Raw genomic sequence first — 71,115 nt, 5'->3', positions numbered from 1 at the left:
AATGTGACCTGCAAAGAGTTCATAACAGGCTTTGGTCTGAGGAAGTATCTGTTCACGTCCACTCACTGTGGGGTTTGCAGATGAAATTTCTAGAAGTTGCATATCGTGACTTCTACAGTTCTAGGATCCCACTGGCTTTTAGGCTGGTGTTGGTACCATCATGCTGGACCTCTGGGTAGTCTATAATCTAGACCCATGCCCATGAGGTTCTTCCTTGTCTGGCTCACACCTGCTTGCATGTGTCCAGGAGCCACTCTGCCTCACCAGCTGCGATTTCTTCCAAGTTACTGTCTACTCTCTGTAGAATCCAGACTCCAGGGGAGAAAAATTCTTTCCCTTGGCTCAGAGTCTGCATTTCCTGTCTTGGAATCTGTCTTTATGTAAGATGATTGAGAATGAGAATGTTTGCCTTTAGAGGAACTTCCTCTCTTTTCTGCAGAAATATAACCTCTCCCTCCAACTCCACCAGAACAATTTCATCAGGTCATAATGGGCTGACATTGATGTATTTTCTGAAGTCTGGATTGTTCACAATTTAAACCACAGGTAGGACACTCTCAGTACATAGGCAAGGATGAACCTTGCCAGCCCAACATAGTCCAGTACATTTTTCCTTTTCCGGTTCCTCTAATAAGAGCTGAAAAACAGGTCTCAATAGCCTTTATGTAACCTTTTGGATCTCAGTTTGGACAGTGCAAGCAACAGCTTAAACAAGCCATCCCCACAAAAACATATCTACATTAGTAAAGAGGTAAGAAGTATTTCTATCCATACGTTCCTAAGCCTCTGTAATAATTTTATAGAGGCACGGCACGAATTCACCGAAAACAATTTATATGCCCAAGCAGTATTTTCAGCTTCTCAGTCTAAAATATCTGCATTTAGAAAAAAGCTTTCTTTATAGTTTTTCTCAAAATGAGCAAGTGGGTGTTGCTTTAAATTGGTGCAACTAGAAAGCCCCATTAGGTAGGCTTCTTAACACAAAAGAAACAGTCTAAAAGATTACTCAGATCTTTCACCTTTTTGGATACAATAACTGCTTATCACTCTAACGTTTTTTAAGCCTCAACTAAATCCAGGTTTTAAAAAAATTATAGAAATTTCTTAAAAAAAAAAAAGTTTATTTCTAAGGAATTTCTACACCCAGCATGGAGCTTGAACTTTAACCCTGAGATCAAGAGTCTTATGCTCTACTGACTGAGCCACCCAGGTGCCCCTAGGCATTTCTTCTAATAATGTTTTCTCAAGTCACAGTTCCAGAAAGTTTCTTATAAACTCGTAGTTTGCAAGTACACATAGGACTATTTGGGGCTCCAGTTACAATTCCATGTGACAATGTATTCTTCAAATACTCTAATTGCCCTTAAAACAATTTATTTATCTAGATGTTGATGCAGCAATTTATATTCAACTATTTGAATGCCAAAGCCATACTGCCACAGATTCAGTCTTCCCTGTGGAGTGCCGATCATTTTTGAGCCTTTCTCCTAAATCAAAGGAGATACTTGGGGATAGTATAAAGTAATAGAGGCTCTCACTAAGCATGATTTGCACAGCACCAAGTTATTAAATCAGTTTCCAAAGTTTACAGCACTATAAACAAACAGTAAATAAACATGCTTCAACCAACTTCTGTTTGGTAAGGCTGCAGTAATACAGAAATTTCAGTGGTTTAACAAAATAACCAAGGTCTCACTTGTTACATAATGGCAACCATGGGCAGGCAGTGGCATTACTCTCTGTGTCCTATTCTGGAATCCAGGACTCTGGTGTGGTGGAAAGATGGGCTTCTGTTGAAATCCCCTGTACTATTTACTAGCTGTGTGATTTTGCACAAGTCCCTTAACGTAAGCCTGTGTTTCTTCATCTATAAAATGGGGATAATAATAGTACTTCCAGCGTCAATGTAAAGATTAAATGTGATAGCATGTAGAAGTCAACTAGCAATAGAATGCCCTTCACACAGAAGTTCCCACTAATTTTACAGGGTTCTTATTCAGGCTCTGAAGACCTATGCCCTTGGATTATCATCATTTGTGGTTCAGTTGGTGGTCCACTGTACTATTCTTTGGGGGAAGGAATAAGTGAAACTCAACTCTGTTTTGCGACTAACTTGATATTGTGGGTATATAGCTTAGTGGAAAGTAGGTTGAAGTTCTTGTCTTAATTAAATTTCTCTGTTTGTTTTCAGGGGGGAGATATGGCCTATGCTGTGGGGAAAAAAAAAGTTCTGAAATTCCCTCCACATATCACATAGAGAAACAAAAGTGTCCCTGGCCTCTAGTCAGATGCAGGATGTAGCCTCTAGTGCTAACCAAATATATAACTGGAGGGAATGTGATGTAGCTCTTTTGCCTTTTTCTATGTTTCTGAAGAATGTCTCCCTTGTGGAAAAGCTGACAGGATGATAAAAACCTCCTGATTATCATAATGCTTTTCTCTGTTGCTCGGGGCTTGTGTGTGTGTGTGTGTGTGTGTGTGTGTGTGTGTGTGTATGCATGTGTGTTTTAAAACTAACTAGTTGGAAAAACATCTTAGATTTCTCCTTGCTTATCTGTTTCTGAGCAGTGACATGTTCTTATAACAGTATGGACTTTGGAGGTGAGCAGATTTGAATTTGAATCCTGACACCTTCACTTACTAGTTGTATTATCTGGGCTAATAAATAAATGTCCTTGTGTTCATTTATTCATCTGTTCGTGGATTCATTCTCATTCTGAACACTTATGGAACACTCTTACTCTGTCAGGCCCGAGGCTGGACTTCAGGGGTACATGACACTTATCCTGACAGTGTGCCTTTGGTCTACCATGGCTACAAAGTTTCCTGACCACTCACACCATCATTAAAACATTTTTGAGCACAAATCTCTCACGTATGTATGTTTTTATAATATGCATGACTTTTACACTATTGTGTACATAATAAGACATTTAATTAAAAAACATACAGTACTGGGCCGCCTGGGTGGCTCAGTTGGTCAAGTGTCCGATTTCGGCTCAGGTCATGATATCACAGTTTGTGAGTTCGAGCCCCGCGTGGGGCTCTGTGCTGACAGCTCGGAGCCTGGAGCCTGCTTCGGATTCCATGTCTCCCACTCTCCCTCTGACCTTCCCCCCACTCGTGCTCTCTCTCTCTCGAAAATGAATAAACATTAAAATTTTTTTTTAAATACAGTATTTTATCACATACTGTCTGGGTGCATACACCCAATTTTAAAGGCTACTGGTCTAGTGATAAACTTTTCTGAACCTCACTTTTTGTTGTTACATAAACGAACCCATTTACTGTAGGCTAGAAGTGCTTCAAGTGCTGCAGCTTCTACTGGCCTTTCAGTGCCTTCAGTCCTCTGATGGTGGACTTGACTGTGACGGCAGTAGTAGCGGGGTAGGTCCAGGCCCCACTGGCTACCATTTTAATACAGGAACCACAATGGCAGGTCCCTGCAGCTCAACTTTTCACCTTGGTTTTGGCGCAGAAGGAGCTACGCTATGCTATGCTATAGCTATTGCTATAGTAATAGCTATACTATTATATATGTAATAGCTATACTATAGCTATGCTATAGCTATACTATAGTATAGCTATACTATAGCAATAGCTATGCTATTTCATTCTTCTTCATCATTTTCCCTTGCGAGGGAGACACCGTAACAGGGCCCATGTTTACCAGTGATTCCGACCTTCTTGGTGCGTTTAGCCTTGTCCCCACAAACTAGGTTTGATCCCACAGAGGAAGAGACATAGTTGAACTTCACTTTCTTCATCATGAAAATCGTGGCGATGAAATCTTTCTCATGTTATTGTTGCTCATTTATTCTCTCAACAGATTTCATTGAACACTCTCCAATATTAAGTTCTGAGGGACCGGAGAGATAGTGCTAAATGTTGTTTTTAACGTCTGAGGGGAGATTTCTGTTGGAAGCGGTTACTATTCATACTCACTTACGTTTCAGTTGATATTCAACATATTAAAATTCTTAAGTTTTTTTAATTTTTAATATATATTTTTTTTACCATTTATTCATTTTTTGATAGAGACTGAGAGTGACTGGGGGAGGGGCAGAGAGAGAGGGAGACAGACTCTGAAGCAAGCTCCAGGCTCTGAACTGAGAGCACAGAGCCCGACGCAGGGCTCCAACTCACGGACCATGAGATCATGACCTGAGCTGAAGTCTGACGCTTGACCGACTGAGCCACCCAGGCGCCCCTTATTTTTTTATTTTTAAATGTTTTTAATGTTTATTTGAGGGAGAGAGAGACAGAGCGTGAGCAGGGGAGGGGTAGAGACAGAGGGAGATGGAATCCCAAGCAGGCTCCAGGCTCCGAGCTGTCAGCACACAGCCCAATGCGGGACTCAAACCCATGAACTGTAAGATCATGACCTGAGCCGAAGTTGGACGCTTACCCGACTGAGCCATGCAGGCGCCCCCCAAAATTCTTAAGTTTTAAGGTTTAGTTTTTCTTAAGTCTTTAAGATCAACCTTAGGTTGATAAGATCCATTATTTTTACTTATTCTATGACTAATGTTCAATTAATATTTATATTTAAAAGATAAAATCCTCAACATTTTGCATGCTAAATAAGTAGCTCATCAACTTTTAAAGTAATTATATATCGAGGTGCCTGGGTGGCTCAGTCAGTTGAGTGTCCAGCTTCGGCTCAGGTCATGATCTCATGGTTTGTGAATTCAAGCCCCACGTCGGGCTCTGTGCTGACAGCGTGGAGCCTGCTTGGGATTCTCTGTTCCCTCTCTCTTCCCCTCCCCTGCTCACACATTCTCTCTCAAGAATAAATAAAACATTAAAGAAATTAAAGTAATTACATATTTAACTGATTCTCTCAAACCCTTCAGATTCCTAATGTTACTCCTACATCAGTTAGGATTCAGTGCAGAAAACTGAAACACTCTGGGTGTTTTCAGCAGAAAGGGGTTAAATACAGGAAATTAGGTACTTGCAAAATTGTTGGGAGCAATGGAGGAGTGGGTTCAAGGCATACCTCTTGGTGAGATTCCCGGAGCATTGCAGAACCCATCAAGAATGTTGCTTCCCCCGCCCCAATCATCAGGAAAGCGGAGACGAGGAGGCCAGAACCTGAACTACTGAGACACAAAAAATCCAGCATGCTGCCTAGGATGCCATTCGGAAGTCATAGTAGCCACCACCACATTGCCTTGTCACTGAATTGTGCTATCTGACTGACACTGATGCAACTGCTTCTCAACACTCGAGAAGCTAGAGACTGGACACTGGCAACCTCAGATTTTACCAGCACTACACACTGCAAAGTGTCTATCAGGAAGATGGACCTTGCCACACTTCTATCTTCTGTCTTACTTGGTCGTTGTCACTCAGGGGTCGGTCGTGATTCTTCTAGTAAATTGAAACCCTCAAGAGGAAAGTTGTCATGCCTTCTTCTTTTCAGCCTGTAGCACAGGCACAAAGAGGTTGCCCAGTAAATACACACCGATGCTTGGGTATTCAGTATATTGACATTTGATACTGTCATTTTGATGTCTTGGCTTTGACTGATTATCCCAATCTTCCATCTCCTTCAGCTTAATTTCTGGTATGCCAACCATAAGCAACTGAGCGTGTGCAGTAAGTATTATTGAAGTGGGAGAGAAGAGCTGGATCATTTCCATTGGCAACTGGTCAGAGACCTTCAGTGTGGACATTACTATGTAGCTATTTTGCTGCTGACAATAGATGTTTAGATAATAGATGGTTGTCTGTAGCAGAAAGTCTTACGGTTTGTTGTATTAGGGCTTCAGTACATCTAATTGATATAACTCATTGAACCCAGAACCCTGGGTGCAGAAGTGTGCTGGGAATGGTACTCATATATGCCACTTATGGCCATCATGAAAATCTAATACAAAACGAAATTTCCTAATGTAACGCTCCTTACCAACCCAATAATTATAAAATTCCATGTAGAAAATTAACCAAATTCTCTTCAACTTTTCAGATTAAAATCATAAATATTAAACCTTTCTAAACAAGCAGGATTCCAGAAGACTTCAGATTTTCAGACGGTACAGTGTGGACATTTTGGTCCCATTCTCATCTCAAAAAACATGAGGATAAAGACCAAATACAAGATCAATCTTGGATAAAACGTACAAGACGTCTGAGGCCTTAAGCCATCCAGGCAAGTAGAAAGTGGGAAAAGTAGAAAATAGAAAATGGAAGGGGGCAGCAGATGACTCAGCAGACTGGTGGAGTCCCAGAAGGGCAAACCTAAGCACCTGAACCACAAGCCGAACTCCCTCACACAACCCATGGAAGAGGAACAGGGTACCATGTTCGTAGGTGGTAGAGGCTGACACCATGATAGAATCTCTGGAAAATTTCAATTTGACCAAAAGCAGAAGAATTGTAGCCAGTTCTTCCTACAGTCAAGTCCTACCCATATATATGCTGCTTTCAGTCAACTATGTGGTGCCTACTTATAAATGTGAATGGCCAGTCAAGAACGCCCAGATGCTTGTTTATTTGTTTATTTATTTATTTTTATTTATCTTTTCATATGAAATTTATTGTCAAATTGGTTTCCATACAACACCCAGTGCTCATCCCAACAGGTGCCTTCCTCAATGCCCATCACTCACTTTCCCCTCCTCTCCACACCCACCCCCCCCATCAACCCTCAGTTTATTCTCAGTATTTAAGAGTCTCTTATGGTTTGCCTCCTTCCCTCTCTGTAACTTTTTTCCCCCCTTCTCCTCCCCCCTGGTCTTCTGTTGAGTTTCTCAGGATCCACATAAGAGTGAAAACATATGGTATCTGTCTTTCTCTGCCTGACTTATTTCACTTAGCATAACGCTCTCCAGTTCCATCCATGTTGCTACAAATGGCCAGATTTCATTCTTTCTCATTGCCAAGTAGTATTACATTGTATATGTAAACCACATCTTCTTTATCCATTCGTCAGTTGATGGACATTTAGGCTCTTACCCTAATTTGGCTATTGTTGAAAGTGCTGCTATAAACATTGGGGTACAAGTGCCCCTATGCATCAGCATTCCTGTGTCCCTTGGGTAAATTCCTAGCAGTGCTATTGCTGGGTCATAGGGTAGATCTATTTTTGATTTTTTTGAGGAACCTCCACACTGTTTTCCAGAGCGGCTGCACCCGTTTGCATTCCCATCAGCAGTGCAAGAGGGTTCCCGTTTCTCCACATCCTCTCCAGCATCTAGAGTCTCCTGATTTGTTCATTTTAGCCACTCTGACTGGTGTGAGGTGGTATCTGAGTGTGGTTTTGATTTGTATTTCCCTGATGAGGAGCGACATTGAGCATGTTTTCATGTGCCTGTTGGCCATCTGGATGTCTTCTTTAGAAAAGTGTCTGTCCATGTCTTCTGCCCATTTCTTCACTGGATTATTTGTTTTTCGGGTGTGGAGCTGGTAAGTTCTTTATAGATTTTGGTTACTAGCCCTTTGTCCAATGTGTCATTTGCAAATATCTTTTCCCATTCCGTCGATTGCCTTTTAGTTTTGTTGATTGTTTCCTTTGCAGTGCAGAAGCTTTTTATCTTGCTGAGGTCCCAATAGTTCATTTTTGCTTTTAATTCCCTTGCCTTTGGGAATGTGTCAAGTAAGAAATTGCTGCGGCTGAGGTCAGAGAGGTTTTTTCCTGCTTTCTCCTCTAGGGTTTTGATGGTTTCCTGTCTCACATTCAGGTCCTTCATCCATTTTGAATTTATTTTTGTGAGTGGTGTAATAAAGTAGTCTAATTTCATTTTTCTGCATGTTGCTGTCCAGTTCTCCCGCACCATTTGTTAAAGAGACTGTCTTTTTTCCATTGGATATTCTTTCAAGAACTGCCAGATGTTTAAAGAAAATGTCCAACAAGAAAGAGGGAGACTAAAGAAAATAAATAGGAAAGAAGGAGACCATGCATGTGTATATGGTGTATATATGAAACAATCATGGAAAGGAACACTTTTTTTTTTTTTTTTAAGTAGGCCTCATGCCCAGCACAGAGCCCAACATGGGGCTTGAACTCATGACCCTGAGATCAAGACATGAGCTGAGATCAAGAGTGTGGCGGCTAACTGACTGAGATACCCAGGCGCCTAAGAAAGGAACACTCTTGAAACTTCAAAGTATGATAGTAAGAATTAAAGAAACAAAACATGGGGCACCTGGGTGGCTCAGTCGGTTAAGTATCTGACTTCGGCTCAGGTCATGATCTCATGGTTCACAAGTTCAAGCCCCGCGTCAGGCTCTGTGCTGACAGCTCAGAGCCTGGAGCCTGCTTCAGATTCTGTGTCTCCCTCTCTCTTCCCCTCCCCTACTTACACTCTGAATTTCTCCCTCCCTCTCTCAAACATTAAAAAAGAAGAAGAAAAAGAAACAAAACAGAAGAATTGAGAGAGAAAATCAAGGAGACCTCTCAGAAACTAGAAAAACAAATAGATGACAATAAGGAGAGAAAAGGTAAGAAAATCAGAGAGATTCAAGAGGTTAAAAAGTACTACTGAGGGGCGCCTGGGTGGCGCAGTCGGTTAAGCGTCCGACTTCAACCAGGTCACGATCTCGCGGTCCGTGAGTTCGAGCCCCGCATCAGGCTCTGGGCTGATGGCTCAGAGCCTGGAGCCTGTTTCCGATTCTGTGTCTCCCTCTCTCTCTGCCCCTCCCCCGTTCATGCTCTGTCTCTCTCTGTCCCAAAAATAAATAAACGTTGAAAAAAAAAAAAAAAAGTACTACTGAGTGTCCTCCCCCCACCCAAAAAGGCAAAATGGTAGGGAGAATGTTATCGAGATAGTACAAAAATAGTTTCCAGAACTAAAAGGTATGAGTCTTCAAATGGATAGAGACCACCAAATGCCTAGCACCATGAACAAAAAGGAAACTCTTACCAAGTTATATCGTTGTGAAATTTTAGAATCCTATAGATCATGGGGCGCCTGGGTGGTGCAGTCGGTTAAGCGTCTGACTTCAGCCAGGTCACGATCTCGCGGTCCGTGAGTTCGAGCCCCGCGTCGGGCTCTGGGCTGATGGCTCGGAGCCTGGAGCCTGTTTCCGATTCTGTGTCTCCCTCTCTCTCTGCCCCTCGCCCGTTCATGCTCTGTCTCTCTCTGTCCCAAAAATAAATAAACGTTGAAAAAAAATTAAAAAAAAAAAAAAAAGAATCCTATAGATCAAATATTCTAAAAGCTTTTAACAAAAAAACAGGTCACCTACCCCCACTCCCAGCCCTGAATCGGAACATTATTAGATTTTTCATTAACAACACTGGAAGCTAAAACAACAACAATGGAACAATTCCTTGACGTTTCTGAGTAAACATTTGTTTTCAACGTTCAATTCTTTACACATCCGGACTCTTGATCATGAGTGAAGCCAGAATTTTCAGTGATATACCTTCCATTTATTATTTCTCAGCAAGGTGCCGGAGGATATGTTTCACTAAAAGGAGTAAACCAAGAAAAAAGAAGACATTGGTTGCAGAAAACAAGAAGTTTATGTAGAAAGAGACAAAGGAATTTCCAGCATGATGTCAGAGGACAAACCCAGGAGGACAGTGCTGCAGCTCTTTTGAGGACAGCTAGTTTAGATTGGAGCAGGACTGGAAAACTGCAGGTGTGGTGTCTCTAACAGGAAAAAAGTAACAGACAGATCATCTAAAAAACTTGATCATGTTAAACTTCTACTGAAACATTTCAGGTGTGCCTTGGTGGCTCAGTCAGTTAAGCATCCGACTCCTGGTTTCAGCTCAGGTCATGATCTCTAGGGTTATGAGTTCGAGCCCCACATCGAGCTCCATGCTGACAGTGCAGAGCCTGCTTGGGATTCTCTCTCTCCCTCTCTCTGCCCCTCCCCCACTCACTCTCTCTGTCTCTCTCTCTCTCAAAAATAAATAAACTTAAAAAAAAGAAAAAGAAACATTTCAACACTGAGGAGTATTACAAGATTTAATGGTAAGTTCAAAGAAATTTAAGTGCATGAAAAATGAGATTTGTGTACCTATACAATGGGTGTACCTATACAGTGGGATAATTTAATTACAATGAAAAGAAATGAGCTATGAAAAGACATGGGTGAGTCTTAATGCATACTGAGAAGGGAAAGAAACCAGTCTGAAACACTAAATACTGTATGATTCCATTTATATGACATTCTGGAAAAGACAAAACTACAGAAATGATAAACAGATTGGTGGTTGTCAGGGGCTCAGGAGGAGGGGAATGAAACTATTAGGGTGATGAAACTATTCTGTATGATACTCTAATGGTGAATATAAGACATTAAAACCTGTAGAACTTTTTCAAAAGCCCATAGAACTTTATAGCATAAAGAGCATAAAGTTTAATGCATACAAATTTTAAATATCACTTAGGAGATTGAGGGAACCCAGTACAAAATGCAGAATCTAACAAACGATTCTAAATACATTGCAAATATATGAAACAACTTCTCTGAAGGTGGTGGGAGAATGAAGATCTGACCTAAGTAACTTTGGAAAGGAGTGCAGTCTGTAAAACTAAAGACAAAAGGAACTGTACATAAACGAATTGCTTCCCAGGTTAATAATTCTGAAAAAAAACTGTGTGTGTGTTGGAATTGAACCAGCAGGTAAGTGGATGGCTGATAGTGAGAGCTATGTTGTCCTTGTCAGAATAGGAGCTTACAGATAAGCAAGGGGAAGAACTAGAATGATCCCTGTGGTAACGGGATAGAGTTGTAGATGGTATGAACTCATGTTTATATAGCTACATATAAAAATATTTATAGATATGTATGTATACATGGTTTAGTACACCATGTGTATCTCCTATCTCTGTCAGCTGAGAGGGCCTAGAAGCAAGGCACCCCAGTGGCAGTGAGCACACCAAGCATCCAGATCTTGGCTTCTAATACTATTCTCCAGTAGAAGGAGCCGGGACTCGTTAGGGAAACGACTGATTCTAGAACTGGAGCAGGAAAAATACAATATGAGCCTGTAGCATTTTCCAGTGCCAGAAAGTAAGAGAATGCTTTAAAAAAAAAAAAATCCTGCTACAATGGAGATACGTCAAAGGAATACAGGTGGTACCTGACAGAACTCCCAATGGCCAAGCTGGGACAATTTAAACAATAATGAAAAAAAAAACCACTTGTAATGGATTATAACCCAAAGTATAAAAAATATATATCCACGGGGCCCTGGGTGGTTTAGTCAGTTACACATCTGACACTTGATATTGGCTTGGGTCATGATCCCACAGTTTGTGGCCCTGTGCTGACAACAGGGAGCCTGCTTGGAATTGCCCCACCTCTGTCTTTCAAAAACAAATAAATAAACTTAAAATATATATCCATGAGTCCATACTGTACAAATAAGTATTGAATAAATGGGGAGAATAGATACATCTCCCATATAGAAGAATTCCAAATAATTTATGTAAAGCTAACTCCTCATTCATTAAGTGTGGGCTGAACATAGTGACTTCCTTCCAAAGAGTACAGTATAGAAATGGGGCGGGGGGAAGAGTTAATGTTATAGCGGTAAAGCTGGTAAATACTCCCTTAAGCCAGGGGATCAAGGTTAATGCCAACATATCAATAACATGATATGCTTGATGATAACATACTCTTGGCATGATGTGATGAGAATGGTCTTCTTCCCCAAAATAAATTACCCCGGCCTAATCATAAAAACATAAGACAAATCTTAACTGATGGTTTTCTACAAAATACCTGGCTAGCGTTCCTCAAAACTGTCGAAGTCATAAAAAGAAGGAGGATCTGTGAAGCTCTTAGGACCAGGAGAAGTCCAAGGATACAGGATTCTGGAACAGAAAAAGAAAATCAGGGAAAAACTGAGGAAAACTGAATAGAATATTAAGTTTAATAATGCATCATTACTGATTCATTAATTGTGACAACTATACCCTAGTGTAAGTAATGTAAGTTGTTAATAATAAAGGAAACTAGGTGAGGGCTTTATGGGATCTCTCTGTTATATTTTTGCAATAGTTCTGTAAATCTAAAACTGTTCTAAAATAGAAATGTTTATTTTAAAACTGAGTTAATTATTAATTCCAGGAAAACTAAACAGACTTACAAGAGATGAAGTAAAATCATTGTATACTATTGGATCAGCCTTGAACAATATTTACATAGTCATGGTAACTAAAATGTGAAATGTGGATCCGAGCAAAAATTGTGATTTTACTGTATTTGGAAGTTGGATAGGGGATGTAAGAAAGTAAACACTCTCATACATCATAAGAAGTCACTGAATATCATCTGCAATTGATGAATCCAAGGAACAGTATATCACAGAAACGTGGAGGCAATTACAAGAGCTAAAAGAATGGAAAATGTTTACTACTGGATTGACCAGGAGCAATTGTTTTTTGTTGTCTCAAGTCGCTGTTTTACTTTTTAAACTATGTTTAAAAACATAGTTTACATTGGGGCGCCTGGATGGCTCAATTGGTTAAGCGGCCAGACTCTTGATTTTGACTCTGGTAATGATCACAGGGCTGTGGGATCGAGCCACACATCGAGCGCCATGTGTCTGTCTGTCTGTCTGTCTCTTTCTCTCTCTCAAATAAAAACAAACAGACAAACAAACAAATAACATTTTAAAAAGAACATAGTTTACACTGCAAAGCATGGAATACTTTTTTAAAAATTTATTTTCTTTTGAGAGAGAGGATGGGGGGGGCAGGCAGTGTGCTGGTGCATGCACCAGCAGAGGAGGGGCAGAGAAAGAGAGACAGGATCCCAAACAGGCTCCGTGCTGTCACCTCGGAGCCTGATGCCGGGCTCCAACCCCATGACCCGTGAGACTATGATCTGAACCAAAATCAAGAGTTGGAAGTCACCCAGGTGCCCTGGCATGGAGTACTTAAAAAGAAAAAAAAAAAAATTTTTTAATGTTTATTCATTTTTGAGAGACAGAGAGAGACAGGGCATGAGCGGGTAACGGGCAGAGAGAGGGAGACACAGAATCCGAAGCAGGGTCCAGGCTCCAGGCTGTCAGCACAGAGCCCAACGCGGGGCTCAAACTCACGAACTGAGAGATCATGACCTGAGCTGAAGTTGGATGCTTAACCGACTGAGCCACCCAGGCACCCCATAGGCATGGAGTACTTTAATAAAAAATTTAAAATATCTAATGACAGGTTTGTGAGATGGAGCCCCACGCTGACAGCAAGGTGCCTGCTTGGGATTGTCTCTCTCTCCCTCTGCTGCTTTCCCCCGTGCTTGCTCTCTCTCTCTCTCTCTCTCAAGATAAATAAATAAGCTTAAGAAATATAACTTAAAAAAATCCAATGACGGGGCGCCTGGGTGGCGCAGTCGGTTAAGCATCCGACTTCAGCCAGGTCACGATCTCGCGGTATGTGAGTTCGAGCCCCGCGTCGGGCTCTGGGCTGATGGCTCAGAGCCTGGAGCCTGTTTCCGATTCTGTGTCTCCCTCTCTCTCTGCCCCTCCCCCATTCATGCTCTGTCTCTCTCTGTCCCAAAAATAAATAAACGTTGAAAAAAAAAATCCAATGACATTAAACATTGCAAATTAAAATCACAAATTTGATAGGTTAAATTCTCTAATATGTTAGCTTTTCTAAAACATTTCAAACATCTACATCCTCTATACCTTTATGGGATGGTAAGATCTCTTACCTAAGAGAAGCCAACCGACCAGACTTATTTAAAGACTGAGGACCACAATATGGTTATAGATTGGAATTACAATGAGATATTCTGTACTGAGACATTGGTTCCTAGTTACTAATTCCACAATGATTCTACCTAAACTTCAGGTTTTCATGCCAATCTCTTCCTGTCCCAGGAATGCGGCCTTCAGACACAGGCAGGAGAGGCTCCCGCTCTAGTCTCAGCACATAGCACAAATACACATTTATTTTAAAAACACAGGCACCTTGGGGCACCTGGCTGGCTCAGTCATTAGAGCATGTGACTCTCGTTCTTGGGTTTGTGGGCTCGAGTCCCATGCTGGGTGTAGAGATTACTTTAAAAAAATCTTAGGGAGGTGCCTGGGTGGCTCAGTCAGTTGAGTGTCTGACTTTGGCTCAGGTCATGATCTCACAGCTTGTGAGTTTGAGCCCCGCGTCAGGCTCTATGCTGACAGCTCGGAGTCTGGAGCCTGCTTCTGATTCTGTGTCTCCCTCTCTCTCTGCCCCTAACCCACTTGCATTCTGTCTCTGTCTCTCTCAAAAATAAATAAACAAAAAAAAATTAAAAAAAAAATCTTAGGGGCATCTGGAGGGCTCAGTCAGTTAAGCCTTCAACTTCGGCTCAGGTCATGATCTCACGGCTTGGGGGTTTGAGCCCCAGGTCCAGCTCTGCGCTGACGATTCAGGGCCTGGAGCCTTCTTTGGATTTTGTGTCTCCCTCTCTCTCTGCCCCTTCCCCACACGTGCTCTGTCTCTCTGTCTCTCAGAAATAAATATTTTTTTAAAACTTTGAAAAAATCGTAAACAAACAAAACCACAGGTGCCTCGATTTTGTTATGTAGATTTTACCAAGTATTAAAAAATCCCCTTTCCCCTTAGGAAAGGGGATATGCCTATTTTAGGCATAAACAGGCCTCTGAATGTGGTAACTTTTTTTTTTTTCCACATAAGTGGTAGTACCTGCTACATACAGAAGAAGAAAAAAACAAAAGAAACCCACGAGTGCCTCTGTTACTCTCGATTCTATGCTCAGTGTGGAACCAGCGTGACTTCTAAATATCGACCCTCGTGTCAGATGCTCTTCAGGCCCCAGACTGGCACTTCTCCACAGCTTGTGCCCAGTGTCTGTGAAACAGAATGGGTTGTGCTGCTCTCTGTGTTGGGGACAGAATGCTGTGGATTTGAGTGGCACAGGGTTTAGGTAAGAGAAAAGACAAACTAACTTGTTAAGTCCTTTCTCTCAGACGGCATAAATGCAATAGATTTTTACATAATGTAGCATTTCCCAGTCGTGGTAAAGATCCATTTCTCTTGCTTCTCTTCATGTTCCGTTTGTGGTCCACACTGGTTAGTGTGGCATTTGCCAAAGTTACACAGAGGGACTGAGAAATATGTTGAAATATTAAACAACTCCTATTACTCTTAAATGCGCATGTATGTAGGTAATATGACGTGAAGCATGATAAAGATAACTTACATTATCACTAGATGGACATTGAATGCTAGAATTGAGAACAGTTTTATTTTTGTAATAATATTACAGTTTGACACTCCTGGCTGGCTCAGGCAGGTAAGCCTCCGACTCCTGATTTTGGCTCAGGTCATGATCTCAGGGTCGTGAGATGGAGCCCCGCATCAGGCTCCTCGCTGGGCATGGAGCCTGCTTGGGATTCTTTCTTTTTCTCTCTCTCTCTCTCTCCCCCTCTCCGTCTTCACCCCTTTCCCCACTCGTGCTCCCTCTCTAAAAAAAAAAAAGATTTAATTAAAATTTCCAAAAAAATTAAATTAAAACATCAGTTTGAGTATTTTAATTTATTTAAAAAACATTTTTTTAATGTTTTTGAGAGAGAGAGAGTGTGAGCAGGGGAGGGGCAGAGAGAGAGGAAGACTCAGAATCCGAAGCAGGCTCCAGGCTCTGAGCTGTCAGCACAGAGCCTGATGTAGGGCTTGAACCCATGAACCGTGAGATCATGATCTGAGCAGAAGTTGTATGCTCAATCAACTGAGCCACCCAGGCACCCCTAGAGTATTTTAATTTAAAGGTTGGTGTTTGGGGGCGCCTGGGTGGCGCAGTCGGTTAAGCGTTCGACTTCAGCCAGGTCACGATCTCGCGGTCCGTGAGTTCGAGCCCCGCGTCGGGCTCTGGGCTGATGGCTCAGAGCCTGGAGCCTGTTTCCGATTCTGTGTCTCCCTCTCTCTCTGCCCCTCCCCCATTCATGCTCTGTCTCTCTCTGTCCCAAAAATAAATAAACGTTGAAAAAAAAAATTAAAAAAAAAAAATAAAGGTTGGTGTTTGTTTATCATAATTTTAATTTAAAAAAATTTAATGTTTATTTTTGAGAGAGAGAGAGAGGCAGAGAAAGAAGGAGACACAGAATCAGAAGCGGGCTCCAGGCTCTTAGCTGTCAGCACAGAGCCCAACACGGGGCTCGAACGCACGAGCTGTGAGATCATGACCTGAGCTGAAGTCGGACACTCAACCGACTGAGCCACCCAGGTCCCCAATTATAATTTGGATTTGAATTTCCATAGATAATTTTTAATTTTTAGAGGAAACTCCGAAGCATGACTATAACGTTACATTTTAAATATTTGACACTTACTTTAACATTTTTGATGAAATGTATATATTTTGAATACAATTACATTTTGTTTCTTAATCTTTTAAATTGAAGGTTGGCAAGGCTTTTCTGTTTAAAGCCAGATAGTAAATATTTCAGGCCTAACGGGGCCTGTGATATCTGCCACAACTATTCAGCTGTGCTGTTGTGGGGAAAGCTGCCATAGACAATAAATAAATGGATGACTGAGATTGTGTGACAGTAAATATTAACTTACAAAAATATACGGTGGGCTGAATTTTCCCAGTGGGCCTAATTTGCTGACCCTTGCTTTAGATCATTACTGTCAATACAATATGAATTGTGTGAAAAATATGGATTATAATGATATAACTCATGATTTTGCTGACATAAAGGCAAGAAAAATTAGTTTTATAGAACAACGATATAATAATGCATTAATTAACTCTGTCTCTATTTTATAATTGACCCAAAATTGCCACACACCAACAGAATGCCCAGAGAAGCAAATAATTATCTTCGTGACTTTGGGTTGGTTGGGCAATGATTTCTTAGCTATGACATCAAAAGCACAAGTGATAAAAGGGAGAAAATAATGAAATTGGACTTCACCAAAAGCCAAAACATTTGCTTCCAAAGGACAACATCAGGAAGGTGAAAAACCCTACAGAATGGGAGAATATGTTTGCGAATCGTATCTCTGATAAAGGAGCCTGTATCTAGAATACATAAAGAACTCAGTAAGAAAATGACTTACAACTCAGTAAGAACTCAGTAAGAAAATGACTTACAACTCAGTAAGAAAATGACGAATAACCAAAATTTTAAATTGTCAGAGGCTCTGAATAAACATTTCTTCAAAGAAGATATATAAATCGCCAATAAGCACGTGAAAAGATGCTCAACTTTATTAGCATCGGGGAAAGCAATGAGATACCACTCCACACCTACTAGGATGCATATGATAAAAAGGTCAGATAACAAGTGTTGGCAAGGATGTGGAGAAATTAGGAGCCTCCTATACCGCTGGTAGGAATGGAAAACGGTGCAGCTGCTTTAGAAAACAGTCTGGCCCTGCACCACATGGTTAAACATCGGTTATCCATACAACCCAGCTCTTCCACTCCTGTGTATGTATTCTGGGACACAGGAAAACATATGTCCACGTAAAAACTGGTACATGAATGTTTATAGCAGCGTTACTCACGGTAACCAAAATGTGGGCTAACCCAAAGGTCCATCAACCAGTGAACAGATCAACAAAATGCATATCCAGACAATGGAATATTACCTGGCAATAAAAAGAAATGAGGTAGTGGGGAGCCTGGCTGGCTTAGTCAGTAGAGCACATGACTCTTGATCTCAGGGTTGTGAATTTCAGCCCCCTGTTGGGTGTGGAGCTTAAAAAAAAAAAAAACCAAAAACCCTTAAAACTTAAAAAAAAAACTATAAAAACAAAAGAGATGAAGGAATGAAACTTGGAAACATTATTGCTAAGTGAAAAAAGCCAGTCACAAAAGACCACGTATCTTATGATTTCACTGACATGAGCTGTCTAGACCAGACAAACAAGACAAAGTAGATTCGTGGTTGCCTAGGGTGGGGATTGGGCCAAAATGGTGTTGGGGGCATGACTGCCTATGGGTATGGGATTTCTTTTTTAGAGTGATGAAAATGTTCTGGAATTAGATAGTGGTGATGGTTGCCCAACTCTGAATAAACGAAAAACCATTGAATGGTATATTTTATTATTTTAATTTATTTTTTAAGTTTATTTATTTATTTTTTTAGTAATGTCTACACCAAACGTGGGGCTTGAACTCATGACCTGAGATCAAGAGTTGGAGGCTCTTCCAACTGAGCCAGCCAGGCGCCTCTGAATTGTCTATTTTATCTCTGTTTCTTTTTTTTAATAAACTTTTTAAAAAGTTTATTTATTTATTTTGAGAGAGAGAGAGAGAGAGAGAGTATGAGGAGGGGCAGAGAGAGAGGGAGAGAGATCCCAAGCAGGCTCCGTGCTGTCAGCGCAAGCCCTACTCAGGGCTCCATCTCACAAACTGAGAGGTTATGACCTGAGCAGAAATCAAGAGTCAGATGCTCAACAGAGCCAGCCAGACACCCCCTGAATTGTATATTTTAAGTGGGTGAATTATATGGCATGTGAATTATATCTTATTAAAACTGCTATTTTAAAAAATGCCGTCTATGGGGTGCCTGGCTAGCTCAGTAGATACAGCATGTGACTTTTTGTATCTCAAGGTTGTGAGTTCGAGCCCCACTTTAGGGATAGAGTTTACTTTAAAAAAAAAAACAACAACTGTGCCTGGCCTACGGTAGAGGCTGAAATAAAAGTTTGCTTTTTTTTTCTCTTTCCTCTTCCCCAAACTTCCCTACCCAGGTTATCCCTGAAAGAATTGTTAGGTTATTTCACCTCTGACAGGACGTTTACCCACCACCGTCTAGGTGATCAGGGTTTTCTCTCTCCAGACACATGTCATACCCTTTAGACTTTGCCCTTCCTTTTTCCGATACCCGCTGGCCACCAATCAGCAAAGGAATTTCCCAGGATAGGACAGGCTCTGCTAACACTCATTTGATTGCTAAGGAAGCAGCCACACAGACTAGCTTAAAACAGCTTTATCCCCCAGGCTCTACAGGGACTGCTTCTGTGGACCCTTCTCCCTGGGGTCACTTCACAGTTTGAGCTGGAGACTTCCATGACTCACGCCTGCCTCACCTTCACCTCTCTTTCCATTTCTCCCCCCAGCTCCCTTCCTGACTAAATGCTCTTCCTGTCTGGACATCAGGTAGGCCCACTGGTAAAAAGTTACTTAAAGTTGAATACAACAACAACCACCAGTAAATATTAATTTCTTCACAACTGCCCTAAAACTTGATCGGACAATGTTTCCCTGAGTCTGTAATTTACCAAGATCTCCCTGAATCAGTTCTGTTGTTGACTTGGTGTTAGACTTTGGGCTTTGCTCATCTGTAAAGAGAGGTGAGTGGGGGGTAAATGGAGTCCAGATTCTCTGAGGATCCTCCAGTTCTTACGTTTCATCTTCACCTACTTGCAAACTTTTCTAACAGCGACTCATAATAGCTGATCATACTGCTGCCTGTATGTTACTTCCGATTTTTATAGCATTGGTGCTGGATGGGAGAGCCTTGGAACTCACGTTGAAAGCAAGGAGATGAGGGCAGGAATAAGAACCTGGGCTCTGTTCTCTCGGTGCATCTGTTGTTACCCAACCCCACTCTGGAGCGAGCACAAAGCCAGGTGACCATGAGCCCTTGGTGTGGTTATTCATGTTATTGTGATATGAACCACCAGGGCCAAGCATAGTGCTAAGAACTTCACAAGCATTATTTTATTTAATCCTCAATATAATCCTAACATTACTTCTCATGTTATAGATAACAAACTGAGGCACAGATGGGTTAAGACCCTAGCCCAAGGGCAACCAGCTGGTAAAATAGCTGTCTAGGATTGGTACCCGGAGATGCTAAATCCTTAAGGCGAATGTTTGCATGTCTGAGGATTAATGTCCATTCTGATGATCCTATGTCCATCTGAAAAGGGCTTCTCAAATGGGTTTATGTTTGGGAAGGAGAATAGGTGTTATGACTCTTGATACTCAGAGTGGGACCCAAATAGTCACTCAGTAGCAGGCAAGCAGGCAATCCTAACATCTGTTGGCAAGATGCCTGGAATGTGGGGGTCTCCAGCCTTTCTATATATTTTTTAATGTTTATTAATTTATTTTGAGACCAAAAGCGAGTGAGCGGGGGAGGACCAGAGAGAGAGAGAGAGAGAGAGAGAGAGAGAGAGAGGAGCAGAGAGAGAGGAGAGAGAGAATCAATCCCAAGCAGTCTCCATGCTGTCAGCACAGAGCCGGACATGGGTCTCAAACCCACAAACCTTGAGATCACAACCTGAGCCGAAAAAAGAGTTGGACACTCAACTGACTCAGCCACTCAGGCGCCCCTCCAGCCTTTCTTGAATGATGAAATTTCAGTCTGGTTTGAGTTTGGAAAATATCATTGCAACTAAGTAACCAACATACTCTTCTTTAGAATCCTGTTCTGGTGGCCCCAAATGTACCCAGAGTCTTTTGTGTCCAGGTAAAGCTTGGAAAGCAGAACCTTTAAAATACTGGAACCATTTGAAGCAGGACCTCAAGTCAAGTTGTTGCCATAAAAGCATAAATATTGGGACCCAGAAGATACTAAGGGAAAAAAAAAAGATGAAATTTCATTTGCTGTAGAGATGCTCGTAAAAGCAAAGCCAGCCCATCTCTGGCCAGGGCCCAAGAAGATAAAAATGTACATAAAGGGTAACAGAGGAAAGGCGGTGACATGTCATTAGATTTAGGTCACTCGGGCCTGGGAATTACCTGAGAGGCATAGGTTTGCGTAAAAGCCTGGTAAATGGGAGAATCACTGAACTTTGAGCTAGGGGGAGAAAAAACAAAACAATGGTTCAAAATCATTCAATTTAGTAATTTTGTGACAGAAGAAAGGAGGCTCGCTCAGAGAGTGAGGTGATTTCCTGAAGGTCATGGATCTGACGAGAGGCAGTGGCAGAGCCAGAAGTGGTGGCCAGGCCTCCTTCGGGCTCTATTGCTAGCAGCTACCCACCAGGCTGACCAGGGGAAGCCTGGGAATAAGTAAGGAGGAAAGGACAAAGCATCCTCGGGGACCAGTAAACACAGAAGAGTAGCCACAGAAGGAGAAGGGTTGTGTGGAAGCAAAGTGCCATAGGAGGTTGAAAAGGTAGGTGATTTAAAGCCCTTCTAGGCCTTGGACTGGAGCCGGAAGTTATTGGGAGGAATCTGGGCGATTCATGCTTGACGAAGGAGTGAGGTCAAAAGGGGGAGGAAAAATCTTAGTCTGGTGAAACTGTGCAGGCTGCCTTTGAGGAGGGATATTTTAAGGCAGGGAGGCCAGTGAGGATACTGTGGAGGAAGGTGTGTACATGGGGCGCCTGGGTGGCTCAGTCAGTCAAGCCCTTGATTTAGGCTCAGATCATGATCTCACAGTTCATGAGTTTGAGCCCTGAGTCCGGCCCCTTGCTGACAGTGTGGAGCCTGCTTGGGATGCTCTCTCTCTCCCTCCGTCTCTCTGACCCTCCCCCACTTACTCCTATCTCTCTCTCAGAATAAATAAAAATAAACTAAAAGAAAAAAAAAGAAGGCGTGTGCTAGAAGTCCTTTTGCTTCTTAAATACACGAGAGAGACAGAGAGAGAGACGGAGAGGTCTCAGCCTCACACTCAGCTAGAATTCAGACTTGTTGGGACATGTCCGATGAGTGGTTTCGGCTGCCTTCCAGAAGCATGACTTCTAAACCCCTTGAGAAATTTCCAGATGGTCCGTTTCCATCCTCCCCTGCCCACCTGCCTGCCTCTGGTGGAATGAGTCCACTTTACCCCAGGCACTCAAATGTACAAAGAGGTCTATTGATGGCACATTGTGAATAAGGGAACAAGTGGCAACTGCCCAGTGCCCCCTCTCGCCCAGCCCAGGGTGAGATTCCTCCCACCTGGACACTTGGAGCAGATTCTGTGCTCTTGGGCCCTCCCGCACTGAGCCTCAGCTGCATGACCCTCCGTGTCTCCTGTCCCAGGAGAGCTGGTGGAGTCTTGGGACTCAGGGCGTCCTCAGAATGGGCTGGCAGTGTTCCATCAGCTGCAGACTGTGACCAGGGCCCGACCGGGGGTACCAGTTCCCCCAGCTCCACTCTGTAGATGCAGGCCTACCCCTGACTGGACGGTTCCCGACAACAGAGGCCTGTCTCTCATTGGCTAATCTCCCCACCAACCGCCGGCCACCAGTCTGAAGAGCAGGGTCTATTTATGAATGGCATAAGTGTTTCTAGCTTTCTTAGGGAAGCAATTTAACAAATCAGTACATTTTTTGAGCAATTGTTAGGTTAAATAAGCACAACTGATGAGATGTAATTATAAACTTGGGTTCTCTCTCTTGTTAACCGTTTAAATTCAGTGGGGCTGTAGGATTGCTGCACCTGGATAAAAATTGAGACAGTCCCCATAATTTTCTTGTTTTTTTTTTTCTTTATTTTTTAATGTTTACTTTTGAGCGAGAGAGAGACGGAGTGCAAGCAGGGGAGGGGCAGAAAGAGAGGGAGATACAGAATCTGAAGCAGGCTCCAGGCTCTGAGCTCTCAGCATAGAGCCTGAAGCGGGGCTCAAACCAAATTGTGAGATCATGACCTGAGCCGAAGTCAGACGCTTAACCGACTGAGTCACCCGGCACCCCTCTTTTTTTCTTTTTTCTTTCTTTTTTTTTTTTTTTAAGATTTTTAAAATTACGTTTAAGTAATCTCTACCCCTAATTTGGGGCTCGAACTTACAACTCTGAGATCAGGAGTTGCACACTCTACTGATGGAGACAGCCAGGTCCCCCTCCTGGGGCACAAAAAATTGTAGTCTGTGTTCACCCTAAGTCTGAATATAGATGTAATTCGGTGACGAAAATATTTATATAATCATTAAAATTCCAAATATGAATTTGGCTTTTTCCAAATATGAAAAATTCCAAATATGAAAAAGGCTTTTCCCCTGTCCTTTAGGTCAGGTTGGACATACGTGGTCAGCAACCCTTTTGTCCCTCCTCTCCCAGCTTTCTGGCTGTGGTTTCTGATGCTTACAGTGTTGGAATGGACAGAAGCAGGAAAGTTTCCACTTGATTGGTCCTGGCATGGGGATCTGGCGTTGGTGTTCTCTGCACTTGGCAGGTGTTTTAAGCAGATACCTCTGTGTGCTTTATATCCCTCTCTGTCTTAATCAGTTAGGGCCACTATAACAGAGTACCAATGGGTGAGTTATAAACAACAGAAATTTAGCACAGTTCTGGAGGCTAGAAGTCTGAGATCAGGGCGCCAGCAGGGGCGAGTTCTGGTGAGAGTACTCTTCTGGGTTTCAGACTGCTGACCAGTCTCACTGTATCCTCAAGTGGCAGAAAGACAGAGAGCTAGCTCCTTGGCCTCTTCTTTCAACGTTTTTTTGTTTTTTTTGTTTTTTTTTTTTTGGGGGGGGGACAGAGAGAGACAGAGCATGAACGGGGGAGGGGCAGAGAGAGAGGGAGACACAGAATCGGAAACAGGCTCCAGGCTCTGAGCCATCAGCCCAGAGCCTGACGCGGGGCTCGAACTCACGGACCGCGAGATCGTGACCTGGCTGAAGTCGGACGCTTAACCGACTACGCCACCCAGGCGCCCCTCCTTGGCCTCTTCTTATGAGGACACTAATCCCATTCATGCGGGCTCCACCCTCATGACCTAACTACATCTCAGAGGCTCCACCCCCAAAATACCATCACATCGTAGGTAGAATTTCAACATAAGAATTTGGGTGGGGGGGCTCCTGGGTGACTCAGTGGGTTAAGAGTCCGACTCTTGATCTGGGCTCAGGTCATGATCTCACGGTTCCTAGTTTGAGTCCCCCCTCTCCCCCACCCTGTCTTTCAGCCCCTCGTCAGGCTCTGCGCTGACATCGAGGAGCCTGCTTGGAATTCTCTCTCTCTCTCTGTGTCTCTCTCTATCCCTACCCCAATCATGCTTACTCTCTCTTTCTCTCTAAATAAATAGATGAACTTAAAATTAAAAAAAAAAAAAGAATTTGTAGGGGACACATTTCGTTTGTAACACCCCCATTGCTGGGGACCTCTCACCTCTGGTTCTCTTCCTTTGGGTGATGCATTTACCTCTGGTTCATTGCTTACTGCTTTATCCATCCTTAGAAATGCAGCCATACCTCCAGGTTCCTGCTGAAATCTCTTTGCCCTTCTGGGCTGCCCTCTTAGATAGCACCTTTGACTCTCCCAGGCCGAGCATCTCTCTCACTCACAGCTCTTCTTCTGCCCCAACAACTGTGAGGATAGCTACTGCCCAAGTATAACCCCTACTGTGCCTCTTGCTGTTTTGGTTTCTCAGACTTGACACCTGTGAGATGGGGGTGGAAAGGAACTCACAGCACAGCTTTCTCCAAAGAAACTCTCATCGAAAATCTTACTGTCAGCTTGTTTATACCTTAAATACTCTTTGCCACTTACTTTGTAAATCCTGGTCTGACACTTCACTTTGGAAATTGGTATTTCTTGTGCTTCGACTAAAGCTTCTATTTTAATTAATCAATTTATTTATTTATTTATTTATTTATTTATATTCATTCATTCATTCATTCATTCATTCATTCATAATATAATTTGTCAAATTGGTTTCCATACAACACCCAGTTAAAGCTCCTATTTTAACATCTGATTTTGTTTCACCTAAGACACGTCTTGAACCAAAATGCTTCTCTTATCTGAATCCTGAGCATTAATATGATATTTACTTCTACTTAAAAAAATTTTTTTCATCTTGATAAGTGTACTCTTCAATCCCCATCATCTACTTCCCCCGCCCCTCCACCCACCTCCCCTCTGGTAACCATTAGTTTTGTTCTCTACAGTGAAGAGTCTGTTTCTTGGTTTCTCTCTCTCTCTCTCTCCCTTGGCTCATGCATTTACCTCTATTTTTCAAGCCAAGGATACTGTCTACCATTTGGATTTATTTCCCCGGCTCCACCCTTATAGATGCAAATCTGGATTATAGTGTTCTAGTGAGAGAAGGGGGCTCTAATTTAAAAGAGAGAGAGAGAGAGAGAGGCAGCACTTCAACCAAACTGTAAGGCCCTGGGGGGGGAAACACCTGTATGGTCCTCTAACTCTGGAGGAGAGTTGCTCTCCCTCTCGGATTTCTAGCATCTCTGGGATGTGGCGAGAGGTGATAGAGCAGTGGCAAAGGGAGACATCTTCAACCGAAGACTGAGACAGTGCTGGGGATTCCCTGCAGGAACAGGCATGAGCAAAAAGCATTCAGAAACGTAGGGCATACATGACCTTGAGCAAGTTAATTCTCTAAGCCTTGGTTTCCACCTCTGTGGGATGAGAATAAGACTCTCTGTGTTGCTGAGAGCCAAGAGCCTATGAAGTGCATCTGAAGTTGAGAAGTGGGTCACGAGTGTCCAGAATTGGTATCGACAGTTAGACTCGATTTAGTCTCCCATCTCAGACCGTGTGGACCTTGAAAGTCAGGGCCCATGTCAAATTGTTTTCCTTCTGTCTCAATGGGACCACAATTTACTGGATGGAATTGTGGTGCTGTTGGCCTGGATGTTTGTGGCGTGGATTTGCTCTACAGAGCCACATGTTTCTTTCCCGTGTGCTCTCCATCAGGCCAAACCTGCAGAAAGTGAGTGAAGGACCAGTAATTACCCCAGCTTCATCACATCCCAGAAAACCCACTCCAAAGCCCCTTTAATAATTGATGTGATTACTTTGTTTCCTTTTCCAAGATATTTTTTGAAATGTTGAGCCCAATTCTCTTTGCTTCTGCTTTTGCTGCAACTCAAGGTGTATTTCCTGAGTTTCTTTGCTTTTCCCCCTATTCTCTTAATAATGTTCTTTTTACCTTCACCTGCCTCTGGGTTTTTAGTGGGTCCTGTGACCTGTATTCATTTGCTCAGACAGGGGTGTGGAGAAAGCGTAGGCCAGGAAATCCCAGCAACCTCCAGCTAATGCACAGAGTCTTTAGTTTGGTGATTACTACAATTGTTGCCTCGTGGAACAGTGAGCCATTAGCTGGTTCTCACCCCCCTATTAGTATTACCCTGTAATTTAATCACAATTAGACTCCTAGAAACACAGACATAGAAAACAAGTGGGCAAAGGAGGGAGATGGCAGAAAGCAACAGCAGCCAGGGGTTCCAGTCGAAGGCACTGTTTTCAGAGGGTGCAGGGCCAGAGAAGAGGGAGGTTAGGGCTCAGAATGAGGTAACTGGGCAAACGATTAAAGGGACTTCACGTTTTACTCCTTGGTATTGGGGTTGGGGTCTACGGGGGCATTGATCTGATGGACTAGGCTGAGCTGGGCTTGTTTGACAGCAATGGGGATTGAAAGAGGTCTTAAGAAGTGACCCCATGTCCCCTTCACCTTCTCTCCTTGGAATCTGTGGGAGGAAGGTCTCAGAGAGGACCCCCAGAGGAGGTGTTTCTTTGTCTCATCTGGCTTCCTCTCTTGGGGCCCAAAGAAAGCTCTTGAATATATGTTGAAACCAACCTTCTTTCTGAGGGGCTCACAGAGATGTGGAGATACCATTCCCATTGGCTATGTGTCCTACTGGGAAGTCTGGATGTAGGCAGTGGACACAACCAGGGCTAGAAGTAGGAGGCATCGTGAGGTAGAGGAGATTTGAGGAGGGTGTCCTTAGACCTTTCCATAGTACTGTTGTCCTACTTAAGCCTCAGAAACCTGGAGTGCAGTGTAGGAAGGAGGAAGCCCAGTATTTGAGCCCCCAGATGACAAGGAAACTATTATATCACACTCTGACGTGGATTGATCCAGGAAGAAAAGAGCCAAGTGTGCAAGTTCAGCGCAGCCCTGTCCCCTCATTCTTAAATAATAGCAGCCGCCTTTGGCCAAAGTCAAGTTGCACAGTTGACTGAGGGCACGATTAGGATATGGCAGCGGGCAGGGGGAAGGGTGACTGGAGCAAGGCAGGGTGAGCAAGAAGCTGGGAGCCCAAACATGTGTGAGCAAAATTATAAAATGCCTCGGAGGCCTCCCAGTTCCCTTTACCCTACCTCTCCTCTTACAGTTAGGATCCAGTCTTCCTACAAATCCACTAATGTGTTTAATAACTGAATATCCTCAAGGGTATTAAGAGAAGTTTCTGGTACTCCAGAACGTTCTGGAAGTCCAAGGCTCCTTTCCCCAAATCAGGAGGCAAGACCTGGGTGCATGGGAAAGAGGACTTCTTCCTTCTGACTCTCTTGGTATCAAATTCTCCAATTCTCATGGTAAACTTGCGATCCCAAGTTGGAGGCTTTCCAGGACAGTTCTAGTTTTAAATATTGTATCCTATTGTCCTCACAAGTACTTGTGAGGCCACATGCCCTGATTTTGTTATGGAAAAAAACTGTAAGTACAGTCCTAGCTCAGAGCATTTCCTGTCCAGCTGAGTCTACATAAATCTTGCCCTTCCCTGGCACCTAGGCGTAGTGGCGTTTAGCAGACTCGCTGGAATCCCAGCTAAGGAAACATTAGCTTGCAGGTTGGTGTAGGAACAAACCTCCCGTTTTTTGAAGCTTGATTCCGAAGCCCCCCAAAATGTATGCAAAAGCCCACCCTCATTATGGATGACGATTAAGACTTGTTTTCACCTGTAAACCTCAGATGTGGTCATGTGGCTTTCAGCTTTTCAGAATTCTCTCTCCCCCTGGCTCCCTCATACAAGTCCCTTTAATAGAGAACAGAGCCTTTTACTCTCTAACGAGAGACGAGAGTTAACTGGCCCTCTTCCTTCTGGGGCACCGTTCTTCACACCGAAGGTTTCAACCCACGGTTGGGTCATGAAATCAATTTAGTGGGTCCTGACCTTTGGCAACACTTCAAAACTCTATCTAAAAATGGATATAGATATAGCTCTACATATAGATGTGGATGCATAATGGAAGAGAGAAGGGAAAGGAACACATTAGTACACACCACACTTGATTCGGGTAAGTACGGCTTCATGAAACGTTTGTTTCTGTCTTATCTACCTGTATGCATATGTATGTGTGTCTTACATGTGGGTCACTATGTAAAATGTAGTTTTTCCCTGTGAGTCACAGTAAGAAAGTTGGAGACCACTCTCCTAGGAGAGGTCACCTTGACACTGAAACCGCTAAGGCAGACCGTCCCCGAGAGCTGGTTCCACCAGGAAGGCAGAAAGAGTAGCAAGCTGCCCAGCACCTGTGTGGGAGGAGCCTGGCCAAGGGCAGGGGGACAGAGGGTGCAGGAGGAGAGAGGAAAGGGCCTGAGCCAAAGCCCACTCCTCGCCACCTCCGCCAGAGCAGCCAGGATGCACTGAGTGCCAACAGCGCCCCAGGCGCTCCGCCAAGTGGCTTAAGTGAATTATCCTTTTCAAGTCTTACCACATCCCCTAAGGGAGATGAGTACTGTCCTTACCATCCCCATTTTTTTTTCTATTTTTAGATTTTTTTAAGTTATGTCGATGCCCAAACACAGGGCTCGAACCCACAACTCAGATCAAATGCTCTACTGATTGAGCCAGCCAGGTGACCCTACCACCTCCATTTTAGAGATGAGGAAACTGAGGCTCAGGAGGCTCAATAACTTGCCTGAAGACACACAGCTTGTGCCTAGCAGACAAAACTTGGTCTCACACCCGGGTGTGCCCAATTTTTCAGCCCACGCTCTCTTGCAATCAGAGCTGGCGGTTCTCTCTGGCCTGAGGGAGGGGTCTGGTATTGGCCCGGTATCAATGATCAAGTTCTGCCAGCCAGGGGCCTTGCCTGTGGGCGCAGGGCAGGCGGGGCCAGGGCGTGAAGGAGCTCAGGCTTGGGAGCCCCGGGGCCAGGGGCTGGTGGCTGCGAGGGTGGCGGAGCCCTCCCCCAGCCCCGCTCCTGCTGGCAGTAGGCTGCAGCTTTGCCGCCGCAGAAATCGCTGCTAATTATAACCAAACAATGAGCAATCACAGCCTGCTGGCGGTTAAGCTCTCGTTAGAGGTCTGGCAGGCTTTTCATTAGAACCTCCCGGCGGCCTGAAGGCGGCGGCAGGAACTCTGGGCTCCAGCTCCCTCCTCCCCTCCTCCCTTGCTCCCAGCCTGGGCCCCCGGTTGCAGTGGGGCTTAAGCTAGCTCCTGCCCCGTGTGGGTGCTGTGTTCAGTGCTGCAGGGGGTACCGGAGGCAGAACTTTGCTCTTGGCTTCAGTGAGTTCACCGTCCGCCCAGCAGTCTTGTGATAGGAATCAAAAAAAGCCAGGCCCACTTGAGCCTGGCAGAGAAGAGAAAGGTTTTGGAAAGTTTTGTGTCCTTGGCTGCTTCTATCTTGAGGGCCTTTCTTGGATGCTGCGAAAATTTATTTTCTGCTGTTCAATAATGTGGAGCACAAAAGTGCTTGCTCTGGGTAAAGGATGTCTAGTGGTGCTCATTTCTAGAGGACGTCCCAGGGAGAGGGACTCGCAGAATTTTGGGAAGTGTAAAGTGGGGTCAATAAAAGAGACACATGGAGGCGCCTGGGTGGCTCAGTCGGTTGAGTGTCCTACTCTTGGTTTTGGTTCAGGTCAGGTCAGGTCATGATCTCATGGTACGCGTGGGACTGAGCCCTGCATTGGGCTCTGCACTGAGTGCGGGGAGCCTGCTTGGGATTCTCTTTCGCCCTCTCTCTGCCCCTCTCCCGCTTGCACTCTTTCGCAAAATAAAATTTAAAAAAAAATACACACATGAAGTCATTATAGGCCTTGGAACCCAGAAGAATTCCTCAGATGCCTAATTTGAGGGCTCAGGACTTTGGGAAGGGTGTGAGGGAACAGACAGCCCCAGATGGTGGAGCATCTGCTTCTGGTTGGGGGGAAATTTACGCTGTTATCCGGTCCTGGGCTGAATTGTGGACAGGTGGATCTTTGGCCAAACTTCAAAGTAGATCAGGTTTATCTTTTGCTCCTTCACCCCCCTCTTACCTTTCCTGGCATCTAACTTCCCTCAGGTGTGCACTGGGGACCATTCTTCCTGCCTCCATATTAGGGCTTCCTTGTCCACTATCAACCAATCATGCAGGTCTTAGCTGAAAATTCATCAAGATATACTCCCTCTGGGGAACCATCATGGATGTTCGGGATACTCGGGTCCCATTCCCTGAGGAATCTGTAATGCCTCCCTAGCAGAACACCTGCCCAGAGCTGTGTAGCATGGTACATATTTACGGGGTGAATGAAGGAACATCTGAGAGGGACATGTGAGGGCCTCTGGTCCTCATTTTGCAGGTGAAGATCTAAGGCCCAGAGCTGGGCAACCAGCTGTCTCCATTTACCTGGGACTGAAAGGATTTCAGGACATGGGATTTCCACTTTTAAAACCAAACTAGTTGGTCACCTTATCAGCAGCGGTGATAAGTAAACCAATGTGGGCAGAGTAGGAAGCCAACAGGAATTGGCTGGATTTTGTTCATTAGAAAGATGGGAAGCACCAGAGAGAAGCCTGTGGGAAGGCAATTCTTTCTTTTTTTTTTTTTTAATGTTTATTTATTTTTGAGAGAGAGAGACAGAACTTGAGCAGGGAAGGGGCAGAGAGAGAGGGAGACACAGAAGCAGGCTCCTGAGCTGTTAACACAGAGCCAAGATGAAGCTGGAACTCATGAACCACAAGATCATGACCTAAGCCAAAGTCAAATGTTTGACTGAGCTGCTCAGGTGCCCTGGGAAGACAATTCTTAAAAGAAGAAATAGATGCAGCCAATAAACACACAAAAAAGTCTTACTGGTAATATCAAAATACAAACTAAAGCAATTTTCATCTATGTGTTAAAGATTTTAAAATATATGAACACCTTGGGAAACTGGAAGTCTCACTCATTGCTGATAGAAATATAAACTGTTTTGATTTTTTAAAAATATTTTAAGTAATCTCTACACCCAATGTGGGGCTCAAACTCACTGCCCTGAGATCAAGAGTCACATGTTCCATGGACTGAGCCAGCCAGGCACCCCTAAACTGTTTTGATCTTTCTGGAGGGCAATTTGGTGCCAGGTAAAAAAAAAATGTCTTTAAGATATCCATGCCCTTTGACCACATAATTCTATGTCTTAAAATCTGGTCTGAAGGAAATAGAGATATAATCAAAGTCTTGGGTATGAGGATGCTTATTTATTCATGATGGCTTCATAATAAAGTCAAGTTGGAGGCAACCTAAAATTTCCTCATAGGAAACCAAATTATTAAAAAAAAAATCCTCTTGGGGCGCCTGGGTGGCGCAGTCGGTTAAGCGTCCGACTTCAGCCAGGTCACGATCTCACGGTCCGTGAGTTCGAGCCCCGCGTCAGGCTCTGGGCTGATGGCTCGGAGCCTGGAGCCTGTTTCCGATTCTGTGTCTCCCTCTCTCTCTGCCCCTCCCCCGTTCATGCTCTGTCTCTGTCTGTCCCATAAATAAATAAAAACGTTGAAAAAAAGGAAAAAAAAATTTAAAAAAAAAATCCTCTTGATTTTTAAGCAAAGCAATTCAACTCCCCTTTTGCCTTGCCCTCAACTTCCAGCTTATGTCCAAAAGCCCGTATTTTAGACTCAGACAATTGTTTCTTAAAGAGGAATTTTGTCATCGGCCCGTACAATATTTTTTTTTAGCCACTCAGAGCTTGTACCACTCACATAGACTCTTCTGCCCCTTGGTGTAGTTACTCTGATCAGAGCATTTTTCGTTGTAAATAACAGAAACAAACTCAGACTATCTCAAGAAGAAAAAGGAGGAGGAAGGGGAGAAGGGGGAGAGAGGCAGGGGAGGGGGAGGAGAAAGAACGGTAGCAGGGAGGGTTTGCCTAAAATCCTCTGCGTAGGCTGCATTTCCAATAGATTGTCTCTTTCTCTCATTTAACATAATTCTGAGTTTGAGTCCCTAACTCTGGCCCTTATTGGCTATGTGCCCATAAAGTTACTTAACCTCTCTGTACCTTAGTGGCTTCATCTGTAACAAGGGATTACTGATACCTTATACAGCATTTACTACATGGCGGGCTGTGGTATAATAAATAAGTACCCGGTTGTGGCACAGAGCTCCTAAAAACCATGGAATTTCCTGAGTGATAGGAAGTGTGTTATGTTATTCCTAATGAGCCCATTCTGACCACTTCTGAGTTTATGCTGAGATGGCTCAGGGTGGGGCCCCTAGATAGCTTCAGGATGGAGGCTGGCCACCACCAGTAAGACTAACAGGTATGATTAGAGTAAGGAACTTTCAGCTCCACCTCCCAATTTTCAGAGAGGGAGGAGGGCTAGAGATTGTTCAGGATCAAAACTCTTGAACAGCAAACTTTGAAGAACTTCTTGGTTGGTGAATGCACCATGTACAGGAAGCATGGTGCACCCCAACTCCACAGGGACAGAGGCACTTGCATTGGGATCCTTCCGGATCCACTCTATGAATCTCTTCATCTGACCGTTCATTTGTATTCTTTATAATGAACCAACAAAGCATTCTCCTAAGTTCTGTGAGTCATTTTAGGAAATTACTGAACTTCAGCGGGCATTGTGGGAACTCCCAAGTTTGTAGTCATCTGGGCAGAAGTGTGGAAAGTCTGGGCACCCCATTCACCGTTGGCATTTGAAGTGGGGGCAGTCTTGTGGGACTGAGCCCTTTAACCTGTGGGATCTGATGTTAACTGCATGTTGATAGTGTAAGAATTGAATTGTTGTACACCCAGGTGCTGTTGGACAATTGGTTTGTGTCAGAAAAAAACCCCACACAAGCACTGTCTAAACATGAAGTGTTAGCTCAGTTAGTCCTTTTTTTTTTTTTAATGTTTATTTATTTATTTTGAGAGAGAGTGCCCATGAGCTGGGGAGGGGCAGAGAGCGGGAGGGAGAGAGAGAATCCCAAGCAAGCTCCTCAATGTCAGTGCAGAGCCTGACACAGCGCTCAATCCCGTGAACCATGAGATCATGACCTGAGCCAAAATCAAGAGTTGGATGCTTCATCAACTGAGCCACCCAGGCACCCCACTCAGTCCTTTTAACAACCCTCTGAGATATGTACTATTATCTGGTTGTTTGTGAGTGTGTGTGTCTGTGCTCAGATCCTCTGTTTCTCCTCCTCTTCTATCAAGCTTTTTTGGAACCTTGGCTATGCACTTGGCTCCTTAGTAGCCACTTCAGTACTAACACCACAACCCTTCCCCCAGACTCTCAGACTACAACCTGAAATGTCCCTTTGAGTCCCACCTGCTGTCAAGTTCTGCCCCCTGCTACTACCCTCTTCCTCATTACTCCCCATTCATTAAAGACCTTAACGCCTGGTTCACTGTTTCTCTCCATCCCTAAACATAGTATCATCCTGGTCCCTTCAGCATCTCTTGAATGATCTTTCCAACATTCTGCCTCTCTGCTAATTAATCTTCTTGCCACCAAAGATCTTTCTTTTCCCTCTCACCTGAGTCACCTCCTTCCATCATCTCATCCTAGATCTTGTCACCAGCATCAGCTGTGCCATGTCCAAAATCTCCATTTTGAGTCACTCTTTTCTGGCCACTACCTCATATCTGTTCAGTTGCTTCCCATTCCTACATTTCCCTACCCACTCAGGGACTTCTTCCAATCAGTGATTCACAATAAATACATTTGCACATACCCTTGTCCTTTGTAATATTAAGATATGTCTTCAAGTTCTTTGACAATTGTTTAGACTTCCTCGTGCTGCCATAATGAAATATCATAGACTGGATGGCGTCTACAACAGAAATGTATTTTCTTGCCATTCTGGAGGCTAGAAGTCTAAGGTCAAAGTTCTAGCCAGTTCAGTTTCTGGTAAAGGCTCTCTTCTTGACTTGCAGATGGTCACCTTCTTGCTATGTCCTCACATAGCTTTTCCTTCTTGTGTGCACATGGAGGAAGCAAGCAAGCAAGCTCTGTGTCTCTTCTTATACGGACACTAATCCTATCAGATCAGGGCCCCACTTTCATGACCCCATATAACCTTAATAACTTCCTTAGAGACTTCATCTCCAAATACAGCCACACTGGGGGTTAGAGAGTCTATGTATGAATTTTGGGGAGACACAAACATTCAGTCCATAACAATACTCCTCTATTCAAAAGGTGGAGTCAAATTCTCCTCCTCTTGAACATGGATTGGTCTTTGTGACTTGCTTCTAAGGAATGGAATGTGGCAAAAGTAATGCAAAGTGACCCAAGTCAAGGTCATAAAAGGACAGCTTCTGCTTAGTCCTTCTTTGGATTGCTCGTTCTGCAGGAAGCCATATGTCAGGTTGTGAGGACACTCGAGCAGCCTTTGGAGAGGAACTGAGTCTGATTGCCAACAACCACCCCATGACTCTGCTAGTCATGAGTGTACTATCTTGGTAGCAGATTCTCCAACCCAGTCAAGCTTTCAGATGACTGCAGCCCAGTTAACATCTTGGCTGCAGCCTTATTACAGATGCCAAGCCAGAACTGCTCAGCCAAGCTGCTTCCGGATTCCAAGTTGTGTCTCAAAGAAACTATGAGATAGTAAATGTCTATTGTTTTAAGCTACTAAGTGTTGGGATAATTTGTTTAACAGCAATTGATAACTGCAACCATCTTGACCTTTTTCCCTCCCAACCTAGAAGTAGCAAAACCCCGACATGGGTCAAATCTTTTACCTCTTCCACACCTGCACCCCAGCTGCTGAATGTGGTGAAAGGTATCCCTTTAAACTCATGAACTTTAACCTCAGGAGGACCACATGCTGCCCAGCAATCCTATAATCTGTCCCTGAGGAAGTCATTGTCCTTGGGATAACTGAGTCTTACTCCTCCCTTCTCAGGCCCTCACACAACTCCCCCTGCTTCTCATTTTCAGCCCTTGATATTATCTTTTCCTCACTGAGAAAACAGAAACTGGGGTCTGGGTTGGGGGACAATCATTATCTTCCCACCACCCAAAATACCAACCTTCCTGATTCAGGCTCTCATAATCTACCTTCCCTCCTCTTATGATGAATGGACAATCCATGTGTCTGAGGCCAGGCCCTTCCCTTGTGCACTAGATCCCTTCCCTTCTTGCTTATTAAAAGGTGTCAATCCGGTAATTCTCTGCTTTCTCATCTGCATTGTTAAATTTTCTCTCTCCTGGATCATTCCCATCAGCAATTAATGGGACATAATTCTCATCTTTAAAAAAAGAAATCCTTGGCTCTACCTTCCCCCTTTAGTTACTTCATCATTTTTCTGCTAACCATTCATAGTGAAACTTAAAAAAAAAATTTTAAGGCTTGTACTGTGTTGAGGCACCTAGCTGGCTTAGTCGGAGGAACATGCAACCCTTGATCTCAGGGTCCTGAGTTCAAGCCCCACATTGGGTGTTGAGATTAGTTAAATAAAAAATGAAAACAAAAACAAAAACACTTGTGCTGTTTTTATCTCCTCCCCTCCTATTCTCCATCACACATCATCCAATCAGGCTTGTTCCCCTTACCATGACGGTGAAACCACATTTATCAAGGTTCCCAATGTGCTGACAAATTCAACAGTCGGCACTCTGTTCTTATTTGACCCATCAGCAATTTCTGTCATTTGATCACTGCCCTCCTAGAAATACTTTCTTTAGGTGTTTTCAGACACCCTACTCTACTGATTTTCCTCCTACTTTACCAGCTGTTTCTTGTCAATTTTCTTTTCTTGGTTCCCTTGTCCCCTTTCACTAGCCCTAAGATTGGAATACCCTGGGGCTTAGCTCTTAGATGTCCTCTTCCCTCTTCTCTTCCCTGCCCTTCCCCTCTCCTCTCCTTCCTTCCTTCCCTTGGGATGGCCTGATCTAGTCCCACGGCTTTAAGCACCATCTACACACAGTAAGATCCCCTCCTTATATCTCTCACCCAGAGCCTGTCTCCTGAGCCAGGATGATTAAAAGGCAAAGCGTGTCTTCAGCTTCCTCCCTTTAGAGCACATTTCTCCCCACCTCTCTGCACTTCCTCTTTCTTCTGATATCCAGTTTATTCATACTCAAGTGTAACTGATAGGATTACAATGCTAACTAGCGCTCAGCACAGTGCCTTGCACATAATGGAAATATTAATCAAATGTAACTAAATTACTCCTTTCAGGAAACAATATTTACATCCGGCCTAAAGGCAAAGTTACGCCTCTCTACTGATGAAATTTCAGATATGGGTGGATATGGTTTCTTCCTAATCAGGCCTGGGATGGACAAGGAGGATGTGTGTGGATTTTTGTCGATCGCTGACTCAGTCTTTCTGTAGGAGGTACTCGGTGTTTCTCTCTCTTTTATGGTCTTGCTGTGATCAGGAGAAGGTTGAGAGCAGCAAAGCCACACGCTGAATTTTAGTGGTTGCTGCCTGGTTGTGGCAGTCCATCATTAGATCGCAGTAGTGATAAGCTTTGGATTCTTTTTCCACTTAGCTTTTCAGAGAGACATTGTTCTTCAACCACAGACTAAGCCCTTAACTTGGCCCAAAATGGTGGATAATCCAGTCCAAAGATGCAAGTTAGACCTTGACACTTGACTGAATCATTTTTGTAAGTTTCACATGTTAGATCCTCCATGAAAAAAAAAAAGTATAATCCTCTCTCCCTTCCCTGTCTACTTTACATTGATAAGATGAGACTCAGTGAGGTGACAATGCCGTGGAGGTCAGGGGCACACTTAGGTAGTGAGCAGGCTTGGATGAAAGAGCTGTTCATAGGGCTCAGGGAAGCAGCAATGGGGAGAAAGCAAGGGAAGGTGGTAATGAGTTCCAGGAACCAGAAACAATAGGGAACCATTGCCACCTCTAGGCTGAGGGGCAGGTGGGGAGTAGTGACAAGACCCCAGGGGTAGCTGCAGCTGGGAGAGGGCCTGGGACAGGAGCCTTGGCCAACCATCAGCTCACCAGGGTAGGATCTGGCAGAATAAATACCCTGACCTCCTTCTCCTTCTCATCTCTTGTCAATGCCTCTCAGACAACCAGAAACCAGAGGACAAGAAAGCCTCTTGGTATGGATCACCAGCTCAGCCTCCTGGATCTCAGAGCAGGGTGGACACAGCTGGAGAGTGGAGAAGGAGAGGCCAGTGGAGATTATTCTGCAGACTTTTTCTGAAAAATAACTCCTGGTGTCGAAGCTATTGTAAGGTAATATTCTCAAGATGGATGGTTTATGACCCCTGTCCCCACTAACAAAAACAACTAAAGCTGATGTTCTACTTCAAGATGGGGTATGTGATTGTTAATTTTATGTGTCAACTTGATTAGGCTGAGGGATGACAAGATAGCTGGTAAAACATTTCTGGGAGTGTCTGTGAGGATGTTTCTGGAAGAGCATCAGTAGACTGAGTAAAGAAGATCCACCCTCACTAATGTGGGCTTTCATCATCAAATTCTTTGAGGGCCCAAATAGAACAAAATGATGGAGGACGGGTGGATTCTCTCTCTCTCTCTCTACTTAGTAATCTCTATACCCAACATGGAGCTCAAACTCACAACCCTAAGATCAAGAGTCACATGTTCTACCAACTGAGCCAACCAGGCACCTCTCTCTCTCTCTTTTTGAGCTAGATTTTATCTATCTTTTCCTGCCCTTGGACACAGGAGTTCTTGGTTCTCAAGCCTTCAGGCTTGACCTGAATTATATCACCAGCTTTCCTCCTTCTCCAGCTTGTAGATGGCAGATCATGGATTTCTTGTCCTTTATAACCATGTGAGCAATTCCTTTAATAAAAATCTTATATGTATCTGTCTATATCCTATTGATTCTGTTTCTCTGGAGAAGCTTAATACACACTATGAGAATAATCTATGCATATATGAGACTGGAAGTCTGTTCCCCAATAATGCTTATGTGACAGGACAAGATTTATTAAAGTGAGAGTATTCTACAGAGAGTTCTGTGTTAATAACTTTGATATCCAGATCTTCTCAGATGTAGAATTGGGGTAATGGGTGTGAAGAGAGACTGGAGGAAAAGAGGAAGGACCTGACGCAAGAGACTAACTTGATTGACCTCCATAATAAAGAGCTCGGAAAGAAGGGAGACATTTGGGTGCTGGAGAGACTATAGGAGATTTTGATGTGTAAAAGGCCCTTGAGTAGCTATCAATGTGACAGAATTAAGGAGGATAAAAGGGGGCTTCAGACCAACTTTGCAAAGTGTTTATATCTTTTCAAAAGACATTAATAAATAATGGGAATTCCTTTTGAAATGACTTTCAGTTGCTGAACCATATTTCTTTATATGAGTGTCTGAGCAGAGCCAGGGCCCACACAGAGCCCGTAATTTTATTGGAGTTATACTAAAATACCTTCTGGATGGTATCGGCAAGTGAGGACTGGTCAGAAACCACTCCACACACCATGATCTCTATGCTCTGAGCAGTTGCACACAAGCCTGGAATCTTCTGAGGACCCAGCTTCCTCCAAACTGTTGCTCCTTACATATGGAAGGGATGACAATTTGACTCTTTCTGGGGCCAAAGAGGGTAAACAGGTTGTTCATGGTCACCCAAAAGCTTAAAGGAGAAAGGAGGCCCATCCCAGGCCTCTGAACCCCTGTGTGGCCTGCATTCTGCTCAGCTGACTGGCTGTAGATTGTGTTTCCTTCCCTTTCTCTAGAAAATGAAAATCCATTCCCCCTTACCTTCTTGAGAAGGTCCATGCTCTTGTCAAGGGGCCAAGTGTGGGACAAGACTGGAGCCTTAGCATTTGTAAAATCATTTCTTTTGAGTTATTAACCTCTTTCTGGAAAACAGTTTGAATTGTGTAAGGGTGGGAGGCCAAGCCCAAGGACCTGAGGTCTGAGCAATGAGGCATGCCGTTTATACTATGTTCTGAATTTCCCAGCCATGCAGTCCTGCATCATCAGAGGCTCTAATCAGGATGGGATGTTTCCCAATGTAGGCTGATAGAATGTGGGAGACACTGACTGAGAGGTTCTGGAAAGAAGCTTCCATTTTCTTTCATGGGTACTATCAAAAAAGCAGCTTGCTCTCTCTCCCAAGTAGGAATGAGGGTGCGTACAGTTTTGGTTGCTGCTGGCAAGACCACATTGCAACCTTGAAGGCTGGAAGTTTTTGGATGAGGTTGATGCCACGGAGGAGGATGGAGAGACCAAAAGCAAGCAAGCAAATGAACAAAAACAGCTCAGAGCAGATGGATCTCACCTGGATGGGCAAAAAGTCCAGCCACCTTGAAATTTTTTATTGTCATGGACCAATAGATTCCTTTTATTGCTTACACCAGTCTGAGCTGTGTTTTTTGTCATCATAGTAAAGACCATCCATCCTCCTGATACCTTATGGCAGCTTAGACCCTGTGCTGCAGGATCAGGAACAAGGAGGCATTGTCTAAGTCTGAGAAGATTCTGTTCAACACAGGTGATGTGTCACTGTGTCACTGGGTTTTAACTCTCTTTCGTGGGGAGGGAGGGGAGGTCACTCAAGTTCATCTCACGGCTTGTGGTGAGGGGCGAGAAGTCACTCAGCCAAGGCCCAGCTGAAAGGATGCCTCATGTGCTTGAATGTGACCCTCTAGAAGCTCAGAGGTCTTGGGCTGCCACAGCCACGTGGGGCAGGGGTTGTTTACAGGGGATTCCTTGGACTCCTAGAGGGTCCATGGAAAGACATCAGGAAGTCCATGAAACCCTGAAACCGTAGGGGGAATTTTTGTGAGCACATTGTCACCAGGTTTTCAAAAGGAAATAATCACTGCTCTATGTTTAAGTAGTACAAAGCCCTCTTTATAAACCCTCTTGTTTGGGTTTCCCCTTATCATAAAGCAGAGGAGTGACTCCTCTTCCTTCTTTCTCCCCAGAACTGATGAACATCGGAGAGATTATAGACGGTAGATAAACCCATTAGATGGAAAAATCATGTTTCAGTGATCAAGGACTGTGCCAAGCTATTAGGAGAGGTGAGCAGAGCACATGTCCTGGAGTGAGAAAGTCCATCTGGAAGTGAAGGCAGACATAAGCTAAGGTGAAGGACAGTGATGAACACCAGACCTGTCTTCTCTGTAGGGCATCCGGGGACATGGATACCCATGAATGTGTATCAATGCATGCCATGTGCCATGTGTGTATGGGAAAAAAACTAATTTTGCAATGTCAGCTGGTTTTCAATGGGCATTTCTGTAACACTGCCTCATATGGGCCATGGGAACTGGGTGTTTCCCCCAGGTTCAGAGAGTGCAGGGCCCAAGGTCCCTCAATAAACGGCGATGCTGTTACTCAAATTCAGGTGTTCTGTTTTCTCTTCTGGTGCTCTATGCTTTCTGTCAGTGGTTTCTAAACCTGACTGACCAATGCGGAAACTTGGGCTCTGCTCTAGCCCTAGAAATGCCGATTCAGTATGTCCGGGGCAAGGCCTGGGCACCTGCATTTTTGGAAGTATTCCCAGGTGAATACGAACATCACTTAGGTTTTGGGAACAACTGCTGTATATAAAGAGCACTGTGTGTATGTGTGTGTGTGTGTGCACGCGCGCTTCTATATATGCACACGGTGTATCCAATAGGCAGGCCTAACAAACTGTAAAATAGGTAACATTTCTTGGATGCCTCTCATCTACTTTTTTAGGGCTCTTCTATCCTTTAGCCATTTTTCCTGATGCCTCATGGTTCTTTTGCTAACCCCTCATCAGATGGCAGCTTAGTCCCTTTTAGGGGTTGGTGCATTGTCACAGTAGACTCTTAGGGATGGATAATCACCCAAGTTCAAAAGTAGTAAATCTCTAATGATAGAATTTCAGGCTTTGGAACAGGCAAATGGGTGTGAGAGATGTCTTAGGGAGGGGAGGCATCTTACCGTGCTGTGTGGTGGTTGTGTATTTGCCAAGGCAGCTCTCCACCACAGAACCCCCACGTGTATTATCATATGCTTGTGTGTCTACCATACAAATATAATACCCACAAAACTCTCAGAATGAAAAGCAAACACATATAATGAGCAGGTGGATTTTTAGAGTGTGCAATCTTTTTTAAGGGGAAAAAAACATGAAAGCATTTTCAGTGTCAAGTCTCAGCACAAGGCATGCTCTTGAAGCTGGAAGAGAGGCATCCAGAAATACGAGTTTGTCATGGAAACGCTGACAGGGCTTCAGCCGAGGGATGCTCACAGGTGCAGCCTAGAATGGTGCAGCCTTTTATGGCTTATTTACATCCCAGCCCACTGAATGAATTCTCTTTTCCTGTTTCCTGGCCATGGAAAGCCAGCTGGCCCTCTGGGACCTAGGGAGTTCCTACCAGGAAATGGCTATATCTCTCCTGGTGGTAGTTTCTAGACTTTTTTTGGAGCAGGGAATGGAGATGGTCTTAGGATTGGCTTCACATTTGGGAGACGGGGTCCTGGAAGGAGCAGAGAAAGAAATGAGGGAAGGAAGGAAGGAAGGAAGGAAGGAAGGAAGGAAGGAAGGAAGGAATGGGGGAGGGAGGAAGGGAGAAAGGAAGGAAGGTAGAAAGATAGGAAAGAAGGAAGGAAAACATACTGATTCCAAGTGCCAGGTGCACCCCTAGAAGTATAAGCATCGTCTTCGTGTCTTTATCACCATCAGCTAGAACCCAGTGAGTTATGAAAGGTCATTGCTGCGTTACAGAGGAGGAGACAGGCTGGTAGCACATAAAGATTGGGAGCATATAACTCATCCTTGGGTGTCAGACTAGCTGACTGAGTGGTGTGAGCGTTAGGAAGTTTCCCCTGAACCTACCACTTTTGTTGGTGCCCAAAGCAGAGCACAAAGGTCTTCCCTTCACGAGCAGTGACAAAGCTAAGAAGGCCATGCCTCCTGGGAGAGGCCACACAGCGACCACCCCCCGTCCTGTACTGTGAGTGGACCTTGCTTGAGGTGGAGCACTGGGCCCCTGGAAATATGGGTTCTTTCTTCTTCCTAACTGGGCCCCAGGAGTCCAGCAGGAGCTGAGAAGGGTATCAGCTGCTTTATGGAGCCAACTAGGCAGGGTGTAAGAGCCTGGGGAAGAGGGTTGGGAAAAGGAAATATTGTTTCTGTCTGCGAGAAGTTTCCATTTGGGGGTAAAATGTGGCCCCTTTGGGCCTCCCAATCCAATCTGACAAGGAGGGCAAGAGCTCTGCATGAGTCCGAGAAAGATGGAAGAAAGGAGGTACAGTCCACGCACTCCAGGGCTTCATGGCCTGCGGAGAGAAAGACCTGTTTCTTCTATCTTGGCCATAGGCTGCCCCACCCCTGACCAACCATGTCAGGAATCGAGCTACCAACCCACCTTGGACTGTGGCAAGTGCCGGGGTGAGACAGAACCCCTTCCTGTGCACCTGCCCGGCCTGGCGGTCCCTTCTCTCAGAGCTGCCTGCTCCTGGGGGCTGCAGCTTTGGCCAGGCCCAGGCACTCTGCTGGAGCCTGGCTTGCAGTGGGGGCCTCTCTGCTCAGGCCCACCTTTCCTTCCCCACCAGGAGCCTTGGGAGCTTGGGAGACATTCTGGGGCTGGCTCTGACACGAATTTGCTGCTCGGTGTGCCAGGCGATCAGAGCTCACTCCTCTCCCTCTTCCCTGGGAGGTGTTGATAGTAACAGCAGAGACGAGCTGCCAAGTTGGCAGGAGAACAGAGCGACTGTGCACTGCGGATTGAGGGGGGCGGGGAGCAGCCAGCCGGCAGAGGGCTGGGCCAGAGCCACAGTTTGTTTATCCCTCCCGTCTCAGCAGCCGGCATCTTGCATGAGGAGGGGAGACTGTGCGGGAAGGTGGGAGGCTCTAGGCGAGGCCCGCCCGGGGCATTGGTGCAGAGGGAGGCCTCTGGGAGGCTCCTGGGTCTGGGTCCTGCCAGAGGCGACAGTAGGTACCTTCTGCCCCAGGAGGCAGGCCTCACCGGCAGGATAGAGGTCCATCTTTGTTCCTGCTGTGGAAGCAGACATGGAGTTTCCAAACTGGAGTGGACCTGGGTGGGAGCTGGCGAGTTCTGGAGCTGCTTCCCGAGACAGAGAGAGAGAGAGAGAGAGAGAGAGAGAGAGAGGATCTTAGGAGAGCACCCATGCTGTCTGCCAAACAGACCTGGGACCTTCGGCAAGCATTTGACTTCTTTGAGCCTCCGAGATTAATAGCTACTCTAGGTGAGAGTTCAACAAGGTGGTAATAGCAAAACTTAGCTCACTACATGGCAGACACTGTCCTAAGAGTTGTTGTGAGTGAATGCACTTAATCTTCAAATGACTTTATCAGGTAAGTACTGTTAATCCCGTTTTATTAATGAAGTAACTGAGGCATAGAGAGGTTAAGTCACTTACTCAAGGTCACAGAACTAGTGAGTAGCCAAGGTGGATTGAACCCAGTCATGAGTCACTTAGGCCATGTTCTCAGCCCTTATACAAACTGCCTTCATAGTACAATAGAGTTCTTAGCACAGTGCCTGGCATACAGCAAGCATTTAATAAATGTTAGATCTCACCATTAGCCCAGAGCAACTCCAAACAGGGGACCCAGGCTCCTGACGTCCCCCCCCCCACCCCCCCAGGGACGCCATGGGGCCCTACTGTTGTCTTCCCTGCCATCTTTGGCCCACGCTACCTGGTTTATTTGAGGAGCTGGAACATTTCCTCCTTTGGAATGAGAGCCACTGGCCTTCCCATTTCCCCTCCTCCTGTCCCCTCTTCCTGCCGAGGCAGAGCAGAGCAGAGCAGAGCAGAGCAGAGGAATTCTCAGCTTCCTCTAGTTACCCTCAGACTGCGAAGAAAACAGAGTCTGCTGTGTCGGCTGCCAGTTCCTCTCTGGTGACAGCCACAACCCATTTGCTCAGCACCAGCCCCAACCCGTGCTATGGGGAGAACGGGAAGCCTAGGGCCAGACCTGGGTGCCCTGCATTAGACCCTGGGCCTGTCACTTCAGGGCTGGACCTTGGGGGCTGCTCATGGGGAGAGGGCCGGGCCAAATAATTTCTTGAAGACCCTCTTGGCTCTACGAACTGACTGAAGGCTGGTGTACTGCATTCATAGTCTCTTCCCTAGTGTAGGAAGTCCATTGCATAAATGTGTTCCTCGTATTTTGGGGCAGTTCATTCATGCAGCCTTGCAAATTAGTAACCAGCTCTACGAGCCCATTACGCTGTGCTACTGGCTACCTTTGCCTCTTAGAAGGTACCAGGGAATGAGTCCTTTGCCACGTTCCGGGCAGCCAGAGCTACCTCTGTCAGCTGTGAGATAGCCACACCAGAGCCAGGAGTCTGGATTACCGACTGCTTCTGAGGCCTGAATTCCTCCCTGAGACAATGAAACCCCGATTATCAGTGCTGGGGGAAAGAAACCGCAGTGTAGATAATCTGAAAACAACACTGTTGTGTTATGTGGGGCGGCGGGGGGGTGGGGAGGGGGGAAAATTGTGGGTATCTTAGCTACAGATTTACCCTCCTAATCATTTCCTTCAGGTCATGACTGATGGCAGGCCGGCCCAGAGGCAGGGGGATGCCCAAGATGACCTGTAAGTGTTCCTTCCCTCTGGAGGCCTCCATAGAAATCCAGAATGAGCGAGCAGAAGTGGGTCGAGGTTCGATTTTCCTGAAGAAGCTCTGAGCTGGAGACAGGATGCGTTGACTATTTATTTATTTACGAGGCTATCGATTATAATGCAGCTTTTCCACAGGATCCTGGGCTGGAGTTGGGGGAAGAATCCTCTTATCATTTAGCTTCCTTTGCCCTGAGACGTCAGGTGCTCAGATAGGCTGCTCCTCCCTCTCCTTGTTCTTCCTCCTTTTCCCACCCCCTTCTGCGGCCCTCACACCTGAGCACACTGAGGGTTGGGGGCTCCGGACAGCCTCCCTAGTTTCCTCTTTTCTCATATCTGAATGTTCTGGGTTTCTTCCAATATTTAGGATACACACCCCAAATCTTAACAGCAGGGAGTTGCTTAACTCAGGTACAGGCGTTCGATTTCTGAGCTGTGAAAGACCTCTGAGATCCTTCCAGCAAAACCCTTTTGTTTTACTGAGAAGGAACAGAGGCCAAGGGGAAGTGATTTCCCCAAAGTCACCCAAAGAGAGACGCACAAGGTGGACAAGAATGGAGGCCTCCTGATACCCCCTGGGTGAGGACACTTAGAGCCTTACCACATGGCCTCCCAATCTGGCCCCTCAACCCCGGGTTGGGGATGGCACTGAGCTAGGAATCCCTCTCTGGGAAGGTGGCCCCTTTTGCAGCCGCTCCTTAGTTTGTTTTGAGCTTGGTGAAATATCGCTCTCAGTCTCCCCTACTCTGACCTGGGATCAAAGGGTTTGTGTATAACCCCAGAGGAAGATGGAAGCCAGTGACAATGATAATGAACCAGCTCAGCCTCTTCCGGCTGAATCCACCCTCCAGCCCTCCCTCCCTCCCCATCAGCCACCTTTCCAGAGGCCTCTCCCAGCCTCTGTGCTCCATCACTGGCCTTCAGATTGGCACAGCTACCCATGTCTGCTTGTCCTTGTGAAAGAAAGCCAGGGCTCTCCCTCAGCCCTGTTTCTCGGGCTCAATTTGCCAGAGAGGCAGGAACAGGCCTCCCTTGGTGGGCAGAATCCAGAACGCAGGCCAACACTGTACCAAGCCCCAAGGGCTGGCTCCCCACTTTGGGGACCCTCCCCACTTTGGCCCAGTTGAACTTGGCTCTAAAGATGAGGACAATTGCTTGGGGCTAGGTGGGCACTCTGCCCTATGTCATTATACTTCACACGTTCGTTTTGGCATCCTGTGTTCCAAAGTTTACCCCCAACTGAATTCACCGACTTCAACTCTTTTTCTTCCCTTTTCAGAGGCTATGCTGTAGCAAAAAGGAAATCCTTCCAAGCACCACACTCTCTCCCTGTGCCCCTATCATTCTAGACTGCCTTTCCCTCCTGCTCTACACATGCAGAAAAACCATGTTCTATGCCACTTTCCAGCTGACATCCATAGCAGGTGGACCCCTGAAAATTCTCATTTTTCCATGGGGTTACATAGTTAGTAGGTGACAAAGTAAGGATTTGAACCAGGTCTGTTGTTCCAGAGTCTGTACTCTCAGCCATTGCACTATATTGACCATCAAGAAACAGCCACCCTTCTCCAAATTATCTTTCTCTCATCTAGGATTTTACCTGCACTTTCCTTTTGCCCCCCCCCCCATGTTTATTTATTTTTGAGAGAAAGATAGTGCAAGCTGGAGAGGAGCAGAAAGAGAGAGTCAGAGGATATGAAGCAGCAGCAGGCTCTGCACTGTCAGTGGAGACCCCCTACACAGGGCTTGAACTCACCAACCATGAGACCATGACCTGAGTGGAAGTTGGATGCTTAACTGACTGAGCCACCCAGGAGCCCCTTACCTGTGCTTTCCTTATCACACATCACTTTTTGATTTTTTTATTGTAACTATTTATATCATATACCTTACCTTCCTTACTAGACTATGATCTCCTCAACAGTAGGGATTGGGTCACATTTGGTGTGTCCCCAGCACCAGGCCCTGTGCTAGCACATGGCAGGGGGCCATTAAATGTGTGTTGGATGAGGGAATGAATACACGATTGGATGGATTTGAATCGTAGTGAGGTCTAGTGTTTGCCCATGGTGGAGCAGGGAGTCAGAACTCACTTTTCTGATGGGCCCAGCTTCTCGCTTCCTTGATAAAGACACCGTGGGAAGTGAAGGGGACGGAAGCGTTTCATCGATGAGCGAGGTCAGGAACACAAACCCCTGCATGTCTGTAATTACAGAGCTTCTTCACGCTGGCAGCATGCTGGGGAATGTTTTCAGTTCTCCAGGTTGGGAACTGCAGGTATTCCTGATGGCTTTGTGTGATCTCACACGGCTCTGAAAGGAAAAGAGAGAAGAGGCTGATAAAACTTGTGAGTGATCGCTTTGTCAAGTATAGGGTCTGCCCGTAGAGCAAGGGCCTCCAGCATGCACCCCACCTTCAAGACCCACTTCATTAGCTCAGAGGGGTCTCCAGCAACCCTTTCTGTGCTGGCTGGCCTCTTTGGGGGATCAGGGACTCCGCATGGAGCAGCTCATGGTCTCTAGCTGGGTTAAGGGCAGGGTCAATCCACTGGGAGTCCTTCCAAGTTGAGAAGGAGTAACAGGAAGCTCTGAGGTTCAAGGCACTGGGCGGAGGACCTGGAGTGTGTGTATCATCTACAAAGGGTGTGTATTTGTGTGTGTGTGCACATATGGGTGTTTGTGTGTGTCATGCTCACCTGAATGTGTCAGAAGCAGTGAGGGGGCCCCAAAGTGGGACTGTGCTTTCTGCAAGGCCTTGAGGATAGCTGCTGGGTGCACTTTCTTCAAGGCTCTGTTCAAGATTCAGCTTTTCTGGGCATGTCTGGGTGGTTCAGTAGGTTGAGCCTCTGATTCTTGATCTGGAGTCAGGTCTTGATTTCACGATTGTGAGTTTGAGCCCTGCATTGGGCTCCATGCTGGGCATGAAGCTTACTTAAAAAAAATAAAAAAAGAATAAAAAATAAAAGATTCAGTTTTTCTGCTCCAAGGCAAAATAGGCAGATAGGCTGATCAGACTCCTGGGAGGATCATGTCTGAGAGAATGGTTTCCGGCTTTGCCTTCTGCTCTCACTTTTGTTGAGAGAATGTAGGTTCCTAGCCAGCACTCCCAGCCTCATTCCCACAACTGTGGGAATCTCCTGCCCAAACAGAACCACAGCCTAAAAACTTTGCCTGTGCATGGTAGTTTTACTCTGATACTTGTCTTTTCAAAGCCCATTTACATCCATTATCACCTTTCATTCTTACAACAACCCCTCCAGAGGTGCAGAAAGCTGATTCTTTTTTTTTTTTAACTTTGTTTTAATGTTTATTTATTTATGTTGAGAGAGAGAGAGAGAGAGAGGGCGCATGCATGTGCAAGTGGGGAGGGGGCAGAGAGACAGAGAGAGAGAGAATCCCAAGCAGGCTCTGCACTAACAAGCATAGAGCCCAATGTGGGGCTTGAACTCATGAACTGTGAGATCACGACCTGAGCCAAAATTAAGAGTTGGATTGTTAACCGACTGAGCCACCCAGGTGGCCCAAAAGTTGATTTTTTTTATTATAAATGTTTATTTATTTATTTATTTATTTATTTATTTATTTATTTATTATTTTGAGAGAGAGAGAAAGAGAGAGCAAGCAAAAGTGGGGGGGGGGCAGAGAGAGAGGGAGAGAGACAGAATCCCAAGCAGGCTCGCATTGTCAGCTCAGAGCCGGACAAAGGGCTTTATTTCATAACCATGAGATCATGACCTGAACCGAAATCAAGAGCTGGATGTTTTAATGACTGAGCCACCAAGGTGCCCCTCTTTTGATTATAGATGAGGAATTAAAGCCCAGAGCAGCTATATGGGCTTGTTTTGGGTCACACAGTAAATTAACAATGGAACCCCAGGCACTCCCTCTCTGGCTTCTTGACTCCAATTTCTTTCCTATCTTCAGTTCTGGGTCCCCATCTCCCCATCTCCTCCACCTCCTGTCTCCTCAAAGGAAATCTTCACAGAGAGGCTCACACTTTATAAGAAACATGTACATCAATTCTCCTGGTGCTGGGTAGACAGCAACTCAAAATGGGCACCCTTCTCACCTCCTTCCCTCATTCTGACCCACCCCACTCCACCCCACCCAGGAGGAAGCTCATTTCTGGTAAGTATCCTCAATATAGCTCTTTCTGAAAATGTTGGGGGCACATGCCAGAGAGCTTCCTTGGGAGGAGAGCCAGTACTGTTTGCCCTTCTTGGGAAGGGGGAAGAGACAGTGGTGGCTTGGGTCTCTATAAATGAACATATGTGGGCCTGGAGCAGGACTGGAGACCGGCAATGTGTTGCAAATTTCCCTTTGCCTCACTTCCCAGACTGGGAACCTAATGGTCACCTGGCCATTTCTTTGAGGCTTAGAAGTCATGAGGTCTGGTGTTACCCTACCTGAAATTTTGTTTATTTGGCTTTGGGGTGAGTCATTCCTTGACTTGTTCATTGGCTCAGCAAATGCTTGTTGACTACTGGCCACATGTCAGTAGTCTTTCCTCTGGATACCACAGTGAATGCAACAGGCAGGATTCTAATCAGTCTGGAAAAGGACACAGCTAGTTGGCAAAACTGTTAGTTGGGGGTGGGGTAGAGTGGGGTCAAGGTAGAGATGTAAAGGGAGCTCAGAGAAACAGGGTAGCAGGGAAAGTCTCCAGTGCGTATTTGACACTGATAATGCATCTCAATTTGGACTAGCCACGTTTTGAGTGCTCAATAGCTACATATGTTTGGTGGCTACCGTGTAGATGCAGAGAGTGTGCTTGAGAGGAGCAAGAATGGCAGAGCTATTGCAGTGGACCTGGAGGTGGATGGTGGCTTGGAGATAGAGACAAAGGGACAGATCTCAGAGAGATGACTCCCAGGCTGCCATACCAGGCCGGAACTTAATACCTGTAGACTCCTTTTATCTGAAAGAGAAATAAACTTCTATCTCATTTGGGCCATTTTACTTGGGACTTCCCTTCTAGTCACATCTGGACCTAATTTTATTTTATTTATTTATTTTTTAATGTTTATTTATTTATTTTGAGAGAGAGAGAGAGTCAGGGAGAGAGAGAGAGAGAGAGAGTGCACACATGCACACACGCACAAGAACAGGGGAGGGGCAGAGAGAGAGGGAGAGAGAGAATCCCAAGCAGGTTCTTCCCCAGCATAGGGCTCAGCCTCACAACAGCGAGATCATGACCTGAGCTGATATTAAGAGTCAGACGCTCAACTGAATGAGCCACCCAGTCACCCCTGGACCTAATTTTAAAGAATATAGCACCTCAATGGAGATCTCTAATGGATAGTTAGATCTGATGGGTCTAAATAAGTAGACAGGTCTGAGAAAGCTACACATAGATTGGAATTTCCAGTCCATAGTTGGTCATGAAGCCATGGTAACATCGAAGATCTCCAAGGGAAAGTGGTCCAGTGAGAAGAGAAAAGAATCTAGAACAGAACTCTGAGGAACACCAGCACTTAGGATGGGCAGAAGAAGAAGAGCCTGCTAAGGAGACTGAGAAGGAGCAGCCAGAGAGGTAGGAAGGCATCAGGGAAGTGCTGTGCCACGGAGCTTAAGGAGGAGAGAGTCCCAAGGAGGGTGTGACCAACAGTGGTAATGGCAGCTGTCACTGCTTGCTTCTGTAGGTGTGGATGGCACCAGAGAGTCTGAGTAAACCAACTTCGGTTTCTGTTGCAGCCCCGAGTTCCAAGAAAGGCTGGTCACATCATCCTCCTGCTCAGTGCCCTTCAGTGGGCTCCGGGTTTCTTAAGGATAAAGTTCTAGCTCCACAGCATATCCTTTAGCCACCTCCAAAGTCTGGCCTTAACTTTTCTGTCCACCCTGTTTCCTTCTCCAGAACACTGCTCTCCTGCCAGGCCTGACTTCCTACCATTCTCTACCTTAGCCAGTGAGCTTCTCTCTAACTAAAGAAACGTACTTCCTCCCTTTTCTTTTTTTTCCTTCAAAACCTACCATGCTTCAAGACTTACCTCAAATGTCAACTCTTCTGCTCCCTGATTCTTCCAGAAAGATTGGTTACCACCCAACCCTGTGTCCCCCATGAGCATTTGTTCACTCTTGATCACAGTTCTCATCATAGTCTAGCCTGGGGTCAAGTTGGTTGCGTACATGTGTGTCTCCCCAGCTAATAGGCTGTGAGGGTGGAGAAGTCTGAAGCTACTTCTGGATACTCATCCGTGTCCCCTTTCCACAGAGCTTGTTACAAATGTTTAAGAAATGTTTATGGATTTAGTGAAATTTTGTCCCTCACAGCCTTCAATTAATAGTGTGGTCTCTGTTTTTTTTGTTGTTGTTGTTTTGTTTTGTTTTTTTGTTTTGTTTTGTTTTGTTTTTTTTCATATCACTTCAGGGATTAGGGGGGCAAGGGAGACACTAAAATAGAGAGAACTCTGATTTAGAGGAAAATAGACAAGGAACTGAGTTTGAATCCAGCTGCTCAAAGAAATTGTTCCAGTCTGAGCTTCCCCTGACCCAGGAGCTTTTATCATCTGAGTGCTGGAGAACCACCTTATTCATAGGAAAGCAAGAGAAAAATTAATGCAATAAAAGTTGGTACTTGAAGAGATGAACAAAGGTGACAAATCTCTAGCTAGACCAAGAGAAAAGAGAAGACTCAGTTACTAAAGTCAGGAGTGAAAGAAGGGACATTTCTACATATCTTAAAGAAATAAAAAAGATTATAAAGTAACACTATGAACAACTATATGCTATCAAATTAGGTGACCCTAGATAAAATGGACAAATTCTTGAAAGACACAAACTACTGAAACTACTTCATGAAATAGATAATATGAATAGACCTAAAAGAAGTAGATTGCTTTGGTATTTTTAAAACTTCCCACAAAGAAAATTCCAAGCCTAAATGGCTTTACTGAATTCTACCAAATGTTTAAAGAATAATATCCATCCTCCACACTCTTCCAAAAAAAAAAAAAAAAAAAAAGAAAAGAAAAAGAAAGAAAGAATAGTAGGGAACACTTTCCAATGCAGTCCAGTATTATCCAGATGCCCAAACAAGACAAAGACATCACGAGAAAACTATACATCAATATTGCTTATGTATATAGATACAAAAATCCTCTGTCAGCACAGAGCCTGATATGGGGCTAGATCAGTACCTGAGCCAAAGTTGGCGCTTAACCGATTAAGCCACCCAGGCACCCCATAATAACATTAAAAAAAAGAATGAGGGGCACCTGGGTGGCTCAGTTGGTTAAATATCTGGCTCTTGATTTTGGCTCAGGTCATGATCTCATGGTTTGTGAGTTCAGGCCCTGCATCAGGCTCTGCACTGATGGTGGGGAGCCTGCTTAGGATTCTGTCTCTCTCCCTCTCTCTGCCCCTCCTCCACTCATACTTTCTCTCTCTCTCAAAATAAATAAATAAAATAAAATATTTAATAAAATACAATAAAGAATGAAATACTTAAGAATATATTTACCAAAAAAGTGAAAATTATAACAAATTATAACACAGCTGAAAATTATAACACATTATTAAAAGAAATTAAAGAAGACCTAAATAAATGGAAAGAAATCCCATGTTCATGGATCAGAACATGTTAATATTATCTTAATTATCTTAATATTGTTAAGATAGCAATACTCCTCAACTTGATCTATGACTTAACATAATCTCTATTGAAAGTCCAGCTGGCTTTTTTACAGAAATTGGTAAGCTGGTCCTTAAGGTAATATGGAAATGCCAGGGACCCAAATTAGACAAAGAATCTTGAAAAAGAAGAGCAAATTTGGAGGACATTTCCAGATTTCATAACTTACTAAGCTATAGTAATGAAGACAGTATCATACTGGCATAAGGATAGGTAGATCAATGGAATACAATTGGCAGTCTAAAAAAGAAACAAATTTATGGTCAATTGATCTTTGATAAGGGTGTCAAGACAATTTAGTGGTGAAAGGATAGTCTTTTCAACTAAAGATGTGGCACAATTGGATATCCACAAGCAAAACAATGAAGTTAAACCCCATCTCACACCATACAAAAAATTAACTCAAATAGGTTCATTTAGAAAGAGCTAAAACTCTTAAAAGAAAATGTAGAAGTGGATCTTTGTGATCTTGGATTAGGCAATGATTTCTTGGAATGACATCAAAAGCACAAGGGACAGAAAATTTGACAAATTCGTCTTCATCAAAATTCACAACTTTTGTGCTTCAAAGGTCACCATCAAGAAAATGAAAATACAACCGAGGGAAAAAAAAAAGAAAATCAAAATACAATCCACAGAATGGGAGAAAATATTTGTAAATCATATCTCTGGTGAGGGTCTAGTATCTAGAATATATAAAGAACTCTTACAATTCAATAATATAAAGACAATATAAACCTAATATAAAATATAAAAATGGGCAAAGGATCTGAACATATTTTTCCAAAGAAATATACACACTGCCAATTACATGAAAAGATGCTCAAGATCATTGAACACCAAGGAAATGTGAATGAAAACTACAGTTGGCTTCATACCCTCTAGGATAGCTATACTATAGAAGACAATAATAGGTGTGGGGTGAGAATGTGGAGAAATTGCAACTCTCATACACTGCTGGTAGGAATGTAAAATGAAGCAATTGCTTTGGAAAATAGTCTGACCATTCCTCAAAAGGTTAAGCATAGAACTGCTATAAAACCCAGCAATTCTACACTGGGGTGTATAGTCAAGAGAATTGAAGTCATATATCCACCCCAAAACTTGTGTAAGAATGCTTACAGAGGCATTCCCCATAACAGCTAAAAAGTGGAAACAACCTAAATGTCCATCAACTGATGAAGGGATAAACAAAATACGGTATGTTTATATGATGGAATATTAATCAGTCATAAAAAGGAATGAAGTACAGATTCATGCTATAACATGGATGAACCTAGACAACATTATACTAAGTGAACTAAGACTGTCCTAAAAGACCATGTATTTTATTATTTAAAAATTTTTTTAAATATTTATTTTTGAGAGAGAGAGAGAGAGACAGAGACAGAATGCAAGCAGGTGAGGGGCAGAGAGAAGAGATGCAGAATCTGAAGCAGGCTCCAGGCTCTGAGCTGTCAGCACAGAGCCCAATGCGGGGCTCGAACCCACGAGACATGAGATCATGACCTGAGTTGAAGTCAGATGCTTAACTGACTAAGCCACTCAGGCGACCCAAGACCATGTATTTTATGATTCAATTTGTAGGAAATGTCCACAATAGGCAAATCTATAGAGACAGAAAGTAGATTAATGGGAACTGGGGACAAATGGAGGAGTGACTGCCAATGAGTATAGGGTTTCTTTTTTGGGTGGTGAAAATGTTCTAAAGTTAGGTAGTGGTGATGGTTGCACAGCTCTGTGAATACTAAAAACCATTGAATCGTGCACTAAAGCTGCTATATATGTAAAAACAGAATTAGCTTATTACGTTGAAATGTAAGGTGGGCCTCCATATCCTAGTGAGAAGATTTTTTTTTTTAAGTTTTTGCCAACTGGAATATACTTCAATATGCCTAGCAAGGCAAAGTTTTTCTTCAAAATTGTTCTCAGAGAGGAAGGCAAAGTTGTACAGACCTCATTTTTTAGGACTCCACTCACCATTCCCTACCTCACTCTATGGGACTGAGGGTGTGAGAGCTTAGTGTTTGTTTTTATGACAGTGGGAACAAGGTTCTTCCTCATAAATAATCTTGCCTCCCACTCTGGAGGCTCTCCAAGAGTAGACATCTGTGTTTCTGCCTGCCCAGCACCCACTCTCTTGCTTCTTGCAACTTCATGTGGATTTTCCTTCTGTCAGATATTCCCCCCTCGATCTCAGAAGGTCTTTCAGGCTGCCTTCACTTCCAGGGCCAAAAAGTGGACCTGTGAGCCAATCTGTCCAATCAGATGCCCTTCTTTGGGAATTGAATCGACAGTTGGTCTGACTCAAGGAAAATGCCAGTGATTTGCCCCACTGAGATGCCCTGGGAAACTATTCCATGGTTCCTACTCCCTGGAGTCAGGGGTCTACCCTGGTCCTGCTTTTTTCTTCAGATGTTTCGTGCACTCAAGAACCCTAACTTGATCTTTTGCACAAGGACTGACAAATTCCATATTACTGTTTTGGTTCTCCCATGGCAGGGGCAGGGTTCCTCAGGATTGTGCAGACAATGAAGGAGGAAGACTCCTAAATTATGAGGAGTTGTGATCTAGAAACCACTACTTGTGTTGGAACATCTTTTTTCTGGTTCTTTCTTGATGACCACTTGCTTTAATATTTTAATTGAAGCTCAAACATTAATTGAACTTTAACTATGTCAAGGCACTTTGTTAGTTGAGAGAATACAAAGATGAACAGAATGATATCCCAACTCTGTTGGGTGGTGGGGGTATAGAGGAATGCTCTCTGAATTCTAAGAGGATCAGAGAGATCAGAAAAGAGGGTATTTAAGCTTGGCTACAGGTAGAGAAATTTCTCTGACCCACAGGGCAAGTATCCTTTATGATGGGGTATTGAAATCAGAGAATCATAGACCTGTGAAGTCTGGGGGCTGACAAGGACCTTATTGATTATCCAGTCCTACATTTTCTACATGAAGAAATCCATATTCTGAGGAATAAAATGATTTGACTGAGCCAATTTGGGCTTAGGACTTCTCCTCTGACTCCTATTCTAGTTCTCACTAGTTCTTGGGCGCATGGTTGACCTTGGCTGGCTCCTCCAGGTTTTGGGGGACTTGGGGAGGAGGAAAGGCAATATTTAGGACTTCATAAATGGTTGCCTAGGGAAACATGTTTTCCAAGGCCACTCAAGAAATCAGTGGGGAATTGGGGCAGATTCCAGTCGTTCTTGTCACATTGCTTTCTTCCTTAGGTTCCCCCTCCCCCCCGCCCCCCCCCCCCCCCCATGAAATGGGGACTTGGCAGAGGGAACTGGCACCAGGGTCTGCACTGTACTGAGTTTGAGAGTGTATGTTCCCACCCTTCTCCATCCTCCTGAAATCCTTGAAGCAAGTCAACAACTCAAGGGCTTGGTGAAATGACTTTTGTCATTGCCGTGCTCTATTTCTTCTCAGTGACCTGGTCAGCTGGGGTGGAAGAACCTTTGATTATTTTACCTATAAGGGTCAGGATATCAGCCAAATACCCAACAGGGAGTATGAGGAGGAAATCAATTCAGACATCAGGCCTGGGTGTTCCCCAGTGCTGACAATGGTTTACCTTAGCCAGCAACTTGTTCTGGGCAGGAAGGGCCCCAGTGTAAATAGCATGCTTTGCTGGTTCTAGGGAAAGAGAAAACCCGAATACGGTTCTTTGGGTGGAGGAAGGGATGGAGTGTCCTTCTAATCCATATTTTTCAGCCATGGAGTAGTTTCATCCACATTCATGGTTTTTATCATGATGTGGGCCCTGATGGCCCACTAAGTCCTGACCTCTCCACTGTGGGAGTCCCGCAGGCCCTACCCTAATAGAAATGATCAATGTAACCAATACTTCTAGAGAACTTCCCATGTAACAAGAACTGCTAGATTCTACAGCCCATACATAAATAAGATGTAATCCCTGTCTGCAAAGAACTACAGACAAATTTAAGCCTCACAAGTTTAATAGAATGTGGTCAGTGATAAGCCCTGGATGTTGTCAAAGCATCTGGGATTCAGGAAGGCTTCATAGAGGACACTCATACCAACGAGTTAGCCAGCAAAGAAAGCCACAAACCTCACAGGCAAGGGAACCACATGAAAAAAGGTGTGGAATCTGGGTGTGAGGAAAACCGCAGGCAGTAGACAGTGGTAGTAGAGCACGAAGAGGGAGATGGAAAGTGCGGGGAGATAAGGTAGGGGTGTGAGATGGGGGAGGTAAGTTATGGGAAAGAGCAGTCTTTTTTTCTGAGCAGGGAAGCAGGATGTGCCTAGGAGATTTGCATTTTAGACAGAACACTTCAGTGTGGATTTGGGGAGAAGGAGCCAGGATTGAGGGCAGGGAACCAACTAGAAGAGATGATGAGTGCCCCATGCAGGGTATTCATGATGAGAGGGGGCACGGACTGGAGAAAGAGACAAGAGGTGGGTGATGACAGACCTATGGTGGGTTCTAGGGAAAGAGAAGATCTCGAACACAGTTCTTTGGGTGGAGGAAGGGATGGAGTGTCTTTCTAATCCATATTTCTCAGCCATGGAGTAGTTTCATCCACATTCATGGTTCGCAGGTTTCTGACTTGGTGCCTGGGGGGATAATAGGGCTGTGAACTGAGGTAAGAAATACAGGGAAGGGAAACAAGTCTGGAAAATTAATGTGGATGATGGCTAACATTTATTAATCACTTATATGGACCAGGCATCATGCCAAGAGTTTTTCCAGTATTTTCTCCTAACTATGAAGTAGATATTGTTCTTGATTTACAGATGAGGAAAATGAAAATTTGAGATGATGAATAGTTTGACTAGATCTGCACAGCTGGTAGACTGGTGGAAAGAATTTCCAGGGCCAATGCTTCTAATGACCAGGCTTTGTATGTGTGTATATGAAGAGTCTGAGGAGCCCGTGGGACACCCACAGTGGGCAGATCTGAGATTTGGGGGGAGGACCATCAGGGCCCTAGGGGACCCTTAGGTTAAAGAAGGGAGCAGGGGATAGGGGGCCCACAGATAAGGAAAGAATGAAAGTCCCCTGTGATTTTTACATTTGAAGACATGGTTATATCATCCGGGCAACAGATAACTGGGCAATCACGAATGTGTAGTGGCATCAAATAAAAAGATCCACCAAGTTAAGCTGACATATTAATTACAGCAGTTCCTGTGTTGCATAGTAATTACCCTAAACAGTACGCATTTCACATAAATAGCAGTAATTAGTATAGCACAAGTTTCCCAAACTGTGTCCTGTGGAATAGTAGTTCCTGGAGACGTTAATAAACGTTTGGATGAAAAAGGGCTTAGGAGTAAGGTAAGTTTACGAAATGCTGGTATAATTCAGATAGAAAACCAAACCCTTGGTTTACAGTTTTTTCTTTTCTCGGTTAGGAGGCAGGATAGCGGAAGGCTAAGAGTATAGGCCCTGGGAACAGACAGCCTGGGGCTGAATCCTGCACTGACAAAAGCTGGGTAACCTTGGGCAAGTTACTGAACTTCTCTAAGGGGTAGTTTCTGCGTCTGTGCAGAAAGATGGTAATACAAATTCACTGTAATTGTTTCAGATTTAAATGCAACAACACATTTAAAACACTTAGAATAGAGCCTGGCGCAGAGTGAGGGCTCTATAAATATTAATTATTGTCTATAAACCATACTATTATTAGCAAGTCTCCATGATATCCCACAGAGTCAGTCTTTCTCACACATATTTCACACACACACTGACATTCATATTTCTTAACAGCAAATCACTGGTTCTAACTCTGTGCCCTTACCTCCACCCCACCACAGCCCAGGACCGGGAATGACCAAATGCTTGCCTACTCTACTCTAAGCATTGAGGCCAGGGAGAGGGAGGATTTATATATACATCAGCAGTATGGCCTTGGCAGGGCCACCACTAGTTCAGTTTCCTCTGTGCCCACTTGAAAAAAAAGTACGCATCTTTTGGGTGAACATTGTCTTGTACCAGGGCACGCAGTTTAGCAAGTGAAGTGTAGGCTATATTTTAGCTCTCACTTGCCTTTTAGGCTGAATGTCATTGTACAATGAACAACCTGCACAACCATACATGGCTGTTCTGATCTTTAGACCATAGAAGGGGCTGGAAGCTAATGACCATTGGAGAAGGAGGGTAAGAGTTCTCCTCCCAGTAATCCATGAGATTAGCTCTCCACAAACCTTGAGGTGATAAAGCATCCTTCTTCATCTCCTCCCTCTCTGCCCACATGTGCCCCGCCCCCCATTCATTCACACAGAGGCTGACATCAGAATACCCTGGGTGTGAGGGGATACAGCAGTCCTCGTCTATTTCTCTGAAATACCCAGAGTTTGGGAGATGATAGAACTGTGGCGAGCAGAATGGGAGGGCATGATTTCTAGGTTTTCCCTAACACATAAGTAACATTAAATTATGATGCTCCTCACCAGAGAAGACCAGGGCCAGAGCAAGTCTGACTTCCTGACCATGGTTTGGGACAGTGAAGGGAAAATGGGAATGGGAGCTTCTTAATCCTCACTGTGTGGCCTAAATGCGTAGCTCCCTATACAGAGTCTCACCACCCCTTTAGGTAGATACTTCCTTTGTGAAACAGAAGGGAAGAAAAATGCAGACATTTCCTGTTCTCTGGAGGTGGGTGGGGTAGAGTGGAAGGCAGGCACCCTCCCAATGGGCACATGCATTAAGGCTCACTCCCACAAATAGCCCCTTCAGCCACCAGAGGGGCTGCTGCCTAGAAGCTAAGACCAGGCCTGACTTGCCGGTGATCTGGTGAGGGCTTTGGTTCTCTCCTCTGTAAGGTGAGAAATATGGATGGCCTGAATTTTAAGCTCCTCACATCTCTGCCATACTTTGGTTCGCACGTCTAGGGGGTTCTAGTCACTCCCCCTCCAGTCTAGACTGACTAGAAATGCCTTATTCTCACCTCTATCCCAGGAGCCTGCGCGCCAAAGACCAACCTCCCTTCTCACAACTGTGCTTAGGGTCGGCCTCCATTGCTCTTGGTGATAAAGAGCAGCTGGAGCTCCAGCTGGGAGTTTAGGTCCTGTGGCCTTGAGACTCGGGAACAAAGGCTGAGCTGCGTGGGGAAGGGACTTTTCCTGAATGTAAGGGGAGGCGGAGCCCTTGGGGCTGTTTGTGCCTATACCTCTCTGTGGAGCAGGCTGTTCCTCTTCTTCCTACAGATCTGGGGGGAGGAAAGGGGTCCTGTCTTTTCCTCTGAGGCTGATGACTTCACCTCCTTCCCTTCTTCTTCCTCTGGTTAGGATCTCTACCCCTTCCCCAGCTGTTCCCCGGGTCTGAATCTCCTTCCCTCTCTCTTCCTTTAGTCTTCTTGGGATTGGGGTCTTTATACCCCTCCCTCTGTCTAAGCCTTGCCTCTTTATTCCTTTTTAGGCCTGGCCTCCTAGCCCTGGTAGTAGGGTCTGCATTCTTCTCCTTCTTTCTCTTCTTAAGGCCACATTCCCTCCCCCAACCCTTTCCAGCTCCCCCTCCCTCCGCCCCGAGGCATTGTGGGAGGAAACAAGATGTGGGGCGAGAGAGGCGCGGGGAGAAGCCCGCAGTGCGGGGCCGGGCGGGCGCAGCCAATGGGGAGGGCGGACGGCGGCGCGCGCGGCGGGGGGGCGGGGGCGGGGCGCTATTTCAGTGGGGGCCGCGCGTCGGCCGCGCTCAGCGGCAGAGCGGAGCGGAGCTGTGAGGCGCCAGTGCGGAGCAGGCGGGCGGGTCGGCGGGCGAGAGGCGGAGCGCGGGCGGCCGGGAAGCTCGAAGGGCCGACGGCGACGGCGAGCGCTCGGCCCGGGGCTGCGGGAACCGGAGACCGCGGCGGCGGCGGCTGCTGCCGGAGGAGCCGAGGGGACACCGCCCCTGCCCGCGCCCTGCCTCAGGCCATCGCTGCTCCCCCGGGGCCCCGCAAAGAATAGCCTCCGTGAAGGTGAGCGGTGGGTGCGGGCGTCCCCGGGGCGGCGGCCCGCACCTGTCGCGTGTAGGCCCACGCGTCGGGCCCAGCCCCGAGGCCCGGAGCAGGGCTGGCCTCGGCGTGACGCCCCCGGCGCCCCTCCTTCCCGGGGCTGCGCCACCCCGTGTCCTGGCGACCCCTGGGCGCGGCTGGAGGCCCTGGGCTGCGGAGGTGCGGCTCCCCGCCTCCTCCCCGCCCCCCACCCCTACAGTCTCTGCGCTGCGTGGAGGCCTCTGGTGTTTGGGGCCGAGGGAGAGGGGGTGGAGAGGGCTCGGGCGTGACGCGGCGCCTCCTGCCGCCGCCGCCACCCTCTGGGGCGTCCTTCCTGCAGCGAGGACGCCCAGTCACTCCGGCGCTGCTCCAGGCCGGGCGGGGGAGGGCGGCTGACCGGCCGGGGCGGAGGTGGGGGGAGGATGCTTTCTCCTTCCCCAGGTGCTGGCCTTTGGGGATCGCCGCTCTCTGGAGGATGGCACGGTGGAGGGATAAGCCCCCTTGGAGATCTCAAGGGAGGAAATACAAGCGTTTGTGTGTGTTGGAGGCTGGGGAGGGTAGGGTGGTCCGTCTTTCGGAGGCTTAGCCTTTTCTGTTGCAAAACCGGGGTTAGAGGATGGAGTGCTGTCCTGGAGTGCCCTCTTCGCTTTTCACAGGATCCCCTGGCTCTTGACTGAGGCAGCTGGCCTGGGGCCTTCTGGTCATTCTTCTGTCTGAAGGCCCAGGTCCCCTTTTTTTTTCTCAGGAGGGAGGGGTTAGGCCGGGCACCTCCCTGTCCTTTTCTCATTGGCACCTTGGACAGGGCAGGTTGGGGCTAGGCCTCCCCTCTCAGACGCCTGGGGGGCCAGGGGTGAAGAATCGTAGCATTGTAGTCACAAGACCCAACGTTATGTAACTGCAGGCTCTCTCCTACTAGAGAGTAAGGTGGCTTTTAATTATTGTGACAAAGTTGTTCCTTTGGACTTTGGTGATGAGGCAGTGGAGCAGGTGAGTTTGCTGGGAAAACCGGTGCCAATTTCATGCTTTAACTTCGCAGTCTCTAACCAGGCCCCACCCCCACCCTCGCGTTTGTAAACAGTGCCCCCTTCTGAGTGGTAACCTGGCATAGGGTACCAGGTGACACTAGTTTTCTTCAAATATAAAGAGCCTTATAGTATCAGAACATTCTTCCTCTGCTGCTGTTGTATATCTGCTCAAACTCCTTGAAGTTGCCCCATATCATATTTCAACCACTGGTTTTTAAAATGAAGATGTTGTTTTGCCCAAGGTCATGTAGCTCGTCAGGCCTTGAACAGGGTTCTCCGGACCTTTCCTCAGCACCAGGTGGTGCACACAGACTCCTTGAGGCTCTTTTTCTTTCGGGTGTGGGGCAGAGGATGCTGGTCCACTAACCCTTTGCTCTGCCAGTCTCTGCTGAAGTGGAACCAGCCCTGCTTAGTTTGAAAGTGCCAGACAGAGGTGGCCTTGGGTGCGGTCAAGGGCTGTGTGGCTGGCAGCTGGCATGTATGCTTTCTTTGCATCTGGTGCAGGCTGAAGGAGTAATCATGAGTTCTGCTTTCCCTTTCAGTTCACCCAGCTCACAGGCTAGTGTGGACTCAGAGATCAGGGTGGCCTGATACCATATCAGGGTATCATTCCCATATCAAGGTATCATTCCCAGGGGTCTCTCTTTGAGCGGGCAGCTCCCCCCACCCCCGCCTTAATATCAGACAGGGCTGGAATGACGACATCTTTTGTCCACTGGGTTGGATGACAAAATTCCTCTTGGGGGGGGGTCAGTGTGATGGGACTGTGGTCAAGGACAAGATTGGATTTTGCAGCTCATCTCTGTTCTTGCATCTCACCTCACATGGTATAGACTGCCAGCTGGATCCTGACTAGTTTTATCGGGGTTCCTGTCATTCTAGGAATGGACCATGCAAGGTGTATCCCAGAACTCTGGTTGCTGTAGGATGAATGCCATGGCTTAGATAGCAGAGATATGAAAAAAGACTGTTAATAATTTCTTGCCTTTTGTTAGCTCTATCACTATCACTGGGCATTCACAACCTTTTTCTGTGAAAGACCAGGTAGCAAATATTTTAGGCTTTATAGGCCATGCATTCTCTTGCAACTAACTACTCCATTCTGCCATTGTAGCCTGTTTCTGTAAAACTTTATTTACAGAAACAGATGGTGGGCTGAATCTAGCCGACAGACCCCAGTGTAGACTGTCCTTGTTTGCAGGTGTTCTCATATTAACCTTAATTAATCCTTATAGAGGATAGAGAGCTATCCTCATTGCTAAAATGGAAGTAATGTATGCAGTAAGGCTAAGTGACTTGTCCTTAGACTACAAGACTTCATAGTCAGGACCAGAAGGCAGGCCTACTGATTCCTAGTCCCATCTTGTTTCCACTACGATACCAATGATGCAATAATGGTCATTAAATTAAGGATTTATTGTGTTCAGGTGTTAATGCCACCTAGTTTACCCTTGATAACCCTGAGTCTCCATTTTAAGATGATGGTATGAAAGCACAGAGGTTAAGTAACTTGCCCAAGGACACAGCTAGTAGGTTATAGATACGTTGTAATGTCTTGGCAATTGATGCTTTTGAAAATATCAGAAATAAATTTAAAGTTAGAAAAGCCTCCTTTTACAAATGATTAAAAACTGATGGCTAATTATGTCTTTTTTACTATCTACTTGTATTTCCCAGCCTTGGGAACCATGTCTTTGCTTAAAGCTTAGGACCTCCTTCTCCTAATTAATACCTCGTGTCTTTGTTTTCTGTTGCCCTCACTCTCTGTACTCAGCTCTCCCACTGAGGCTCCACATTCAGCTGCTAATGCTCATTGCTTAGCGCATGGGGCTGTCAGCTTCACCTCTCTGCTTCTTCTGCAGTGTCACGATGTCTGACCGGAAGGCAGTGATCAAGAACGCAGACATGTCTGAGGACATGCAACAGGATGCCGTTGACTGCGCCACGCAGGCTATGGAGAAGTACAACATAGAGAAGGACATTGCTGCCTATATCAAGAAGGTGCGCCCAGAGAGCTGTGCCTTTTAGCCAGGGATGGGGATGGGCAGCTGAGCTGGGGACTTAGGAAAGCAGGTATAACCCATGTAAACAAAACCCAGGAGATTGCAAAGCAGACAAATTAGGGAATGATTCTTACCAAAGCCTTCACCTTAGGAATTCTTAACAGGAACTCTGCCAAAGTGTGTGTGTGTGTGTGTGCGCGTGTGTGTGTGTATAGATAGTTATGTCATAATAGATAATTTATAGATAATTATTGCAAGGCATTGGGGAGAGAAACTTGGGATCAAATATGACCCCATTAATTCAGAAGTATTCAAAATGTAGGTAAGGATATTTGAACAGATAATATAAGATCATACACAAATTTTCAGGGAACTGCATCATTTAAAGTGAGATATCCCTATAATAATCCCTATCATGTGGTGGTTTCTTTTTCTTTTAAAAAGGACACAGGTACTATATCATCTCTTTCTCCTCACCTTCTTAAGAAAAGGGTGGGCTTGAATATATAATATTGGATGAGCAATATGGGCAATAGGTTTAGTCCCTGAAAAATTCCTGAGTGAATGAGTGAATGGATATGGTTAACATGGTGAAGAAGCAGCTGAGCTAGAAGTGAGAAGTGGTACCCAGGGTCTCTGATTTTGTTTAGAATCTATGTCCATTGGTGACATAATCCAGTCTTTGGTATTTTCAACTCTTATATCCCAAAAAGGATGTCTAAGTATAGTGGTATTCTGGTCCATAGAGGTGGTAGGGTATCCTTAAGTTTTCCAGAGTTTTGCTTCTCTATGGAAGTAAAGAGGAAACTCTGGAGTCCCGAGAGACTTTCTGTGTAAGGAGCCAATGGTGCAGACCCAGCAAGGCTGCTGGGGGTGCTAGCTCCTTGCTGAGTGATGGCCTTATCTGTCCTGTACAGGGAATCTGGAATTATGGACTTTGAGGGTCAGGAGAATCCTTAGATTATATCTGTCCCAGGTTCCTTGTTTTGCTGATTGAGAAAGTAAGACCCAGGGAAGTGACTATGACTCTCCTATCTTACACAGAGTAAGAGTCAGCATTAAGTCTGGATTTGGTGATCCATGCCCTTTCTACTGTTCCCTAATACCTCTTGGAGTCCTGTGGTATAGGGGCTGTGAGGAGTCCAAACAAGTTGTATGTTGAGCACCTAGGGGACAGTCCCAGGGTTGGCAGCTTTGCTAGGCCCATGGTGGAGGGCTGCTGCATGGCCCGGTGCATCTACTCAGCCATCTGTTTCCTGCTGCATACATGGAGTGACCGGGAATTGCCTGTCTGATTAGGTCATAAGGATTTCCTAGGTTGCTTTGGTGCTGAACTTGTGCCCTTGAGAGAAGTGAAGGAAATTGCCTTGATCTCATGGCCGATGTCCTTGTTCTGCATCTTACAGCCCACACGGTGTCTGGCACATAGGAATGGGTTTAATGTTGACTTACAAAGAACTGCTTCCTGGTACTCCTGACTTTGGCTGTAGGGTCTTGCTTCTTGGCATTTGGAAATGCTGGTTTAATAATGTGGGAGGCAATGGGTGTCCAGTCAGGGAGGCTCTTCTGTTTTCCACATGCTGCGTGACTCTGGAGTGGTCGTTTATGCCTCTGGCTTCCCTGACTCCTTTCCTAAAGAATCACAGGGTGGGCTATGGAGTAGGGTAGCTAGGAGGAGGGGAGATGATCAGGGTGTAAAGTGCTAGAGAGAAATAACAGAGCCTTTGCGGTGTTCCATTATTAATGAAGGAAGGAGTGTCCTAGCCAGCCTTAACCTGAGCTCCTGAGGTTTGGGGAGCTGAGGCCATGGGCTAGGGGTAGGTGGGGGATGATAACTAAATTAATCAGATTCCTATTCTGATTTCTCATCTTCCAGCTGTCCTAATCACCTTTCTTCTCTCCCTTTTATTCTTCTTTTAGGAATTTGACAAGAAATATAACCCTACCTGGCATTGTATCGTGGGCCGAAATTTTGGCAGCTATGTTACACACGAGACAAAGCACTTCATCTATTTTTACTTGGGTCAAGTTGCAATCCTCCTCTTCAAGTCAGGCTAGGTGGCCACAGTGAAGGTGTCAGTGGCGGCGGCAGCGATGGCAAGCAGGCGGCGTTGCTGGGACTGTTTTGCACTGGGGCCAGCATCAGGATGTCCTCTCCAATGGCTGTGCTACTGCATGGACTGTATACTCGATTTCATGTGTATGTCGCAGTAAACAAAACCAAACTTCTTTCTGTTTAGTTGCCTGGGGAAGAAGGCTGCTTTATGTTTATTTTTCAAGACTTAAAATTTTTTTCTTTGGTTGTATTGCACTAGAAAGTCTCTCCCACTCCTCCCTCTTCTCTTTCTCTCCCTATATAAAATAAAAAGCCCTCCACAAAGTCTGTAAGCCTAGGAGGGCTGGGGAAGGAAATTGGTTTCTGGAGGTGGAAGTAAATGTAGCAGCCTCCTCCTGGCAGCGGATGCTGCTTTGGGAGGGCCAGGGGGCTGCAGGGGGGGCGGCATTAGGATTGGCAGGGAGAGAGGGATAGGAAGGAGGTAGGGGGATTGATCTAGTACCAGGGAGAATATTCCACTGAACTGTGATTTCACGGCTTGGGGCAAAGGGTGGGGTGGGGGGTGGATTCTTTAAGGGGCCCTGAGACGTGTTTGTCTGTGGTGTGTGGGAGTGGGGAGCAGACTTGTCTTGCTGTCTTTGTCAGAAGAGTTTCTAAGTAAGGGCTGTGTCTTTGTGGATTACCTTCTTTTATTCTTCCTGCTGGAGCTCCTGCTAGGAGGATGTTGGAGGTAGGATTAGCTTGATTTTTTTTTCCGATTCATTCTTCTCTCCTTCTGTCTGCTCCCTGCTTAGCCCTTGGTTTTCTCATTCCTCTGGAGTTCTCTTAGAGCAGCCCCTGTTAGTTGGCTGGCAAGGGAATTTCTGGTGACTGTAGTACCTTAGTTAAGTCTTAGCAATCAAACCAAATCAATGTCTCCCTTGATTCTCCTCTGTGTATATGTATGTATGTGTGTGTGTGTGTCTTGGTTTGGGGTAGAGGGGAGGGAGGGGCAGGACAGTGTGGAATCTCTAGGGTGTATGGGTAGATAGGCTGCACAGTTAGTTCTAATTGGGCCTTTATGTTAAAAAATCTCTGGGGCTGAAGATAGTTGTCAACTCCCCAGGCCATCTGGCCCAGACACTGCTTGCTCTATGGCTATCTGCTCCCCAGAAGGCTTTGGGAGGATTATCCATGAGGAGATGGCTATGATGCCATCTGCCCTGGAACTGGTTCTCCATGGAGAGGGAAAGTGACGTTGTGGGTGGTTGCAGCCTCTTGTGGGAGGTAGGGATAGAAGTGATAAAGGGCTGTGAGGACCTTTGGGGGAACTTTGGAGGGGATTAGTCTTGCAGTGGTGAAGCTGGGTATCAGGCGATGGAGCAGGGCCGCTAGTGGCAGGAGATTCCAAGGAGAGTGTGGGGGGAAATCTTGTCTGTTGATCAAACAGGGATGGTGGAGGGAGGGCAGTCATTGCTGACTGAGCTGCTGATTCTTGTAAATCGCATTTAAAACTCTCATGTGTAGGGTTGACACTATGGGAGGGGGGTGGTTGGGATCCAGCTCATTCTTTTTTCTTTTTTTTTCTAAGTCCATCCTTGGGGCTCGTGGGGAGGCAGGAGAATGCCCCCTCCCTAAGCCTTTAGTGTGTGCCGAGTTTTCTTTTTGATGCTGACAGGGGAGGGTGGGTACGGGGATGGTGAGTGAGTTCCCTATATCAAACCCTTCAGTGGGCACAAGATTGAGTGCTTGGTTTTAGGTTTTGTTTTTTTATGATTGTCCAGATCTGTGTTTCCCCCTGCCTTCCCAGACTTGTGTGGCCAGTTGGAAATGTCTGGTTTGTGTTCATCTCTCCCTCATTTCTGGAGCAGGGGCTGAGACCCCACCACATCTTCTATGCTCTGCATCCATGCCTCTTTTGGACATTAAAGGTCGATTGATGCACTTCTGAGCTGTTTGGGTTTTTTTGGGGGGGGGGGGGATGGTGGGTAAAAGGGTTGCCCTGGTGGCAGTGATGCCACATGGGTGGGGGTAGAGGGTATCTAGGGTGGAATAGAATTGGGGCTGAAGAGTTAAGACCAGGCAGAGAGACTGATTGGCCCGAATTAGGTCTTAGTTGTAGGGTCTAGTCTGTGGCCCCTTAATGGCATGGGGCAGGGCAGGGGGAGGACTAACCAGTAGTACTCACCCACAGGGCTTTCTAGGTATCTTGGTGGAGATGGCCAGATGAGCCACTTTTTGGGTCTTTGGTGTAGTAGATGTTGCCTCCCCAGTTTCCAGCCCCAGGTCCAGATGGCAGTTTCCAGCTGCTGTCTTAGACCTGAGGAGCTTCTTAGCTTCTTAGAACTTTTGTCCAAAGCTCATAGCCCTCCTACTCCTTATTCTATGCTTCCCTGAGACCTGGACACTGTCTGTTAGCTAAATGCTGCTCTAGCCACTTAGAAGTGGAAAAGTAGGGGATCTTTAGAAAAGTGGAAACACTTTTGGGGGAACGTGAGTGATTCCCCAACCCCTAGGTTGTCCTGGTTGCTCCACATGGGGTCTCCTGCTCCCACACACCTGAAGAAATCAGCAATACTTCTGAAAGGATCTGCCCACCCCGAATGCCAAGCAATTAATTAACAATCCTTGTGGAAGTGTCAGGGAACAGAAGTGCTTCGTACTCTTTTCCGTTGCTTCTTACTCAAAAACATGCCCTGAGTTTTTGTGTATGTGCGCCTAGGGTGCTGTCACCCAGAACAACACAAGTTCTGTGTTTCCAAGGTGTACAGCCTTCTAATCAAAGCAGGTCTACACATTGAAAAGCTTTTTCCAGTGGTGATAAATGTACAATCAAGGAAATAAACTGGGTAATGAGCTATTAATTATTAGAGATAGGTAGATTGAATTCCCTCAGCTAGGAACTTGGTGGGCTGGATCTTGGAGAAGGCTCTGTCTCTGGGGGCGGTGAGGTCCTAAGGGGCTGTCAAACCCCAAATTCTGTTCTGGCCTTTGGTGTGATGAATAATTTGACAGCTGGAGCACTGAGGGATGAGCGAGGCCGTGGTCCACATTTTGTCTGTGGTGGGTGTCTCTAGGGCCCAAACCCCACCCCCTTCCTGCCCTGGTGGGAGAGGCAGTCCAGCTGGCATCTGTGGACAACACATCCCTGCACAGGTAGGTACACTGTGCATCTGGAAGGCTAATCCTGCAGCGCTTTGTGGTGAGGATGACCCTGTGGGGCACAGGAAGGGCAGGATGGGAGGATGGGTTACAGAGGGAACTGTGGAAGGCAGATGGACATTGTGGCGTAGAGGAAAGCAGCCACTGTCAGAACTGGGGCCAGGCAAAGAGTGGGATTGTCCATCTTCTACCTCTTTTATCCTGTTCAATCTCTGGGGCCTTTGGCTGGACCTAACTGAAAGGCAGATGGCAAGGCTGAGCAATCTGTAAGGGTCAGCCCCTCTCAGGGAACAGAATGGAGAATAAATCGAAGGGGGACAAACCAAACCAACATGGTAGGGAGTTGTCTCTGTTGCCATGGATATGTGTGTCTGTCTCTAGAACTCTAGTGTCCACAGGCCTAGGCCTAAGAGGTGGCTGTCCCCTTAACTCTCCCCTCACTTCCTTCATGTCTTTACTCAGACATCCTGTTACCCATCAGAAGGGCCTTCTGACATCCTATATGAAATTGCATTCTCCACCCCCCCACCCCCCACTTCACTACTAACCTTATTACCCAGTTTAATTCAGCACAGAACCTGCCAATGCAGACATGCATGCTGTTTACTTGTTGGTCTCCCACAACTAGAATATAAACTCTGACAGCAGAGCCATTTTCCCTTTTCTTCACTGCCTTCTTTGAGCACACACAACAGCACTTGTCCTGGAGTAAATGCTTGATAAATGGTGGTGGTTCACATGAAAAAGGAAGAGTGTAAGCGAGCCTTAGGGCAGCTCCCCTGCCCTAGGACAGCCCGGCCTTTCCTGAAGAGACTTCTGTCTGGCTTCATGCCCTCTTGCTGCCCAACCTGTGCATCGTCCTGCTGCCTGGAGAGGAGTGAGTGTGTCACTCCCCAAGTGTGCTCAAGCTTCAGCCCTTTGTGCCTGCCAGCTATGGAAGAATGAAAGCATGTGTTCATAAAGTGCATTTTAAAGCATTTCAGTTTCTGTCCCAGATACCCCCGAGCAACCCTCTGGGCTGGACCCAGCAGTCGTTAGGTGCATTTTTGGATAAGACTGAATCAGGGTGGGTGACTTGCCGCCCGTGTAGCTTCGTGGTGGTGTCACTGGAGTCCAGGCGCTGTGACCCATAAGGCTGGACTGGGTTTGACAGCAGTGGTCTCGCTGATATTCTTTGAGGTTTAGGCCCAGCTCTCTGAGCTTAGGAGTAAATCCCTGGTTGCACTGCTATTCCCTTTCCCAGGCTCTGCTTCAGCAAGGGCAGGGAACTATCCTCCCTTCTCGCTCCTCCCATATACTAAAGATTGAGGAGCTGCCCCTCCCTCCTTGAGGTCTCACCTAGTAAGTCTTCTGGACTTGGGAGAAAAAACAGAATCCCAGAGTCCTGACCTCTTAGGCCTCCCCTGAACTAAAGGTACAGCTTCCCTACCATCCTGGTAACAAAGAGTGACCCATATCACCTGTTGCAGAGGTCAAGTGTACCTGTATGAATATCTTTGTGATGTAATGGGCCTGGTGTCTAGATCCACGTACAGGCATAGTCCTATGCATAGACAGCTGCTGTGCCAAAATAGACAGGTTCATAAGGAAAGATCAAAACCCCAGGTCCCTGTGCCTCTCCTTCCTTGCTTTGTCTAAAAGGTGTGCAGTGCTTGTGGTGAGGCTGCTAGACGTTGTTCTCTTGAGTTTCCAGAGAGAGGCCAAACATGCAAAAACAGTGTGGTAATGTGGGTTGAACCCAGATCTAGAATCAGAAGATCTAGGGTTGAGTCCCAGCTCAAGTCCACTCTGAGGTTCAATTTCTTCATCTGAAAATGGGGATGATACCTATCTACCCTAAAGTATATGACATGTATGCAAAAGTGCTCTGAGAGCGGAAAGCAATGATGAGGAGGACACTGATTATTAGGCTCTGTGACAATAAAGCTTGGGGAAAGAATAAAGGATTCTGGGAAGTCAGGGCCTTCAAATAACCCCTCACACCTTGTACCAGCCTTCCCCTTCATGTCCAAATATACCTGTATTATAGAGAAGGAAATTAAGGACCAGATAAGGAAAGAAACTGACCTAACATCACATGGATGTTTGGGACAATTGGGATGCCGACTCCCAGGCCAGTTCTGATGTAAACATTCATGTATATGTTTTTTAATTCTCTTGGGGACATATTTGATTATTTACTTATTTAAAATGTCTTATTGAGAGACAGAGCTTGAGCGGGGGAGGAGCAGAGAGAGACGGAGACAGAGGATCCAAAGCAGGCTCTGTGCTGACAGCAGAGAGCCCGATGTGGGACTGGAACCCATGAACTGCAAGACCATAACCTGAGCCAAAGTTGGACACTTAACCGACTGAACCACCCAGGCGCCCCTTGAAGCATCTTTTATTTTTTTAATGTCAGTTTACTTTTCTATTTTTTAAAAATCTGTATTGAAATTGCCGATTTTTTTCTGTAAGGGTCAGATAGTAAATATTTTAGGCTTCATGGGCCATATGACATTGTATACGTAGTTGTCACAACTGCTGAACTCTGCCATTGTAGCATGGAAGTGGCTGTGGGCAATATGTAAACAAACGATCATGGATGTCTTCCAATAAAACCAAACAGGCAGCGGGCCAGATTTGACCTGTAGACCATAGTTTGCCCAACCCTGATTTATTTTTTCTAATGTTTATTTATTTATTGAGAGAGAAAGAGAGCATGAGCAGATGAGGGTCAGAGAGAGAGGGAGAGAGAGAATCCCAAGCAGGCTCCATGCTGTCAGCACAGAGCCCGACATGGGGTCTGAACTCACAAACCACAAGATCATGACCTGAGCCAAAGTCAGACGCTTAAGGACTGATCCACCCAGGCACCCCTGCTAACCCCTAATTTAGATAGATTAACATGATTCAATATTCTAAAGTAGAAAAAGTGGAAATTCTCCCTCCCACTTCTGTCCCCGAGCATTGACTGGGTTTCCCTCCTTAGAAACAATTAACGTTATGAGATTTGTGTTTCCTTTCAGATACAGTTGATAAAAAGCATATTTTTAAGTGGCTGTACAATATTCCGATGTGTTGCATGTAGTTTAATAAGCATGAAAGGACTAGGACTCCTGAAGACATGTCCTGAA

At 45.4% G+C, this 71,115-nt stretch overlaps 1 protein-coding gene and 2 long non-coding RNA genes across 5 annotated transcripts; 1 reads left to right on the top strand and 2 right to left on the bottom strand.

Moving 5' to 3' along the window:
• Positions 1-25,123: 25,123 nt before the first annotated feature.
• LOC147574240 (uncharacterized) lies at positions 25,124-58,748 on the bottom strand. 3 transcript variants are annotated; one of them, XR_015244046.1, is made up of 5 exons: positions 58,012-58,748; positions 46,899-47,133; positions 46,297-46,515; positions 41,979-42,674; positions 40,684-41,889 (listed from the first exon to the last, which is right to left on the bottom strand). It is a non-coding gene; the product is annotated as an uncharacterized LOC147574240 (long non-coding RNA). The 3 variants fall into 3 exon arrangements; XR_015244047.1 differs by lacking the exons at positions 40,684-41,889; positions 41,979-42,674 and adding an exon at positions 25,124-25,470 and having other exon boundaries at positions 58,012-58,737; XR_015244048.1 differs by lacking the exons at positions 40,684-41,889; positions 41,979-42,674 and adding an exon at positions 44,159-44,350 and having other exon boundaries at positions 58,012-58,737.
• Positions 58,749-59,496: 748 nt separating this feature from the next.
• DYNLL2 (dynein light chain LC8-type 2) lies at positions 59,497-66,781 on the top strand. The gene is made up of 3 exons (XM_025916945.2): positions 59,497-59,759; positions 62,662-62,800; positions 64,723-66,781. Exons 2-3 carry the CDS (start codon positions 62,669-62,671, stop codon positions 64,858-64,860), a joined length of 270 nt encoding a protein of 89 aa, XP_025772730.1. The 5' UTR covers positions 59,497-59,759; positions 62,662-62,668; the 3' UTR covers positions 64,861-66,781.
• A 1,807-nt stretch (positions 66,782-68,588) lies between these two features.
• LOC147574239 (uncharacterized) lies at positions 68,589-69,459 on the bottom strand. Its single transcript, XR_015244049.1, has 2 exons — positions 69,338-69,459; positions 68,589-68,930 (listed from the first exon to the last, which is right to left on the bottom strand). It is a non-coding gene; the product is annotated as an uncharacterized LOC147574239 (long non-coding RNA).
• Between the last annotated feature and the right edge of the window lie 1,656 nt (positions 69,460-71,115).

Source organism: Puma concolor, chromosome E1, assembly GCF_028749965.1.
Source record: "Puma concolor isolate L17-30 chromosome E1, mPumCon1.1.hap2, whole genome shotgun sequence".
Taxonomy (NCBI): domain Eukaryota; kingdom Metazoa; phylum Chordata; class Mammalia; order Carnivora; family Felidae; genus Puma; species Puma concolor.
The sequence above is the reverse complement of the archived record's forward strand: the minus strand, read 5'-3'. Positions and strand labels throughout refer to the sequence as shown.

Coding starts and splice junctions, on each gene's coding strand:
- DYNLL2 (XM_025916945.2), top strand. CDS start 62,669: ATGTCTGACCGGAAGGCAGTGATCAAGAACGCAGACATGTCTGAGGAC. Junction 62,801..64,722: donor TTGCTGCCTATATCAAGAAG/GTGCGCCCAGAG, acceptor TTCTTCTTTTAG/GAATTTGACAAGAAATATAA.